Source organism: Electrona antarctica (genome assembly GCF_951216825.1).
Source record: "Electrona antarctica genome assembly, chromosome: 7".
Classification (NCBI taxonomy): Eukaryota; Metazoa; Chordata; class Actinopteri; order Myctophiformes; family Myctophidae; genus Electrona; species Electrona antarctica.
The window spans coordinates 55,277,877-55,349,965 of record NC_136812.1 but is presented as its reverse complement, the minus strand read 5'-3'; the positions used below and the strand labels follow the sequence as shown (position 1 = coordinate 55,349,965).

Sequence of the window (72,089 nt, the reverse complement as noted above, 5' to 3'; positions counted from 1 at the left end):
GTATCCCCAGAAAGACGACCCAGAAAGTTCCTTTGTATTTAATGCCAGGAAAGGAACAGTACCTCGTGAGGAAACCCGGCAGATAACGACAGGGATCATAAAGGAACAAACCCCACCGGCCATACCATGGGAGCTAGGCCCCCCCAAGTCGTCGGATCCTGTCCTGCTGCTCATACCTTTGGATGCCAAAGTGCAATGCATCAAGCACACCTTCAAATCAAGATTGGGTGACCGTAGCGCAAGATACCTGGTGCTCCAGTTTACATGCAAAAACACATCCCACTCAGCGCGTGAGGTGCGGGACCAATTGCATGAACGTAAAGTGTTACAGGTGAACGATCGTGGGGAAGAAGAATGGCGGTCTATCTGCAAGAACCCACGTGAAGAAGAACCAACATTCTTCATGAATGAGTTGTTTGTGGAGCTGATTCCTCCTGTGCGCCAAAGAGAACAAAACTGGATCATCCACCAGTGGGTCTGGCCATTCCTTCGCCATCTCCAGGATGACCAGGAGCTGATCATCTGGTGCCTGCTAGAATGTGCTGTTTTTTTTCCCCCAATGGTTCCGGTGTTTGACGCTGTTCTCCATTACCGGACGAATGAAACAGCCAAGCTTGAAAGCTCGGCTGTTAAGCTACTTAAGCTCCAGAGCATGATGATTACCCCAGGAGACTACATGTATGAAGCCAATATGAGCCAGGACAAATTTGACACCGCCTGGAAAAATCCAGACAACTTGGAACGTAAACATGATTGAGACGTGGAGATATTCATGGGACAGCAAGAGGCTGTTGACAGCTTCATCAGGTTCCTGGGCATGACGCCGGTAGAGAATACAGAAAGGGTCTCGCTGACGGAGTGGACAGAAAATCAGGATCCCCCAGAACCTCACGACCTGTTTCTGAGTGGTTATTTTACAGCAAACCCTGATGAGGTTGTCCTGATACAAGCCACATTCACTTGGATTGAAGATCGTCACACCATTAAGTTTGTGATGAAGACCACGGATCAATCAGTCCTGGAAACTGTCCCGAGATAATTAGCCTACCAAGACTGCATCAAGTTGGTTCAACCCAGATTCGCCAAATATACGCCCGATGGACGCGACCAAAAGGTGGAACACCTTTTTCCGATCCCCATACCCAGCTCTGTGGAACGCTAAGTATGACCAGGTCTATGAAGACGGATGACTGTTCTGTACAACAAAACAACAGTCCTGTACAGAAACCAGACCACTGTCTTCTAGGTACTAAGGTGAAATCAATTTAAAGTTGAACTTACACTGCAAATTCATTCTAAACATGTAACAGGGGATATTATAAGTCCAGATATGAAGGAGTAGTGTGTGGTCTTAAAATTAGTAATTTTTTGTATCTGTGGCTTGTAGGAGTGTGTTGTGTTCATGACAATTTCAACCAGTAACATACATAGAGAGGCAATAGTAAACATCATATTAAAGCAAGTAACATTTTTGCAAGATAAATCATATAATGGCTCTGCTTCAGTAACAATTAATTAATATTCACTTATATTATTCAATAGTGTATATGTACATATATTTACCAGATACTCACTGTATATGTGCACTGGAGAGAAACCCTATGGATGTGTTCAGTGTGGACACAGATTCTCTACAATGTCCAGCCTTAAAGAGCACCAGAAAATTCACACTGGAGAGAAACCCTATGGCTGTGATCAGTGTGGACACAGATTCTCTACAATGTCCAGCCTTAGAAGGCACCAGAGAATTCACACTGGAGAGAAACCCTATGGATGGGATCAGTGTGGACAACACTTCTCTCACATGTCCAGCCTTAAAAGACACCAGAAAATACACACTGGAGTGAAACCATATGGATGTGATCAGTGTGGACAGCACTTCTCTGCCATGTCCAACCTTACGACACCAGACAATTCACACCAGAGAGAAAGCCTATGGATGTGATCAGTGTGGACAACACACAATGTCTACCTTAAACTACGCCAGATAATTAACGAAACCTTACCCAATGACTAAAACAAACCTATATATTCATATATGATCATATGATGAATATTGAATATTGCTATTTGTTTTTTCTTAGTGTGGTAGGGTGGTATTGATTTGACTAGCCAACTACGCCACCTGGGGAATTGCGCCCCAGGAGATATTTACTAAGATACAATACTGGACACCCGGAGCACGTAATGACTCCCCAACACAGATCCGTTATACAATATATATATATGAAGGCAGGCAGAAACGTGTGTAACAAAATATACAACAGTCTTTATTTCAATTCATTGGTCAGTTATGTCGTTAAATCCATAAAACAATTCAAACCATAAGACAGTCAATTCATCAACCCATGGGAATGTTCAAAACAATATAAATAGACGCCTCCAATGTGCTTAAAAGTGCTGGTGACTATAAAGTGCATATGTAGGGTTATCAGCACTTCAGTAGGAGGCACGTTAAAATGACAATATTCTCTGATTAGGATAGGATATAGACTGCAATATAAATATATATATACCATATAGTACACAATATATAAATACATATAAATATATACAGATATAGGCTCAGATAAGAGAATACAAGATAATGGGAATCATAAACCAAGGTCCGGCCTCGGAGCAGCGAGTGGCCGTGTGATATGGCTCTCACAAACACGGTGGTACGGAGGGGGTGGATACTGGATTGGAAGGGTAAACCACAGCAAAGCAGCAGGGTGTGTCGGCCCACTTTAAATGAGTGGGACACGCACCGTCGGGATGCCCACAGCGGCAGACCAGATAAGAAGAGAACTGGGTGGCGTGGTGAAGTTTCACCGCACGCCGACACAGGGCTCCAAAAGGAGCGAGTAGGTCGAGTCAGTAGCCCCGAGGCTGCACTGATGTGCACGTCAACACGCTGTCACCCGATGGGACAGCTCAGTTTAGAATTCCCACTTCAGTGGAATCATTCCCAGCCGGGAAGAGTGTGGCGTGGCACTCACACACCGACGGGAGAGAGACAGACAGCTGACGCATACGGAAGACACGCCGCCTTATAACGCCACCGTGCCACTAATCAGTGGGCGGGGGATGGGCCGTGACAGCGTGGGAAGTGAACTCAAGCCCATCCTGCCACATTAGCATAGCAATTCAAATGATATTTGATATATGTAGTGACACTTAACTTCACCCACGTTAATCGCGTGTTAAAAATATTAACGCTGTTAAAAGGGGTTTGCGTTAACGCACGATTTAACGCCTTAACTTTGACAGCCTTAAAAATAATACATGTATTCCAAACTCCCAGTAGCATTCTGAATACAGTGTTTATATGGTAGATCTATACCGATTCAAACGATATATACCACCCCTCCAGACCGGAATGAAAATTCATTCGGAATGGGATATTCTATTCCAATTGAGGTGTTTACATGAGCATTTTTATTCTGATGACTGGAATGGATCCATTCATTCTGAATTAATTTCTGCATGTAAATGGGGCAAAGCAAAGCAAAAGCAAAGTTACTATATTTACCCAGGGTATCTGGGCTAAGCTCAAGAACTTGTTTCCAGCCAGCTGGCCCTGCTCGTAGAACATTTCATGGTAGTGGTTCAATGCCTTGCTCAAGGGCACTTCAGCGGTGGTAATTTGAACGTGTCGGATCGCTGATTCGAACTGGCGACCTTCCGGTATCAAGACCGCTCCGCAATCCGTTCGGCCACCGCTGCCACTGCCTCTCAAAGAGAGCTATAAGCTTTCTGTGGCCGTGGCTGTGATAGCGAGCAGGCAAGTGGGTGCTTTAATTTGTGGCAAGTGGCAAGTGGGTGCTTTAATTTTTTGCTCACTGTTCATTTATCTCATTCTCTATGGTTTTAACCCATTTAGACCCGAGGACAATTCTACAAAATGTCTTCTAAATCTAAATCTAAATATAAAATGACAGTTTTCTGAAAAAACCCATGTTTCTATTTCAGTCGTTCTCAAACATTTTCATGTCAAGGACCCCCAAAAATATGTATGTAATTGGCCACCGACCCCCATCTGAACATGTGTTGTTCCAGGGACCCCCCACAGAAGCAAAATTTGGGTTAAAAACGTTCGCTCTGAAAGAATATATTCAAACATTTGGGCCACATTTTCATGATTTTTCAAAAATAGCAGACCTACAAGCTCGTAGTGCGGCACTCGGTGCCACGTGGGCATGACCTTTGGGCAAGTCGAACATTACTTTCAAAGCGAGAACAGCTTCTGACTGACTACAAATTAGGGAGTAAAGACAGTCAAAGTATTGAATACATCTTTCTGCATCCTTTTTAGTTGAAGAGGTTCAACATACAAGTACGTCATCCACCATGGAGAAATTCAAGAGTGATTTCAACCACATTAAAGGGCAGAACCGGCTCCTCAAAGAGGAGATTCGTCTGTTAAAGGAGGAGAACAGACTCATCAAGGAGCAGCGAGACTTCCATCAAGAGAAGGCTCGCTTCTCAGAGGCCGGCACCCAGAAGGCTCTCTTCTCAGAGGCCGGCACCCAGAAGGCTCTCTTCTCAGAGGCCAGCACCCAGAAGGCTCTCTTCTCAGAGGCCGGCACCCAGAAGGCTCTCTTCTCAGAGGCCAGCACCCAGAAGGCTTGCTTCTCCGAGGCCGGCACCCAGAAGGCTCCCTTCTCAGAGGCCGGCACCCAGAAGGCTCGCTTCTCAGAGGCCGGCACCCAGAAGGCTCTAACTACAATCTAAAGGAGTCTTGATTAGTTAAAGCAGGGGTGGGAAACTGTGACGATGGAGGGCCACTATTATTTCCACACTCACTTCAGAGGGCCACATTGCTGTCGTAGCAAAAATTAGCCGATCTACAAGCTCAAAACGCGTCGCAGTGAGATGTGTTTTGAGCTTGTAAATCAGCTGTTCTTGCTATATTTGAATTTAAGTCCTGAATAATATTTTGTTATTTTTGATAATCCTGAAAAAAGTTAAAAGAAATATTAAAATGCAAATGCATTTAGTTAAGTTATGTTCACTGTATGAACTAAATACAAATCCATTGTATTGGACAATAACATTTTAATACTAGTAATTAGCTGAAATCAATAGTAGGCCTATATGAGTATTCTGATAATAACCTGTGGGCCGCATTAAGTTATGGTGGGGGCCTCATGTGGCCCATGTATATACTGTGCTAAATCAAATCAAGAATGCCATCTGTGACTCACTGAGTTACGGTTGCTGCAATATGTCAGCCCAGGGATACAGGTTGGGGGCGGTGGGTTTTGGAACCAAACAGATTATCAGAATATCAATATAATATGGTGAGGTGATGACACATTTTTAAGTACTCATGTTATTGGTTTTGTGGTGCTGCTGCAATTATCATGTCTTAAATAACAAAGGATGGAAATAACAAACGCATAGATTTGCTTTTAACCTTTACATTTGCTAACTTTTAAGGGTCACGCAAAAGGAGCCGTGGAGATTCCTCCGTCTCCTCGAACTCCGATTCAGATTCCTTCAATAAAAAGAGGAAAGACAAAAAGAGACGGAGGAAGTCGTCTTATTCAGGCTCCTCTTCGGATGGCCGCAGGCCTAAGAAGAAGCTGAAGAAGCAGCCTTCATTTGGAAAGCGAGGTAAAAAAAGATTACTCACATTGCACACACACATTACACTCACATTGCACACACACACACACACACACACACACACACACACACACACACACACACACACACACACACACACACACACACACACACACACACACACACACACACACACACACACACACACACACACACACACACACACACGTGATTTCAGGGACTCCTTGTGGGTTTCCTTTAGGGGGTTCTAAATTGATCCATATACGAGTCTAATTCTTGACAGTGTACAAGGACATTTATGCTTTGTCAGAGTTAAAGGGGAACCTTGAAATTTGAGAAACACTGGCTTACATCACACTGCAGCACCATAATGCACCAATGTTTTTGTAAGTGCTCTAAAATGTTAAATGCACCTCCTTTTTATAGCCTACATTAGGAAGCTTTCAGACTCTCACACATGGCAAGGTCTATGGAAGATTTTCATCTTAGTAGAAGCATCTTTTATTGTGACACTGCAGTCACATTGCCATCATAAACTCAGTATACCATAGTCATGACTCGTGTCTTTTTTCCCCATCAAGCATAATGCTAAGATAACTTGGCAGATCTACAAGCTTACCGCAGCACCGAGTGCTGCACTATGAGCTTGTAGATCTGCTAAGTTATATTCCACCAGCTCACAATCTCATATCGGCTACATTTACCATAGTCAAGGCTGGTCCTATTATAAAATGAAGTGTCCAGGGCTAGATCAATTTAAGCCTGGAATGTAGTACTGATCATCATTTGAATTATAACGGTCTTAATTTATATATTTCTCTTGTAGTTCAGAGCCCAGAGGATGTGTGATACATCGATACAGAAAGTTCCTCAAATTCTTCAAGAAGACCCGCAGCATGACGAGGACCTGTGAGGAGCTCGATGTGGACCGTAACACCATCGCAGGGACAGCGGTCATCGCTGATGTCCTCATTGCGGGAAAGGGTGGGGATTTTGGAGAGCTGCCCATTATTAAAGAGAAGCAGAGTTTGGCAAGCTATGCAAAAATATGCAAGCATTTTAGATGCTAATGTTCCTCTTCAGCGAAAAGTGGAGAAGATGAGGATCACCACAGAGCTCCTCCGCATAACATACAAGCTGCAGAAATGAGGGGCATCAAGACAAGTGTCTTCTGAGGACCTGTCTGGCCCGGGTGGGTCATAGAGTATATAAAGGATAGAGACCGAACTGGAGTGTTAGCCCCGCCCCCCCGCTATTCATTTCAGTGGAAGTTGCTCAGTGGCGTTTTGAAGCACCCGGAAGACTTCCGGAAGTATAATAATAATATAACTCAATGGCTCGAGCGAGGGGAAGTTTAGCCTAGCCTAGCCCCGGACCTCAATTTTGAGGTCCGGGCTTTTCACGTGACGTCATGAACGTCCGTCCACTTCCATTAAGTGCTGCAATTCCACATTTCGCCAGTAGGTAGTGGCATCTTCAACGTTGGAGTGCCTCACTGGCCCCTTGGGGTGGGTGCCAGTACCAGGTGAGTGTTTTTCAGAAACCAAAAAGTGGAAAAAAAACATCTTCCACTTTTTGGTTTCTGCAAAACTCTGTGCTTGGGGCCAGACCGGTCTGCAGAAAACGCATGATAATGTGAATTCCTGTGACCAAGATGGTTTACATGGCAGTTGGCTACTGAAAATTGTATTTCCAATTTTATTTAAAAGTTTTATAATTCTTTGTATGTGTTAATACACTGACTTTTTGTTTCTGTTGAGTTGTTTGCTGTGTTGCATTGTTTTTTTTTTTTACAAACAATTGTATTACGGCACTGTCTGTTCCTGTTTGCACTTGAGGTCATCTTTTTTTTGGTAAAGATGATTGTGTTGAAGTTTTATATGAAACTATTTTTCTTTTAACCATGTTAAGAGTAAGGATTCAAACTTATCTTTGACAGCTCAGCTGTTTTAGCGTATTTGTCACAGGGTGGTGTGTGTGAGGAGGTAATTATAATGGAAATGTCACGTGTGTGGTCCAACTTTCTAATTACTGGGTAAAGACGAGGTAATTATCAGACTTATTGCCCATTGTTCAAATCTTTATAATTAGAAGCTACAAATACCAGGTGCAGGGTAATATTGTGGACAAGAAACACGCTTTCTTTTACAGTCCAGTTCTACCGTAATTACTGTGGAAATACCAGGTAAATATTTGTGTAAATACTGAGAAAGTACCAGGTAATTAAATGGAAACAAACCACACAATTAAAGTAGACATCCTAATCTGTCTTTTGAGGTATTACTTTAGCTATAGCACAACATTTCCTGTGGGCCTTGAAATATTAGTCAGAATGGTCAAAAAACGCTGGCACAAGCTACATACTGAAAGCAAAAATTCCCTGGCAATCAATGGGCTCATTTCAGTCCATGCTAAAGCCCTTATCCATTTTCTTTTTTTTTTTTTTTACAAATTTGTAGTAGTTTAGGGATAAGGGGTTTAGCATGGACAAAAATCGAGTCCAATGTGTTAAAAGCCGCCATTGCAATTGCATATCAGTTGAGCAGGAGGACACAGATGATGTTACTGTAGTACCTTCAGCAGAAATGGTATAGTTCCGTTCCTTTAGTATCATTAATCTGTCCGAGTCGGAAATAACAACTCCAGCGTCATCTCCCTGAGCACTGGCTCTCCCCATGGCTGTGTCTTGAGTCCACTGCTGTTCACCTTGATGACCCATGACTGCTGTGTAGGCATGCCACGGTATGAGATTTTACAGTACGGTACGGTGCCGGTATTGAAAACCTATACCTCGGTATTCCACGGTATTTATATTTAAAAAAAGGAAAAAAAAGAAGATTGCCCCCCCCCCCCCACCTATGTCTAGTGACTACCCCCACCTCCTTATAAGCCCTTCTTTGTTCCCCAACCTGTAGGCCTACATATCTTATTTTTGTATTTTTACCTTTTATGATCATTTGAATTTTGTTATTTGTCATGTGACTTGTCATGATTATGAATTGATTACCCAGGACCGAATGGAAACAAGACTGCAAGGACTTTTTTCAGTGATCCCTTTGGACATTGACTGTACCCTATACTGATTACATTTCTGCCAATAAAGTATTCAATCAATGAATCAATAGCTATTCCCCACTGTATTTCACTGTACTATGGCTCCCCCTAATGGCCGTTTTGTACCCTGCACGCTGTAGTGCAATCTGCGCATGCTCGCAACTGCGTGCCTCTGTGTTGTTGACACTTGACAGTTCTCACTTTTAGTTTAGTACATGTGGAAATATGGAATATACAATTGGATCTGGGTGTCTTTCAGCAACACTAACTCAAAGGTAGGAAGCAACTTTTCAATCTACTGCAGCTGTGTGGTGAAAATAAATGTTTTGCCTTAGTCTGGGAGTGGAGTTGCACTGCATGCGCGCAGCATGCGCAGCCCACCAACGCTGTATTAAAATACCGTAAACTCGGAAATCTCACGGTATCAACACCGTGGCTGTTCCTGTCGCGGTATTACCGAAATTCGGTAAACCGCGGCATGCCTACTGCTGTGCCAGGTTCAGCACCAACCATATGGTGAAGTACACGGACGACACCACACTTGTGGGCCTCATCAAGGACGACAACGAGACGGCCTACAAGGAAGAAGTGAGACAGCTAGTGGGCTGGTGCAACACACACAACCTGGTCCTGAATGTCAACAAGACAAAAGAGGTCATTGTTGACTTCAGAAAGAACCAGCGCAGCCACTCACCACTCCTCATAGAGGACACTGCAGTGGAGGTAGTGAGCAGCACTAAGTTCCTGGGGGTACAGATCACAGACAGTCTGTCATGGTCCTCAAACACGCCCAGAAACGGCTGTTCTTTCTGCGCCGGATGAGAAGAGCCCAACTCCCTGCTCCCATCCTCACTACTTTCTACAGGGGAACTATAGAGAGCATCCTGACAAACTGCATCTCTGTCTGGTCTGGAAGCTGCAATGAAGCAGACTGGAAAACAGTACAGAGAGTAGTGAGGACAGCGGAGAAAATCATCGGGACATCACTGCCTTCCATCAAGGACACTGCAGACAACCGCTGTCTGTCTAGGGCCAACAACATCAGGAATGACCCCACCCACCCACACCAGGGACTGTTCACTCTGTTGCCTTCTGGCAGAAGATGTCGAAGCATTGGAAGTAAAACAGCAAGATTTTCCAAGAGCTTTTTCCCCCAAGCCATTAGACTTTTGAACAAGTGCAATATCCCCTAACCCTTTCCCCCTATATGCTGCTATAAGGACTCATGTTGTGCAATATCTGTCTCTCAATGAACTAATGGTGCTTTTAAATTGATTTGTTTTTAAAAGTGGATTTTAGATTTTAATAGTATTTTAGCTCTCTTTTAACTAGCATACTAAAAGCCAGTGAAACAACATTTCGTTCTCTTATGCATTGTATGTATCTGCATGCTGAATGACAATAAAGCTATCTATCTATCTATCTATCTATCTATCATTTAGTGGAACATCTGCATAATTCCTGGACAAATGAAATGCTCTCAATGTTGTTGGATACTGAAATATGCATTATTACTATCTGCAGTTGTATCTCCCACATTCTAATGTTAAAGTGGCGAAGATAAAATTCAAACGCCTGAACAAGACAAAAATGTCTGTTTTCACGCAAGAACTCTGCCATCTGGTGTATGGGAGAGAGGTCCTCAGAACATCCAATCGGACAGGCAGAAGCCCTGAAGGAAAACCACCCAAAGTCCAGCTTGACCCAAAGTTAGTTGAGGCTGTAATAGGTCACTTACAGAACCAAACCCCCCAAAATACACACAGCAGCCTCACTTTTATAGACACTAGGCTCACCCTGGGCTCACTGCTCGTAGCTTGGCTGCTGTGTGGTGTTGCCTGTTCAAATGACATGCACAGTATACGCATATCAACTTGGAAAGACTTTCATTTAATTTCTTACAGATGCTGTGAAAGTGCAATTTCCATCAGCGCAAGTGTCCGAAATGCAATAATGAAGACCAAAGCAACAAGAACATGAGCCGTCTCAGTGGTTCAGTGCTTCCTTCGGGCTCAGAGAACTAGTCTGCTTCCTGTTTCCTTTTTTTTGTCCCTGTAGTTTAGTAGCTAAAAACATATTCATTTGATTTGTTTGATTTATTGATTTATTTAATTTACACACAAATATTTGAGTTATTTCCAGTTCAAAGTTTGATTGATGATTGATGATACATTTTGATGTATTCAAAACAAAATGCATGTCGCTGAGAGCGAGACCCCCCCCCCCCCCCCCCCTAATCCAACAAGGAAATGCAAGGTGTGAGCCAAAAAGGGAAGGAGGAAGGAGAACACTTTTTTTTTAAAAGCACCAAGAAAGATGAACTACTGACAAATGACAAATTATTTTCATGCCTAATGTGGGTCTCCAGGTGAAATTCCCCAATAAAACAGTTGGAGTGGCTACGGCTACCCCTATTACACATGACTGTGGCTCAAGAGGTAGAGCAGGTCGTCCAATGATCCATGGGTCGGCGGTTCGAATCCCGGCTCCTCCTGGCTACATGTCGAAGTGTCCTTGGGCAAGACACTGAACCCCAAATTGCTCCCGATGTGCTGGCTGGTACCTTGCATGGCTTCCGCCGCAATCGGTGTATGAATGTGTGTGTGAATGGGTGAATGTAATGCACAATCTATGTAAAGCGCCTTGGATAAAGGCGCTATATAAATTTACCATTTACCATGATGGCCCCCCACCAATGAAGAGGGCATTACCTCCTTGTCCTTCATCTGAACCAGAATCTGGCTAAAAACATATAGGCTGAATCTCACCAATCTGTCATTTTTGGGCAGAGCCCCCTCCTTTTGTAAGGAGGGGGAGGGACTAGGACAGGTGGGTAGTCTTAAAGTAGAAGGCGGAAGGACTGGATAAGGTGGGTGGTGCTAAGGTTAAACTCACGTATACTTAATTAACTGGTGGGCGTGTCCACATAAAAACATAATATTAACAAATATTGTACACTTTTTTTGTTCTAAGTTCTTCCTCCTTATATTATAATACCTGATGATCATGTTTTAGGGTGGAAAAAAATTGCGGCACTCCATCTTTAACCGTTTCCGTCCGTATGACGGCTCCACACGTCCTAGGGAACCCAATCGACGCGTTCATAGGATGTGTGTACACATCCTAGCGCATCCTCAATGATATCAGGCGAGAGAAGAATATTCAGATTTTTGACTGAGACTCTAACCCGTAGCTTCGCTCTGCCTTCATATTAGCTTACCGTTCGATTAGCTGTTAGCGCGGCAGAAATAATGCCTCATCTCTCTAATTCAGGGCGCTCTCCGTGGTTTTGATCTGATGGATATACTACGCGCTTCATTTCTGACTTCAACATGCCTCTCGTTCAAAATATGAATGCTTTGGAGCTTCTAGCGATATAATAGACTCGAGACCAAGATGAGCTGGGGTTTTTGGCACCACCATCGGTGGAATCATGTGGAAGGATGGAATTGTCCTCGGTGGGTGGGGGGGACTCCCAGCTAAGTGCCAGTGATGGAGCGGTCGTTTCCACAGATTCGTGGAAGATAGCATATCTTGCAGATAATATTTTTCTGCGCGAGAGCAGCTACACTTCCAATCTCGCGAAGGTTCGTTCTCTTCCTCCTTGTTCTTCAATTTATACAGGTATGGTTGGTGGATATAACATCCATTTTAAGGACACCTGGCAGGGGTGGAGGTACCCTAGAGGGCGCTTTGGTGTGGTGGAACACATCTTCTACCGAGACGCGGACATGGTTTCACCCACAGACACCATTGCTGATGTCCTGGACATCCTGCTTGTTGTCTGCCCACCCCCCAAAACCAACACCAACCATCCATACAATGGCGGCAAACAGCACATTTTTCCTGACGAAATCCTGAAGAATGGACACAAACCTGGAATACTTGGATGCACCCTGGACATCAGCTGCGTCCTGCGCGTCCTCCACAGCTCCTTCTGACCTACGATGGGAGCGCGAGCGCGCAGCCACCAGGAGATGTCCTCCTAAGAGCTGCGTTGCCCCCTTCCACACGCTACATTCATAGGGTGACTGTTGAGCGCATCTGGACTCCACAGCATTCATTTTGATGGAGAACTCCCCCCCCCCCGGCTGTGAAGAGGTGCCTCCAATGTCCATATTTGTTTGTGGACTGGTCTCGGTTCGTTTGGTTCTGGGGTGGGATTTTGAAAAAATGGTTGCTTGAAAACCAAAGCTGCAACCATTTATGATCTTATTTTAGGTATATTTCTTCTTTTTTTATGCTGTGTTCCCTATGTAATGTTATGTAAATGTATTCCACTGTTTGCCTGTCTGTTTTCCGTTTTGTGTTTCTTTGTGAGGATTGCGGATGAAAATTAGCAACTGTGCTATACGTCCATGTGCGTTTAAGGTGCATTTTTAATGTTCGTTTTTAACGTAATGTTTGTTTTTAATGTTTGTTTTTAACGTGCATTTTTAAGGTGCGTTGTTTAGGTGCGCTTTTAATGTGCGCTTTTAATGTGCGTTTTTAACGTAACGTTCGTTTTTAATGTTCGTTTTTAAGGTACGTTTTTAACTCTTTGAGCGTTTCAAGGATTTCTATATAGTAGGTAGACTTCTCTATGGCAGAATGGCGTTTTTTGAATGATTTATTGAAAATTCTCTGTTGTGAATGTGTGACAACGAAAGACCTTCAGAGAAAGCTTGACTTGTCTGCTTACAGGAAAAAAATGAACTGAGTTGATAAAATGTTTAGTTCTTGTGTTGGAAGCCATTTAAAAGAGCCTGCATTTACACTGTTTTCTGTTTCTAGGACAACCAAAAAAAGTTATGCCCGGTTGAAGTTTTATTTTCTAAATAACTTTTTTTCTGCTGGGCGTACATAGCCATGCAATATCTCATTTTAAAGGGTGAGTTGTCTAGTTCAATTAAAATAAAATAAAAAGTTTCTCACATGTACCACTGTAGATATTTTGCCATCTATAAATAGCATGGTCAGTCATGATCAATCTGACCTATCCAGCTAAAAGTCCCCATAGCTCTGAAATTGGAACATCATATAAACTCAATTCTTTTTTGGGGTAAAATTAGACATTCTAACGCACATTTTGATATATACCATGTTTACATAGTCTTACCAGTACCTTGTCTATTCATGCATGCATCTCAAAAACCTGTTATGAAGAAACACAGTTTTGATAAAAAACACATCCAAGGACATTGTTTTGATATGACTTGGTGCCCATGATATGTATCAAAATATAGACTTGAATGTATACTGTATTATAAAAAAGAAATTGAGTTATTACCATCTACCGTTACAGAGTAAATCACAGTTGAAACTTGCTTAGTCATATACAATAAACCTCACAATAGTGAACAAAATAGTCATGACAGGTCTAACTCATTGTAAAAGCGTCTTTTATTTTTTACGACTAACATAATAAAATTATAAATATTACAGAAAATAAATAGGCCTACATACAAAACAGTTACTCCTCCCCTAGCTCTGATCCATAGCTCTAAATGCGCATTTAGAGCTATGGATCAGAGCTACTCCTCCCAAATGTCCCCAAACCCAGTCCTTGACGGTGTGTGTGTGTGTGTGTGAGTTAACCTGACTCCGCCATATGGGGCAGCAGAGTGTACACTGTGTTCCCCCCTCCTGCTCCCATCTGGGAACTCTCAGGCAGACTTGATGCCCGGCCACAAAACGGCCTGGCCAATCAGCAGCAGCTTCTAGCAACTTCTAGCAGCAGCTTCTAGCTTCTAGCTGCTGCTGATTGGCCAGGTGGTTTTTTGGCCGGGCATCAAGTCTGCCTGAGAGTTCCCAGATGGGAGCAGGAGGGGGGAACCCAGTGTACTCTCTGCTGCCCCATCTGGCGGAGTCAGGTTATGTGTGAGTAGGCTAAATAAAACAAAAACTGCCCCCCCCTGAAATGAATGAATGAATGAATCCGGTTCAGTGTCGGAGAACGCCATCGCAGTCTTGACTCTTCATCCTCCTCATCCTCCTCATCTGATGCCAGTTCTAAATATATAAAAAGAAATAAACATTTTAGCTGTAGTCAGTGCACGCTACTATTACATGGCGTTTTACCCGGCTGCTGGCGATCAAATGATTTTATTGTGCAGTGTCTTTGTGGGCCGAGTCGTGGCATGAAAAATACAAATAGATGCTTGTATAAGTAGTATCACGATAAAATAATATGGCGACGTTAGAATGAAACACCAATGAGTGATCGCTGGTAATGTAGCTAGCTGCCCAGGGTATATCCAGCACCATTGCGTCGCAATCATCCAGCAACATTGGTACTGGCTATTGCCCGGGCTTGTGGCCCGGCCAATAGCCAGTACCATTTGTGCAGCGTTTGTTAGCAACTACTACTAGCCAACAGCCAGTGGAATGTGGTGACGCGATGGTGCTGGATATACGCTGGGCAGCTACATTAGCCGCGATCACTCATTGGTGGTGTCATTCTAACGTCGCCATATTATTTTATCGTGATACTAATTATACAAACATCTATTTGTATGCCACGATGCCACGATTCGGCCCACAAAGACACAGTACAATACATTCATTTGATCAGATGTTTTTGTTAGCTACGTCGATCACCTATAGTACCGACCCTTGTTATATATTCTCCGACTATGCCTGTCACGATGACTAAACCAGTTAGATCTATCCATATATGGTTCTACCACATCTATCTGATATCAGCACTAGGTCGGCTCGGGCCAAATATAGGGATCGTCTTACTAGACATGTCATATTAGGGCATTTTCGAATACAATAAAATTACCTTTTAGCGAAGGCATCAGCCTTGGTGGTAACTCCGGTGGGGAGAAGAAAAAACATTGCACACGTGTAATCCGCGAGGGTGGATGTTGCAGCCCGGCCAACGGTCTGGGACTGGAGAATGCCTCTGGACACGGATGGATCATTTTTCAGATTGTTTTTTTTGCGGCGACTGCAAACCTGGCTGAAAAACTCTTCCTCCAGTGCCCACCTCGGAGGAGTCAACCAACCCCCCTGTTCACTGGGGGCTGGGCGTCAGTTTCCAATAGGAAAGCATACACGTGTGTCACGTGACACGGGAATTCTGGGAAATGTAGTTGATATTTATGCTCAATAGTCTATACAGAGGTGCGGACCGAATTAATATATTGGTATTAATAAAAAAAGAGAACTACGGAAAATCACGTACAGGGCAGAAAAGACTAATGCAAAACTCCACGTGTTTTCCAGTAGTAATCTGTCTAAGGGTTAAGGTTCGTTAAAATAGCGTAGAGAGGCCACGCAGTCAGTACTCCCTGATCCATAGGGCAGCAAGCCACTGTACGATCAGGAGCTAACAAGTCTGCATACGAAGCAGTATTACAGCCTACATCAGGTGGGGGGAACACAAAGCAGCCTATCCCAGGGTGGGATTCTCACTGTCAATGCCTGCAAGATAAGAAACACTGAGATTTTGCTCATAACTTTACAATTACAAAAACATTACTACAACCCCAACACACCACCAGGCAAACAACACCTACAACCCCAACACAACACCAGGCAAACACAACACCTACAACCCCAACACACCACCAGGCAAACACAACAAGCCAGCCAAGCTACTCTGACGGCAGATATTCTTTTCTGCGCGAGAGCAGCTACACACAGTATGGCGACAGTAGCAGTGGTATCACGTACCGCCTCTGTGTTGTCATGGAACATTCATCGTGAACCAGAGATGATGAAGATCCTCAGTGACCTGAGGGTTCTCTCAGCTGTACTGAATATGGGTAATTGGGGTGTTGCATGATTGGAAAAGCTCAACCCACTGCACATAGTATATTATATAAATTATGCATAATAGTTATGAGATGAAATACAAGTTGTCATTACCATCATTAACTGTCATTACCATCACTGCCAGTTTGTGTGATGAAATATGTATTTTAAAGTAATTATGAGGAAATGCAAAGTACATTTATAATTAATTTAACCATTTTTATTACTTTATTGTGGAGATTAAGTTCAAAGGTCTGGTTTAGGGACAAGCCAAAAACAGTGAATTGCTGGTACTTTTAAGTTTTCAACATACTGAAAAAAAACATTAAAATGTTATCACTGACACACATGGCCAATACAACCTAGCACTAATAAATAGATTTTTTTTCTTTTTTCATAAAATATTGTTTTCTTGGAAATCTACCCTGGGGACAGAAAAAACTCAAAGTTGAAGAATCACCCATCTACTGTATCCTGGTTCTCCAGGGATCTGGCCGACTTAATTCATGCCAGTAACAGAAAATTGTCACTTGCTAAAAGGTCAAAGTCCTCGCATGACTGGCTATCTTTCCGTATCCTTCGAAATAAGTGCACAGCTCTCATTAAGAAATTAAAGGCAGAGTATTACTTATCCCTCACTTCTGATGTGTCCGGAAATCACTCATCTTTTTGGAAAGCAGTTAAATCTCTCCAGCAGAGGGGAGCAGCTGGCCCCCCGCCAAAGCTGCGGGTTGGGGATTCCATTATAAGTGACAAAAAGTTAATGTCAAATGCTTTTAATGATCGTTTCAAAAGAGCTGGGGCCCGTTCCACGAAACTTGGATTAGAGATTAAGCCGGGATTTAACAGATATCCTGGTTTAATATATCCTGGATCAGCGATTAACCGGTTTCATGAAAGCTGGTTAATCTTGCCAGATTAAGTTAACCAGTTAACCTGGATATGTTGAGGCTTGATTCGGTTTCATGAAAGTGATGCTACATTAGTTACCATGGAAACTAATGCTTTGGATTTAGCCTGCTCCGGACCAGGCTAACAGCCAGGTTTAACCTAATCCTGTTATCCATGTCTTTACTGTTCATTAAGCAGTCAAACTAATCACAAACCAATGATGTTTTCCACACTTATTCAATTATTATGGGTTTATGTTGCCTTATTTTTATCGGTCTGCATTAAAGGACTAATTTAAGCACTATATAAAATCAAAGAACCAAAATATATAGGCTGCACAACATCATGACAGCTTGTGAGCTTGTAGATCAGCTGGTTTTGGTGAACGTTCCCCAGAATAGGTTTGCTGTCGTACAAGTGCACGGTTAAGAATAATTATATTATTTTGATATTATATACAGTATTATTATTATATTATTAAGAAATATATTATATTATATTATATATATATATATATATATATATATATATATATATATATATATATTTGTTTTTGTAAAAGTGAAAACCACTAAATATTACCATTACTCATTGTTTTACAACATATTACCATTGTAACGTTTCAACCACTATTGAACCCATGTCTGTTCACCTGTCTGGACAACAACCCCCTTCCCCAAAGGCAGAGGAGGGAGTTATGGCCAAATATCATAATGCGACAATATCATTATGCTTACAATATTAAGAATTCTGTTTTAAGTTAATAGTAGTGGTAAAATGTAAACTATATTTTTGGGGTAGTTAATCATTCAGTCTATCCACTATTGAGAGTATGTTCTCTCTTTAATTACAGCAGCAGTATTTATTTTAGAAGCTTAAGTCCTTGTATCAGTAAGTCTTGAATAGATTAGTAAAGATACTGAGATATACAGAAGGGGGCAGTAATGTAACTATTAAGGATGCAAACTGCCATAATACCCCATGAAGAAGAAGGATCAGTAAATCTGTGTTCCACCAAATGGGTCTAGAGACAAAAAGCCAGGCTGTCTATTCAGCCAGGCTTTATGATCCTGGCTCGATAAATCTGCCCATTCTAAGCCTCGCTTGGCTTTAGTGGAACAGAATAAACCAGGCTGTAAAGACCAGGATTTAAAAAGCCTGGTTTTGGCCTAAATCCTGGATTAGTTAATCCAAGTTTCGTGGAACAGGCCCCTGGGCACATATTTGACACACAAAATGCCCCCTCCTCTCACCAAGGTGCACAGGAGATGGCTCCGGATGTATATTTTGATTTTTCCCCTATAGTGGTCTCTGATGTTTTCCTTGCCCTGTCATCATTGGACCCAAAAAAGTCCTCGGTCCAGATGGCCTTGACCCTTATGTTCTGAGATTAGCCGCAGCAGTTATTGCTAAGCCCATAACTGACATTTTCAATCTTTCATTAATTTCTCAAAACTTACCTGTTGAGTGGAAACAAGCTTACGTTTCTCCTCTCCTAAAGGCAGGTGACCCTCTTGATGTAAACAACTATAGGCCAATTTCAAATCTCTTTGCCTTAGCAAAAATTCTTGAAGCCCAAGTATCTACACAGGTAAATCACTTTCTTGATATGCATATGATCTTAAACCCCATGCAGTCAGGCTTCAGATCCAAGCACAGCACGGTCACAGCAGGCCTTGCTGTATTGGATGACATCTAACGCCAGGGCTCCACCGGACGCGTTGCGTCTCCGTCGCGTGCGTCAAAAAACGCACCGGTTCAATTTTAATGCACACGTCGCGTCTCCGTCAACGCAACGCAACGCGGGCAGTGGAGCCACCCTTCATTGATTAAAAAGGGAACATTCCCTGACGGTGACGGAGACGCGACGCTGACGCGCCCGGTGGAGCCCGGCCGTAAGGCTGCCTATGTCTGTGCTGCCCTGTTTATTGACTTATGCAAGGCGTTTGCCACCGTGGACCACCCTATTTTGCTTGATACTCTGTCCAATTTAGGCATGGGTCAAAACGCGAACAGCTGGTTTAAATGTTACTTGCTGGGTCGGACACAGTGTGTCAAAATAGGCGACATTGTGTCTGATCCTGCAACTTTGGAAAAAGGTGTCCCTCAGGGTTCGATATTAGGTCCCCTACTCTTTCTTCTGTATGTGAACAACATCTGTAGTCAATCAAAGCAATCTAGGTATCACATGTATGCAGATGATACGGTTCTGTACACATGTGCGCCGACTCTTGAGGTGGCTGTAGCAAATTTGTCCTTTGATTTCGTCTCCCTGCAGCACGAATTAATAAAGAGCAAATTATTGCTAAATGGCACCAAAACTAAAGATATGTTGTTCACTCCACGAGCTATTTCAGCTCCAATGAGCATCTCCACTCTCGATGGAACTCCCATCGAGTGGGTGGAACGCTACAAATACCTTGGCTTTTGGTTGGATAAACACCTTAACTTCAAATTTCATATTGATTCCTTGTGCAAAAAGCTTAAATTCACTTTGGGTTTCTTCTACAGATTGAAGGCTTGTTTTGCTTGTTCAGCTCGTAAAAAACTGGTCATTGTATTGGTCTCTTTCTGTCCCAATTGGATTATGGTGATACCATTTACAGGTTTGCCTGCTCCTCAACCTTGACCAAATTGGATCCCTTGTACCATGCTGCATTGAGATTCATAACTAATTCACCTTTCAGAACACATCGCTGCACGTTGTATGCTGCAGTCGGTTGGTTCTCTTTGGCATCTCGCAGGCTTCAGCATTGGCATATTTTCATTTATAAAGCCATTCTGGGTGACCTGCCGTCTTACATTTCATCCAAATTCAACTTGGTCCAAAACGGCCTAAACCTCAGGTCAAATGCTTGGCTGCGGTGTGTAGTACCAGCATTCAAATCCGAGGGGGGTAAAAAATGTCTGGCCTTTTTTGGCCCCTGGTCGTGGAATGATCTACAGTCCAGACTAAAATTGGCTTTGAAAGTTCCCTTGAGAAGTTTCAAAAGGATCATCTTTGATGTACAGTCCAACACCTGCACATGTTTGGATATGTACTAGCCTATGTTCATGCCTATTTATTTATTTATTGGTTCAGATCGTGTAGATTGTGTATATGGTGTATTTTGCCCTGCTACTAAATAGTAGGACTGGGGACTTTTTGTATTTATTCATAGGTACTGTAAGATGTATTCTGGATGTTGTATTTGCTGGATGTGGTATTGAAGTGTAATTTTATTTCTGCCTCTTGGCCAGTTCCCACTTGTAAAAGAGACGCAGTCTCAATGTGTTTTTACTGGTTAAATAAAGGTTACATTAAAAAAATGTATATAGTATTGCAATTGATTTGGCTATTTTACTTTTTATATAATTAATGAGGCTTCCAACATACTTTGTTGATCTATTATTACTCCAAGAAACTTCACTTCAGCCACCTGTTCAATTTCTATTTCATTTATTGTAAGTTTGTTTGTACTAACTATACGGTTCCCAAATATTATATACTTTGTTTTAATTTAGAGTCAACTTGTTTGAATCAAACCAAATCTTTAATCTTTTACATCAACGTAATTAATCACAATATCCAAACCTCCCGTTATTAGTTTCCTGCAACCATGGTGAGACTGAGAAATGCCACCTGATGCAAGGTTAGATCCAAACAAACACACCATCACGTGAGAGAAAGGGAAAGATCAGTTCTCTCTCTCTCTCTCTCTCGTTATTTGTATTTATTTTAATAATCTTTAAACAATCATGTGTTTAGCTTCAGACCTCATACACATTATAGAAGATGGATAAGTGTTTAAGTGTTTATAATGTTGGAATGAATGACAATAAATAGATGTTTTAAAGTGTTATTTGTCAAATTACTTTAACTCTGGTAAAGAGTAAAACATATATTTATTTAACTCTGATAAAGAGTAAAACATTGAACTCAAAGCGTGTTATTTATCTAACTGGTAAAGAGTTAAACACTTAACTCAGCACAGTGTTATTTTTCTAAGGAACTGGCTAGTGTTAAATGTTTAACTATTTCCAAAGTGGTAATTTAACTCTATAAAGTGTGGAACTATATACCCTGACAAAGTGTTGAAATTGACTCCTAGAGAGTCAATTCAACACCAGACTTTTGGCTGTGCTCCATCAACATGGACAGGGAAGGTCACAAACTAGGAGCATACTGCAATGTAACTGTGACCAGACCACTGAGGTGCAGGAGTTTGTGACTATTTGTTGTTAAACTGTAGAAGAGACTATACAGGTAATAGTTTTACTGTTGTGTATGGGATATGTGACAAAAGCACTTGACTTTTGAATCATGTGGTTGGCTGAATTACTAGGCCTCTTGTATTTACTCTGTGGAAATGGTAGTTCCCCATTAAAAAAACAAAACAAAACAAAACAGCACATTCCCATTGCACATATCCAAACACACCCCTTAAATATAGTGCAAGGTGTATGGATGGAAGTATACATCAAGACTAAAGTAGGCAAAAAAGGGCATGGGGAGCTGAATGGCATGCATGTCTGTCTTCCCCTTTATCTCTCACAGAATGGCATGCTCAGGGGCTATTTATAGGCACCGGGCCCAGGTGTTCTGCAATGAGCCATTAGCAGGTAAATCAGGACTGCCCCACCCTGCTCACCTAGGAAGGCTATAGAGAGTATGCACATGCATGATTTTCCCATCAGGACACGCCCCCCTCATCTAGACTGAGTGGCAAAACATTGAGCAGCATGGAGTGTTGGAGTTTGGAAGCGCTCGTTGGAAATCACTCAACCGTCCTGCATACCACCTGTTTCTAAATGTCACATAATGTAGGAGGCAGCAAAATGTTGTGTTATTGAAAACAAGCACTTCCAAACTCTGACACTTAGCAACATAATCAAATGCAGGGCATTTCTTGACAGAAAGTAGCTCATAACGTTTCTATGGTGGATTTTCATGAAACAAAAACTTTGCAGATAGAAAGAGGATAATTCAAGCTTTTCGTACAGCTGCAATGTTGGTGAGTTTAACATTGTTTCATGCAATCAGACAGGACTTTTCTGTTTGGATGAATGGGCTGTCAAGGCCAGAAAGTAGTTTTTTGCCACTGTGGACGTTCCTGCATGACTTCCAGGTACGATGATGTCACGTGCATACCCTCTATAGCTGTTGCCAGACTTACCAGACAGGCACAGCCGTTATCTCTGTCGGCCAGCGTCTTTTCTGGGTTTTTAGACAGCTGGTGGATGGAAATTAAGCTCCACCCCCGTGAGGGCAAGCGTTTCCGGGAATCTGGCCGTCGCGACCATAGACATATACGTAGACGCCCTTTCCGGCTCTGAGGCGCGTGTCACCATTGAAGGCACAATTTTCCCGACATTCCTTGCAAAGCATTAGCGGAAGCAAAGCGGAAGCTTGTCAAGCTTCCGCGTGCGTAACATAAGTCCCGGAAAAGACGCGCTGTGATTGGCCAGTAGTCACTTGAGTGACAGCGAGAGACATGGAGGAGTCGCATGAGTGACGTCACTTGGGCAGCGACGCAAATGCCTTCAGCACTTCTAAATAAGAAAGCTGCGGAGAACTGTTGCTTTGTGTTCACTTTTCTGTTAGTAATATCTAATCCCCCCTGGCTCTGATGTTGTATTGTTAATAACTTTGTTGTTTGTGTTTGTTTGTTTGTCTTGTTTTGTATTGTAATGTATATTGTCATGACTGTTATAAAAAAGAAAAAGGCTTCAGCACTGCACTTCCGCCTTCATTGGGATACACGTCGCTCCAATGAACTGCAGCGGCAAATTAGGCATATATTTCTTATAATATCTATGGTCGCGACATTCATTAATTTGCCTCCCATAGAATAGGCTGTGGAGGGATGTATGTATGTCACCAAGTTCACTATGTTGTAGCAGGGTCAGATCCCGCTATAATGTTCATAACGGCCCTTGAATACTTTCACAATGAAATTGAGATTGTCATCTACAATATGAATCTGTGAAATCTCAACAAAATCAGGTCGCCTACCAGTTGACCCATAAGGCAAAACCATCCCAGCAGAATATATAGATGCTAGTAATCATGATGTCCATTTTTGCTTATTCCACTGTTCTGTGAAATGTGAAACACTGTATATAATGATATTTCATTAATTGATTTGATGACCATGTTGTGTTGGTTCCACCCACTGACTAGTAAGGTGACCCGTTGGTGTCTATTTAAATGGGTGGATCACTCACATCTCGAGTTTGACCAGATGCAAAGCCTTGGCTCGAAATGTCGTCAATAATAAACTTTTGGAGCAGATGAGTGTGCGCGTTCCCTTCTCTCTTTGTGTTGTCACTTTTGAACCCAGCACCCCCACTAAGTGATGTGCGTATTTTACTCTTGTGAATAGTATGCCATCAATTTATTGTTGGTGCTTTGAGGCAAGTGACAGCAATACATTTCTGAAGTTGTATGTGTACCTAACAACTCTCTTGAAGAAACTATGCGCATAGTCCAGAGGCCAACTAAAGGACCACACCCTGTAATGAGATCGGGGTACATACATGTGGAATTCTCAGTTACGTTTCTTGTTGAGGCACAGGTTCACATTGCACTTTGAACATTTTATCTCACTCTTGAGCTCACAATTTGGGAATTTGCAGCACTGCCTATACAGGCTACCTCTGGCCATTGACCAACAGAATCTCTGCGGACTTTGGAATGGGCTGCTGGACCCGTTGTTATTATTTTTTTTGTCTTTTCAAAAACCTTTATCAACATCAGAGGAAGAGGAGGGATGCCCCCTCTAATTCCTTGACGCGTCCTTGCCTTTCATGCACAGTGCCTGTGCTACAGATGTTCTAAAATCAAGTGAATCCTTCTGCTTGTTTCTTGGAACACCCATTCCGTCACAATCATGGCGATACAGCAGCCAGCTGTACCATATTGATAAAATGAAAAGAGAACCTGTGATAGTACTTTTTACCCGGATGCGATAATATGCAATTAGTACATCAAGAGCGCCGACGTCGGCCACACATTTGTTGTACTGGCTGATGATGCTTGGGCATTGTATTGGATCTATTGGATTGTATCTGCCTCAACTATTTGTCCCATCTGGTGATGGTAGAAACAGGGTGGGCACTGGCAAAAGTGCTGACAACAATCACCTAAGGATGTGACGGTTTGAAAATTACAAAACCGGTACGATATACAATAAAAAGAAATCGACTCAACCAGATACCGACACTTGAGTCATTTTCGTTTTTTTCCATAGCAGTGCCTGATCATTTTGAGTTATGGTAGATCTGCTATTTTGGTATTTTTGTGGACTTGTGTCAAGTGTTCATATTCTGTCATCTTGCCCTTTGACCATCGGTTTTATCATCAGCCTACTGCCTGTTTACCCAGACTGTGTTCTCCTTATCCTATTTATGTCATGTCACCATCCACGTGCCTAATCATCTCAGACCTATATTATATCTTAGTCAGTCTCCATACTGTCTGCCTGTAGCCACCAAAAGTCACCATACTGTAGTGTGCTGTTTTGATTTTAGGTTACATGCAGCTGCTTCGATATCAGTGTGGCCTTGGAGCCTGGTGAGAGAGAGCATTTCTCTCTGGTAAGAGTTCACCGCTAGCGGGGAAAGAAATGTTATCTTCAGGTTGCCATAGCAACGCCAGCCTCAGTGCTTTCCCGGTCTATGGCTCTCAATGACGGAACTAAGGAAGCTGTCACAATATCAGCCTCATCATCTATGTGCTGGTCCAATGAGCGCTCGACACCCAGTGCCAGCGTGGCAAAGTGGAAATTAACTGTGTATTCAGCCAATGAAAGGTGTATCAACAACTGACGTATTCTACAGTATTAATGCCTGGCACATGATTGTGTCCGGCAGAGAGAGAGAACCCTGTGCCGTTTGTCGCACAGGGTGAGAGTTTTTTGTAATTTGGCTGTGTGGGGATCTGTTCTGTCTCTCTGATCTGAAAATGAATAGACACTAAACCATAATCTGCTGACTGGACAATCCTTCTTCCTGGTGGTGTCATCTTTTAATTGGGTACAAGGTATTTTTCTAAAAGAGTATTTCCTGCTTAAAGTAATCCTGTTAAAGCTAATTGTTAACTTGGTCATAGGCTCTCTGCCTAGTTGTGGTGCTGAGTATTATGTGTACTCTTTGAGTACTTTCTTAGAAGTATTTTATAGTTATAGCCCTGTGTAGCTCAGTAATTCAGTATTTTACAGTCCTTTATATCTTCGGTGAAACATTAATTGTCCCTTCTGCATTTTATATGCAACTAAATGGGTTTTATCTTAATTATAAATCCATCAAATTGGTCCATTTCGAACCGTCTTTTTCGGAGTATAAGTCTAATTTATTTAATTAGCCCCTCCGACAAAAGGAACCATCCCCATTTTCATTTTTTTTCTGCCGGAAGAACAAAGTCCATAGTCATATTTTTGGAGCAGTGGTTTTGTCGATGCATGTTCAGTTCTGGAACCGATCCTCCCCATTTTTGGGAACATACAAGCCGCGGATCTGTGGACGAACGGACGAAGCATGAAGCTTGAACGGTCCTCCACAGATTTCCCCCCATCCTGCCGTGGATCGTCCTCTCCGGCTTCGGTGGACCCTGTCCGGGACCACCTCCTGCCTGCCTGATTCTCAGCTGCTTGCTTTTCTGAAGTTAAGTTATTTGTCTTTCTATAACCTTCTTAGATTAAACTGTTATTATAATTTATTGCCGTAAATTCATGTCTGGGACTTAATCCCTGAACATGTCTCAGTCACATTACTCTTCCTCCACTTTAGATTTTCAGGATGTAGCGCAACCATCGATGGGCACAACATCCTCACCCTTTATTATACTTTCTACTTCGATTTCTTATCTATTTATAATATGTTTGCCTTCCTACATGTGGTTATCGTGCTTGATCCCCTTATTGATATATCGCTGTAGGAACCCATAGATATTACTTTTATAGTCTTCTTTCTCTCAAACCTCGGCCAGGGTGCGAGAGTAGAGTAGGTTCTTTTTATACCGTAAAAGGTCTGTGAGCCCTTTCACCATTGGATTACACATGATTATTTTTTTATCACCCCTTTTACATTGTACCTTATAGTAGTGTTCGGTTTTTATGACACTAATGATTTTAGAGTGTGTAGGCTCCTTATCTAAGGAATTTATGAAGGAGTACTCTCCATGTCTCTCACTCCCTCTCTGGGACTGAGTGCGTGCGTGTGCGTGCGTGTTAGAACGCATGGCTCCATCTGTCTCTCTCCTTCTCTCCTCTCTGTCTGTCTGTGTGCGTGTTCGTGCGTAGGTGTGTATATCACTGTCTTGTGTTTATATGGATGTGTGTGTTGTCCCGTAGAACAGTTATTCTTCTTTTAATAGTTGAATGATGTGGGTGTGTGTGCAACGTACCATTTGTTCAACGTCACCTTTATATATTGTACATAATTTTATTTATATTTAGAGTGACTGAGTGAGTGCGTTTGTCTTGTGGGCGGATATGTTGCTCTTGTCTATGTGTGTGTGTGCATGCGTTCGTGCGTGTGTGCGTGCATGTGTGTTGGTGCGTATGTGTGTGAGTGAAACACTTATTTTGGAAGAGTATGACAGGATAATATTAGGGATGCGTGACGACTATTTACTATTGATTTATTTATCTGTCAGGCTCCGTGTTCCGCCATTTATCATCATTTCATACACTTTATAATTGCCTAGTGGCCGTGCCATGGTTTTTCAATTTTAGATAGGACCCCTTGATCATTTAAATGCCCATTATCATGACAATTTATTATTGATTTCAACCAATCCCCTTATTGATTTCATTCATTTATTTCATTTCATTCATTTTTGAGTGGTGTCAACCATTCTTTCCCAAGACATGTTATTCCTGTTATTTTAGATTTTTTTTTGGATTTTGTTTGTTTGAACTTTTTGCTCTATCTCTCTGAGACCTGATGTGTACAAATCATGGTCAATTTCGGTCTATCTTGACCTTGGCTAACCTGCGTGTGGCGATTAGCTACGTCAGATAACGCGCAGGGGACTTGTGCGACCAGGGGGGTCGTACTAAGCCACCGGACTACATGGGAAGGGGGTCTTGATTTAAGTTAAATCCCAGAGTGGTATACAAGTTCTCTGTATTCACTGATTTTTCTTAGGCGTTCAAAAGGCGTCCCATCCTATGCAGAACATATAAACGAATCTGCGCCCCATTTTGGGCAAATCTTCGTCTATATACTTTGTTTTCTACTTGAGATATCGTTTTATTGTATTCTCCCTGCCCTTTATCTTTAAGGGGCACATACATACGTAGAATGCTGGGTCTCTGTCTTTCTCTGTCTCCCTGTCTACCTACACGCCCTCCTTTCACCATTGGCTGTGTACATGCGCGGTTGGTAGAACAGTCATTTTCATTTTTTTTTTAAGACTATACCCTGTGGATGTTTACCCTGTTGATGAATTGATTTTACTTATTATTGTTTCATTTCATTCACCAGTTTTTTTTTTTTGTTCTTTCTGTTTTTATCTCACAGATACGGATCTCTGGTGGTTTCGTGGGTGGGAACAAACCCGGGACAGAGTAATCTAGAGGTCAACAAAAAGTGATGGAGAATAGAGTGAAGGAAGGGTGTTGTCGACCTCGAGATCCCTTTTCCCTTAAGTTTACTAGGGTTTGGCCCCTAGACCCCGAACCACTCAGGGACAGTATTAGGCCCGACCCCCTAGAACAGTACACCTTATGCCATCTGCCCATAGATTTCCCATCGGGAACAAATTAAAATTCCACTCATGTTTCACCATACACATAATTGTTTGATGTTTTTCTTCCATGTTTTTCTTTACTAAGACACTGTATTTTGCTAAAACGCTGTTACCCTTCCCTACCTAGTATTAGGATTAATTTGATCATTCCTTCTCCCCTCAATTAATTAATATGGTATTTTGACTATTCATTTTCCAGATCCCAGATCTGCTTCATTATATAGATTATGTAAACTGAATTATCCCATCTTTGGACAATCTAAATTCCATTCCATTATGATTCATTATCCCTCTCATTATATTTTTATTATTTTTGATTTGATTCATATTTTACCTCTGAATTTGGAATATCCCTCCATTGTAAACATTTAACCTTTATTATCCCCGAACCACCCCTTGACCTTACATTGAGATATTTAGTAATAGGGACCCCTTCCCCTTCCATTTCATTTTGTTATGTTGAGTTTGGCTTGACTAGGCATATATATCCTCCCCTGAATAGACTTGATTCTATATTTGGCTTTCATGGTACCAATGGACTCACCCAGAAGCTGCTACGATCGGCGCAGGAGCGCGACAAAGATAACATCATCAATTACCCTGTCCCCCCCTCTCCAAGCTCTGCTTGGTACAAGAACTGTTAGGTGCATCTCCGGCCGTTTTCTCCCGTTTGAGTATCTGTCAATGAGAAAGTATAGGCTGATATTGTCACCTATGGGTCACCTGTTATGTCACCCATCCTGGGGGCGGGGCGAAGATTCGGCTCCGACAACGAGCAAAGAAGGACCATCCAGTGTCTGCTCTGATGAGCTACAAAGAACATTGTCAAACTCTGACACTAAACGTCGGCGTAGGAACGCTGCAACATTGCTGAGTTCCTTGGGAACCCCGAAGACTTCGAGAGAGAAAAGTCATTCTGTCTCTCTCCCACAGTACCATCTAAATAAGGAGTGATTGTTTGCCTAGTCTTAAGTCAAAACTATTTTTTATTTTTCATTGTTCCTGTTTCCACTGTTTCCATTCTGGTTCTATTCCCCTCCTGAGCCTTAGTATAGAGTTAATTTTTATTTCTCATCTCCCAATTGACCCTTATATTATTTTAAATTTAATTCCCTGAAGATTGATTATTGATTATTGATCACATTTGACACTTCATCCACAAAACGTGATGGAGTTGATAGATCATTTTGAGTTATGGTAGATCTGCTATTTTGGTATTTTTGTGGACTTGTGTCAAGTGTTCATATTCTGTCATCTGCCTTGGAGCCTGGTGAGAGAGAGCATTTCTCTCTGGTAAGAGTTCACCGCTAGCGGGGAAAGAAATGTTATCTTCAGGTTGCCATAGCAACGCCAGCCTCAGTGCTTTCCCGGTCTATGGCTCTCAATGACGGAACTAAGGAAGCTGTCACAATATCAGCCTCATCATCTATGTGCTGGTCCAATGAGCGCTCGACACCCAGTGCCAGCGTGGCAAAGTGGAAATTAACTGTGTATTCAGCCAATGAAAGGTGTATCAACAACTGACGTATTCTACAGTATTAATGCCTGGCACATGATTGTGTCCGGCAGAGAGAGAGAACCCTGTGCCGTTTGTCGCACAGGGTGAGAGTTTTTTATAATTTGGCTGTGTGGGGATCTGTTCTGTCTCTCTGATCTGAAAATGAATAGACACTAAACCATAATCTGCTGACTGGACAATCCTTCTTCCTGGTGGTGTCATCTTTTAATTGGGTACAAGGTATTTTTCTAAAAGAGTATTTCCTGCTTAAAGTAATCCTGTTAAAGCTAATTGTTAACTTGGTCATAGGCTCTCTGCCTAGTTGTGGTGCTGAGTATTATGTGTACTCTTTGAGTACTTTCTTAGAAGTATTTTATAGTTATAGCCCTGTGTAGCTCAGTAATTCAGTATTTTACAGTCCTTTATATCTTCGGTGAAACATTAATTGTCCCTTCTGCATTTTATATGCAACTAAATGGGTTTTATCTTAATTATAAATCCATCAGTGCCTGTGCGGCCATATGCATGTTATATGGATAGCGTGTAAGAACCATAATTTGGACAACAGAGTGACACATTTCACACATTTGTGTTTATTTTTCAATGTTCACAGTACAAATGGAAACTAGCCATAGTTTTTTCTCGCCTTCTTGGGCTCAATTATTTAAGCATTGTATTTGTTTTAAACTGTACTTGTTCTTACAAACTGTATTCAATTACAAAAGAAAATCGTTCTCAAACTCCTGAGTGCAAATGGAAATGAACAAACTGTAAACATCCTCAAATACTAATACAATAAAATGTCTCAAATAATGTCACAAATATGAAATCAGTAGGCCTAGGCTAGCCTTAGCCTGCCCTATACAAGTGCAAATTGTGAACATTAAATTGAACTTTCACTGTAAACAACATTGAATAGAAAAACAATATGAATAAATTGTAGAAAACACAGTCTGCTTAGTGCTTACTGCTTTAATAGCAGACTAAAATGTGCCGTTTGCACACACAAATAAATGCAATTTTAATTTGAAGTGAATCAATCATCTAGACTTTCTGCCTGCCTGCCCGGCCTATAACATTCCTGCTGGGGACATTCACAGGTTCTTGGCCAGAAACACTAGCATATCTACCTTGGCAGGCTTCAACAAAGACCTTTGAGCTCTGACAATATTCCCCGCTGTGCTAAACACCCTCTCCGATCTAACTAGATCTAACTAGAATTAATTCCATCTGTTGAAGACGCTTGGGACTATTTCCACTCTGAAGTCACTAAAGTAATTGATTTGCATGCCCCCCTCAGAGTAAAGGGCCGCCACCTACCTTGGATCAGCCCACACCTCATTAGCCTTTTTAAAGAAAGGGATAAAGCCTGGGCCAAACACAGAACAACTAAAGACCCTGGTGATTGGGAACACTACCGACACTTGAGGAACTTATCGAAGACAGAAACAAGGAACGCAAAATCAAACTACTACAAAAACAATTTCAGCCACGATTTCCACAATCCTAAACAGTTCTGGAACAAACTCAACACCTTCCTTAACAAAACCGACAAAAAAACTATAAATCAGATATTATCTCGGACCCTCCACTCATTGCCCAAGCCTTCAACAATCATTTCTCATCAATCGGTAGTTCCCAATCAACAAACTCCTATGTAACAACTGACCCCCCAAGACCAAATTCTCTAAACTGTTCCTTTCACTTCAAGAAAATTCTGCCTACAGATGTCCTCCACGCAATAGGTGAGCTAAAAGATAGCTGTGGTGCTGGTCCTGATGGTCTTGAAGCCAAGTACATTAAACTTGCTGCTCATGTACTAGCCTTTCCTCTTGCAGATTTGTTCAATTTATCCCTGTCTACCTCCTCACTCCCACCCATATGGAAATGTGCAAGAGTTACCCCCATCTTCAAAACCGGAGACCCAACTGACATAAACAATTACCGACCTATTTCAATCATCTGCACCACCGCAAAAATCTTTGAAAAACTGGTCTTCAAACAACTATCAAAATACATCAATCAGGAAAACATCTTATCCCCCCTTCAATCAGGATTCAGACCACACTTCTCAACCACCACAGCTACCCTAAAATTCACCAGTGATGTGCTACTGTCTTTCGAGAAAAGACAGCTAACCGGTGCTATATTCATTGACCTTTCGAAAGCCTTTGATATGGTTGACCACTACCTCCTCCTTGACAAACTTTTTTCCATCGGTATCCAACGACATGCTCTCCTCTGGTTCAGTGCTTATCTTCACAACAGGCGTCAATGTGTTGCATTACAAGGTTCCCAGTCAGATTTTTTAACTGTTGAGAATGGTGTCCCCCAGGGTTCCATATTGGGGCCACTTCTATTCACTATATTTATAAACGACTTACCTGATGTCTGTTCCAACTGTCAAGTCCAGCTCTATGCTGACGATACCGTTATTTATGCCTCTGATAAAAACATTCACCAAATTCAACACCTTTTACAATCTGACTTCAACCCGGTCCAAAAATGGCTAAAAAATAACAAACTGTTATTGAATATGAAGAAGTCCTGTAGCATGTTGTTCGGCCACTCACGCAATGTCCAAAGCTCCTCCGACCTACTGATCAAATTTGATGATGGTTCTTACCTTGAAAAAGTGGACTCATTTAAATATCTTGGTGTCACTATGGACCCGGAACTTTCTTTTAAACACCATATTGATCTAACCGTTAAAAAAACCTATGGCAGCCTGTGCTCACTCTACCCATCCATCAACTGTTTCTCCTTTCAAGTGAGGAAAAGAATAATATCTCAAGTATTACTCCCCATAGTAGACTATGCCGACATTGTATATCAAAACACCACAGATACTCACCTCAAGCCACTTAACATACTATGCAACTCCCTGTGCAGATTCGTTCTAAGATGCCCATACAGAACCCACCACTGCCAACTGTACAGCTCACTTGACTGGCTGCAGCCTAAGGCTAGAAGGCAACACCACTGGTACTTATTTATTTTCAAATGCATCCACTCCAACTGCCCCTCATACCTAAAACAGTCTCTGAAACCATTCACATCCCCATACCCACTTAGACACACTCAACATCCCTATCTTATGGTTCCCAACAGATTATTTTCAGAATCTGGACGCAGGTCTTTCCACTACAAAGCCCCATCTGACTGGAATAAACTCCCGCTTCCACTCAGATCAATCACCTCTCTAGGCCGCTTCAGGACTTCCCTGTATTCACATCTTCAAACAACCTGTTCATGCTTCTAATGCTTGCTCACATGTTTACCTCTACTTTGAGACAGTTTATAATACCGTTTTCCCCACTATTCCCATATACAAACGAGTCGGGGGTCAGGGATGGGGTGGGGGTGGGAGAAAGGGAGCAAGCAAACTGTATGTTATGTTATGTTATGTTATGTTATGTTATGTGTACATGCACTGCTGTAATGTTGTATGTATAGGACCCCCTCTAAAACGAGATGCGACATCTCAAGGGGCCATCCTCTCAATAAACTTCAAACTTCCGATGCAGTGCTTGTAGCACAAATGCAAAGATACGTGCGTGCTACGTTTGCCAACATTGGAAAGCGTGACTCATTGTGTTGCCACCATTCTAGCGGGTCGGATTCTGTGTGAACCAAATCCTCCTGCTTGTAAATTGCCAGTTCACAAGCAACCTTCTCCTCTGTGGTTTTGGGGCGTGCAGCAGCCGCTGACGCCAATCTGCGCCCAAGCAGACTTCCCAAACGTCTTTTCTTATTGGGTGGCGGAGCTGATTCCGCTGCGTTTTCCCCCCGCCCCTCCCCGACCCCCTCCTCGTCTCCTCACTGCTGCTGCTTTTCTTTAGCCAGAGTGGCTGCCTCCTTCTCCACTTTACTCAGAATATGATCCAACTCGTCTTCGTCAAAATGACTCCCACGGTGCCGTGGGTCAATGAAGGTAGCCGTGCGCATCAACTCTTTGACCAAGGCCAGATCGTATTTTGCCTCTAGTCGCGTTATGATGCCCTCTTTCAGCTCCCTGGTGAGAGTGACGTCATCTTTTTCTGCACACAAAATCTCACTCCTCAGGAGTTTGAGCACTGGGATGAGCGATGATGCGGTGACTAGGCATGCCGCGGTTTACCAAATTTCGGTAATACCGCGACAGGAACAGCCACGGTGTTGATACCGTGAGATTTCCGAGCTTACGGTATTTTAATACAGCGTTGGTGGGCGGCGCATGCTGCGCGCATGCAGTGCAACTCCACAGACTAAGGCAAAACATTTATTTTCACCACACAGCTGCAGTAGATTGAAAAGTTGCTTCCTACCTTTGAGTTAGTGTTGCTGAAAGACATCCAGATCCAATTGTATATTCCATATTTCCACATGTACTAAAAGTGTGAACTGTCAACACAGAGGCACGCAGAGTTGTGAGCATGCGCAGATTGCACTACCTCTGATCCAGCGTGCAGGGTACAAAATGGCCATTAGGGGGAGCCATAGTACAGTGAAATACATTGGGGAATAGCTATTGATTAATTGATTGAATACTTTATTGGCAGAAATGTAATCAGTATAGGGTACAGTCAAACACATGTCCAAAGGGATCACTGAAAAAAATTATTGTTACGTTTCCTTCATATATCTAGGGGTACTTAAGGACGCAACAAGGCTGGCAAGTGAACTGTCGTTTATTCACAGTGCTTCAATAAGGTATATTCAATAGACAGAAGGTATATAGGCAATCAATACAATAGTATGAATATATATAAACAATATGGGGATATATATATATAGCTATAACCTTCTATCTAGACAACCTGTACGGACTAATAACGATAATTTCTGGGTTTCCAACCAACTTAAATATAGGGGCTGAGCCCTCTACTCGAGCCACGTCGAGTTACAAGTGTTATTTAAATTATATAAAGAGAACAAAAGGCTGTATGGGGCAACCCAGGGAAACAAACAAAAAAAGACTATACCTATCCTAGATGCAAAAGAACCTTCTATCTAATCCTAACCAACAAAAGGAAAAGAATGGTCACAAATGATCAACCTATTTAAACTCTCTACTCTACCTAATGCTCAACAAAATAATGACTGTTACAACAAGCAAGCTCCCATACTCCTGTAAATTATACCATACCACTTAAATCAATGTGCGTATAATTACTTGTAACATCACCACAGTGAGACAGGCAAGAGATATATATATAAACACTCAGGAACCTCCACACAGGTATGTGGAGACCCTAGTGTTGACTTTTTACAAAGGTGTCGCTTCACAGCTCCCCTGGACAGTATGCTCTCAGTATGGCAGACTGAGTCATACTGCCAACGAGCTGGCATCACAGCTGCTCTTAAGTAGTCTTCCTCTGGCTGGCCTTCTGATGATGATAGGCTCCCGTTGACGAGGTGGGCAGGTGGAAGGTAAGTCTCCGCCTCCGAGCACCAGCCAGACCTGTGACTGAGAACTGCAATCAGCACTCCATACTATGCCATATCACTATATACTATAATATCCCTATGTATCAATATAATCACCGTATAACATAATATATATATATATATATATAAATACCCCTTGTATAATATACAATATATAGAAATATGTCACGGTCTCATATATAATACATATACATATACCATCCTCGAGTATGTAACACCCCCACCCCCAAAATCAAACAAAGTTTGACCCTATCTCTACCACCCTCTAGACAGGGCGTCTGCCATTACGTTATCTGCCCCCTTTTTGTGTCGAATTTCCAAATTGTAATCCTGAATGAGAATTGCCCATCTCATGAGCCGCTGGTTGTGATTGCGCATGCGCTGCAAGAATACCAAGGGGTTGTGGTCCGTGTAACAGACCACCGGCAACGGACTCGACCCCACGTACACTTCGAAGAACTGCAGCGCAAACAATACAGCCAAGGCCTCTTTCTCCACGGTTGCATATTTCACCTGGTATTTGTTGAATTTCCGGGAGAAATAGCAAACGGGATGGACAAGTCCACTCACGTCCTCCTGCTGCAGGACAGCTCCAGCACCCACACCACTCGCGTCCACCTCCAGGGTAAACGGGCGACTGAAGTCGGGAGCAGCCAAGACCGGCGCACTACACAGGAGAGATTTAACAGTTTCAAATGCATAACGACACTCGAGAGACCAGATAAAGGGTTTCGTAGGACTCAATAAATTGGTGAGGGGATAAGCAACAGTCGAGAAGTTTTTGCAAAACCCTCTGTAATAGCCAGCCATGCCAAGGAACCGGCGCAACTCTCGAACCGTAGTGGGAGCGGGGTAGGCGGTGATGGCAGCGACTTTAGCCTCAATAGGTCGCACCTGCCCCTGGCCTACTTGCCGTCCCAAATACGTCACGGTAGCTTTGCCGAATTCACATTTGGCTAGATTCAACGTTAACGCAGCTTTAGCTAGACGAGTGAACACTGTGTACAAGCGTTCAATATGCTCGTCCCAACTCCCTGAATAGACGATCAAATCATCTAGGTATGCATTGCAATTGGGCACCCCCTCCAACACAATATTAACCATTCGCTGAAAGGTAGCGGGCGCATTGCACATGCCAAATGCCATGACACTATACTGGAGAAAATGGTCCGGCGTGACAAAAGCAGAAATTTCAGAGGCACGACGGGTTAAGGGGATTTGCCAATAACCCTTTAATAAGTCCAGTTTAGTAACAAAAGCAGCAGACCCCAAGTTATCCACGCAATCTTCCATCCTCGGCAAAGGAAAAGCGTCTTGGACCGTCACCGCATTCACCCTCCTATAATCCGTACAAAATCTAGGACTACCATCGCTTTTAAGCTGCAGCAAACACAGGCTACTCCATGGACTAGAACTTGGCCGTGCCAGGTTATGCTCAAGGAGATACTCCGCCTCCTTCCTCAAGAGCGCACGCTTAGTTGGGTTTACGCGATAAGCGTGTTGCTTAATGGGCCGTGCAGCCTGCACATCAATATCATGCTCGAGCACAGTGGTGCGAGTGGGGATATCCCCGAATAGAATAGGGAAATCCTTCACTAACCTCATGACGTCACGTTACAATTTACAATTTACAATTTAGGCATTTAGCAGACGCTCTTAATCCAGAGCGACTTACATTAGGCAAGAACAAAAGTATGGGAATACATCACATATATAAAAAGCATTTATCAAGAAACATGCGTAAGCTAAGAACGTAACTAGCACTGGGAGCCAGTGCAGGGAGCGGAGCAGGGGGGAGACATGTGAGAATTTTGGCTGGTTGAAGACCAGACGAGCTGCGGCGTTTTGGATCAGTTGGAGAGGCTTAAGTGCACATGCCGGTAGGCCAGTAAGGAGCGAATTACAATAGTCAAGTTTTGACAAGACTGTTGTCTGGATTAGGAGCTGGGCTGATTCCTGGGTGAGGAACGGTCTAATTCGTCGTATGTTATAGAGTGTGAACCTACAGGATCGAGTGACAGCTGTGATGTGAGTTTTAAACGAGAGCTGACTGTCCAGGACAACACCAAGGTTCCTGGCTGTTGGGACAGACGTTACCAGGGCGTTGTCTACGGAAATAGTTAGCTCCCGCATAGGGCAGGACTTAGCTGGGAAGAAGAGAAGCTCAGTCTTGTCTGGGTTCAGCTTGAGGTGGTTGGAGGACATCCACTGTGAGATGTCAGCCAGGCATGCAGTGATGCGCTCTTCCACCTGAGTGGCAGAGGGGGGGAAGGATAGAAACAGTTGTGTGTCATCGGCATAGCAGTGATAGGATATATTGTGAGCAGAGATGATAGTGCCAAGGGATTTGGTGTACAGTGAGAAAAGGAGCGGACCAAGTACAGATCCCTGTGGGACCCCAGTTTGGAGGGTTCGGGGGGATGATAGCAGACCTTTCCAGGAAACCTGGTAGGTCCGGTCGGTGAGATAGGAAGAGAACCACTTTAGTGCTGTCCCGCCGATGCCTAGATCCGCTAGGGTGTCTAGGAGCAGCTGGTGGTTCACTGTGTCAAATGCCGCCGATAGGTCTAGGAGAATCAGGACAGCAGAGTGGGAAGCAGCCTGGGCAGCATGTAGTGCTTCTGTGACTGCCAGCAGGGCAGTTTCTGTGGAGTGTGCCTTCTTGAATCCTGATTGGTTGGGATCCAGCAGGTTGTTCTGTGAGAGATGGAGAGAGAGCTGGTTGGAGACAACACGTTCAATGCTTTTAGACAGAAATGAAAGGAGTGATACCGGTCTGTAGTTCTTGACATCTGAGGGGTCAAGGGTTGGTTTTTTGAGGAGTGGAGTTACTCTGGCTGACTTGAGGGCAGATGGGAAGCAGCCTGAGGTTACTAATTATAACATAATAATAGTAATAATAGGAAGTAGGAAGTAAGTTGATACAAAACCCTAGGAGACGGCCTCCTTCGCTGGATGTGTCTGGATGTCCGGGTCTTTGGATTGGACACTAGGCTAGATTAGTCAGCCTGTGTGATTTGTTCGATAAATATCGAGATTCAGCCAGCCATGAGTCAGGGTCTAGTGTGGTTAGACGGGGGAAAGGAAAGGAGCTAAGACAGCTCAGAAGTGTAAAGGAAGGAAATGTAGAGAAAAGGTTCGGAGTATGTTTTCACTTACTGTGAACCAAAGTGCAGCTTTACAAGCAAATGCAGAGTCAGACCGCTACCCAGAGTGTGTCTGAAACTGATCACCCTATATAGGGTTGGAAGAGCTTTTTCAAAAATGAAGGGAGGAGCTAAGAGATCAAGTGAGCTGTTATTGATAGCCCAATTGATTTCAATTAGTCCTAGTCTCTTTGTTCAGATTCAGAAATACAATCTGATAGTGTTCCAACTGAGCTTCTGAATGTAAACAGTGAAATTGGCTCAGAGTATAAAAACACAGACTTAAGAAAAACAGATAGTACAAATAAAGGAAGGAAATGTAGATCAAAGTTCAGAGTATGTTTTCACTTACTGTGAACCAAAGTGCAGCTTTACAAGCAAATGCAGAGTCAGACCGCTACCCAGAGTGTGTCTGAAACTGATCACCCTATATAGGGTTGGAAGAGCTTTTTCAAAAATGAAGGGAGGAGCTAAGAGATCAAGTGAGCTGTTATTGATAGCCCAATTGATTTCAATTAGTCCTAGTCTCTTTGTTCAGATTCAGAAATACAATCTGATAGTGTTCCAACTGAGCTTCTGAATGTAAACAGTGAAATTGGCTCAGAGTATAAAAACACAGACTTAAGAAAAACAGATAGTACAAATAAAGGAAGGAAATGTAGATCAAAGTTCAGAGTATGTTTTCACTTACTGTGAACCAAAGTGCAGCTTTACAAGCAAATGCAGAGTCAGACCGCTACCCAGAGTGTGTCTGAAACTGATCACCCTATATAGGGTTGGAAGAGCTTTTTCAAAAATGAAGGGAGGAGCTAAGAGATCAAGTGAGCTGTTATTGATAGCCCAATTGATTTCAATTAGTCCTAGTCTCTTTGTTCAGATTCAGAAATAAAATCTGATAGTGTTCCAACTGAGCTTCTGAATGTAAACAGTGAAATTGGCTCAGAGTATAAAAACACAGACTTAAGAAAAACAGATAGTACAAATAAAGGAAGGAAATGTAGATCAAAGTTCAGAGTATGTTTTCACTTACTGTGAACCAAAGTGCAGCTTTACAAGCAAATGCAGAGTCAGACCGCTACCCAGAGTGTGTCTGAAACTGATCACCCTATATAGAGTTGGAAGAGCTTTTTCAAAAATGAAGGGAGGAGCTAAGAGATCAAGTGAGCTGTTATTGATAGCCCAATTGATTTCAATTAGTCCTAGTCTCTTTGTTCAGATTCAGAAATACAATCTGATAGTGTTCCAACTGAGCTTCTGAATGTAAACAGTGAAATTGGCTCAGAGTATAAAAACACAGACTTAAGAAAAACAGATAGTACAAATAAAGGAAGGAAATGTAGATCAAAGTTCAGAGTATGTTTTCACTTACTGTGAACCAAAGTGCAGCTTTACAAGCAAATGCAGAGTCAGACCGCTACCCAGAGTGTGTCTGAAACTGATCACCCTATATAGGGTTGGAAGAGCTTTTTCAAAAATGAAGGGAGGAGCTAAGAGATCAAGTGAGCTGTTATTGATAGCCCAATTGATTTCAATTAGTCCTAGTCTCTTTGTTCAGATTCAGAAATACAATCTGATAGTGTTCCAACTGAGCTTCTGAATGTAAACAGTGAAATTGGCTCAGAGTATAAAAACACAGACTTAAGAAAAACAGATAGTACAAATAAAGGAAGGAAATGTAGAGAAAAGGTTCGGAGTATGTTTTCACTTACTGTGAACCAAAGTGCAGCTTTACAAGCAAATGCAGAGTCAGACCGCTACCCAGAGTGTGTCTGAAACTGATCACCCTATATAGGGTTGGAAGAGCTTTTTCAAAAATGAAGGGAGGAGCTAAGAGATCAAGTGAGCTGTTATTGATAGCCCAATTGATTTCAATTAGTCCTAGTCTCTTTGTTCAGATTCAGAAATACAATCTGATAGTGTTCCAACTGAGCTTCTGAATGTAAACAGTGAAATTGGCTCAGAGTATAAAAACACAGACTTAAGAAAAACAGATAGTACAAATAAAGGAAGGAAATGTAGAGAAAAGGTTCGGAGTATGTTTTCACTTACTGTGAACCAAAGTGCAGCTTTACAAGCAAATGCAGAGTCAGACCGCTACCCAGAGTGTGTCTGAAACTGATCACCCTATATAGGGTTGGAAGAGCTTTTTCAAAAATGAAGGGAGGAGCTAAGAGATCAAGTGAGCTGTTATTGATAGCCCAATTGATTTCAATTAGTCCTAGTCTCTTTGTTCAGATTCAGAAATACAATCTGATAGTGTTCCAACTGAGCTTCTGAATGTAAACAGTGAAATTGGCTCAGAGTATAAAAACACAGACTTAAGAAAAACAGATAGTACAAATAAAGGAAGGAAATGTAGATCAAAGTTCAGAGTATGTTTTCACTTACTGTGAACCAAAGTGCAGCTTTACAAGCAAATGCAGAGTCAGACCGCTACCCAGAGTGTGTCTGAAACTGATCACCCTATATAGGGTTGGAAGAGCTTTTTCAAAAATGAAGGGAGGAGCTAAGAGATCAAGTGAGCTGTTATTGATAGCCCAATTGATTTCAATTAGTCCTAGTCTCTTTGTTCAGATTCAGAAATACAATCTGATAGTGTTCCAACTGAGCTTCTGAATGTAAACAGTGAAATTGGCTCAGAGTATAAAAACACAGACTTAAGAAAAACAGATAGTACAAATAAAGGAAGGAAATGTAGATCAAAGTTCAGAGTATGTTTTCACTTACTGTGAACCAAAGTGCAGCTTTACAAGCAAATGCAGAGTCAGACCGCTACCCAGAGTGTGTCTGAAACTGATCACCCTATATAGGGTTGGAAGAGCTTTTTCAAAAATGAAGGGAGGAGCTAAGAGATCAAGTGAGCTGTTATTGATAGCCCAATTGATTTCAATTAGTCCTAGTCTCTTTGTTCAGATTCAGAAATACAATCTGATAGTGTTCCAACTGAGCTTCTGAATGTAAACAGTGAAATTGGCTCAGAGTATAAAAACACAGACTTAAGAAAAACAGATAGTACAAATAAAGGAAGGAAATGTAGATCAAAGTTCAGAGTATGTTTTCACTTACTGTGAACCAAAGTGCAGCTTTACAAGCAAATGCAGAGTCAGACCGCTACCCAGAGTGTGTCTGAAACTGATCACCCTATATAGGGTTGGAAGAGCTTTTTCAAAAATGAAGGGAGGAGCTAAGAGATCAAGTGAGCTGTTATTGATAGCCCAATTGATTTCAATTAGTCCTAGTCTCTTTGTTCAGATTCAGAAATACAATCTGATAGTGTTCCAACTGAGCTTCTGAATGTAAACAGTGAAATTGGCTCAGAGTATAAAAACACAGACTTAAGAAAAACAGATAGTACAAATAAAGGAAGGAAATGTAGATCAAAGTTCAGAGTATGTTTTCACTTACTGTGAACCAAAGTGCAGCTTTACAAGCAAATGCAGAGTCAGACCGCTACCCAGAGTGTGTCTGAAACTGATCACCCTATATAGAGTTGGAAGAGCTTTTTCAAAAATGAAGGGAGGAGCTAAGAGATCAAGTGAGCTGTTATTGATAGCCCAATTGATTTCAATTAGTCCTAGTCTCTTTGTTCAGATTCAGAAATACAATCTGATAGTGTTCCAACTGAGCTTCTGAATGTAAACAGTGAAATTGGCTCAGAGTATAAAAACACAGACTTAAGAAAAACAGATAGTACAAATAAAGGAAGGAAATGTAGATCAAAGTTCAGAGTATGTTTTCACTTACTGTGAACCAAAGTGCAGCTTTACAAGCAAATGCAGAGTCAGACCGCTACCCAGAGTGTGTCTGAAACTGATCACCCTATATAGGGTTGGAAGAGCTTTTTCAAAAATGAAGGGAGGAGCTAAGAGATCAAGTGAGCTGTTATTGATAGCCCAATTGATTTCAATTAGTCCTAGTCTCTTTGTTCAGATTCAGAAATACAATCTGATAGTGTTCCAACTGAGCTTCTGAATGTAAACAGTGAAATTGGCTCAGAGTATAAAAACACAGACTTAAGAAAAACAGATAGTACAAATAAAGGAAGGAAATGTAGATCAAAGTTCAGAGTATGTTTTCACTTACTGTGAACCAAAGTGCAGCTTTACAAGCAAATGCAGAGTCAGACCGCTACCCAGAGTGTGTCTGAAACTGATCACCCTATATAGGGTTGGAAGAGCTTTTTCAAAAATGAAGGGAGGAGCTAAGAGATCAAGTGAGCTGTTATTGATAGCCCAATTGATTTCAATTAGTCCTAGTCTCTTTGTTCAGATTCAGAAATACAATCTGATAGTGTTCCAACTGAGCTTCTGAATGTAAACAGTGAAATTGGCTCAGAGTATAAAAACACAGACTTAAGAAAAACAGATAGTACAAATAAAGGAAGGAAATGTAGATCAAAGTTCAGAGTATGTTTTCACTTACTGTGAACCAAAGTGCAGCTTTACAAGCAAATGCAGAGTCAGACCGCTACCCAGAGTGTGTCTGAAACTGATCACCCTATATAGGGTTGGAAGAGCTTTTTCAAAAATGAAGGGAGGAGCTAAGAGATCAAGTGAGCTGTTATTGATAGCCCAATTGATTTCAACTAGTCCTAGTCTCTTTGTTCAGATTCAGAAATACAATCTGATAGTGTTCCAACTGAGCTTCTGAATGTAAACAGTGAAATTGGCTCAGAGTATAAAAACACAGACTTAAGAAAAACAGATAGTACAAATAAAGGAAGGAAATGTAGATCAAAGTTCAGAGTATGTTTTCACTTACTGTGAACCAAAGTGCAGCTTTACAAGCAAATGCAGAGTCAGACCGCTACCCAGAGTGTGTCTGAAACTGATCACCCTATATAGGGTTGGAAGAGCTTTTTCAAAAATGAAGGGAGGAGCTAAGAGATCAAGTGAGCTGTTATTGATAGCCCAATTGATTTCAACTAGTCCTAGTCTCTTTGTTCAGATTCAGAAATACAATCTGATAGTGTTCCAACTGAGCTTCTGAATGTAAACAGTGAAATTGGCTCAGAGTATAAAAACACAGACTTAAGAAAAACAGATAGTACAAATAAAGGAAGGAAATGTAGATCAAAGTTCAGAGTATGTTTTCACTTACTGTGAACCAAAGTGCAGCTTTACAAGCAAATGCAGAGTCAGACCGCTACCCAGAGTGTGTCTGAAACTGATCACCCTATATAGGGTTGGAAGAGCTTTTTCAAAAATGAAGGGAGGAGCTAAGAGATCAAGTGAGCTGTTATTGATAGCCCAATTGATTTCAACTAGTCCTAGTCTCTTTGTTCAGATTCAGAAATACAATCTGATAGTGTTCCAACTGAGCTTCTGAATGTAAACAGTGAAATTGGCTCAGAGTATAAAAACACAGACTTAAGAAAAACAGATAGTACAAATAAAGGAAGGAAATGTAGATCAAAGTTCAGAGTATGTTTTCACTTACTGTGAACCAAAGTGCAGCTTTACAAGCAAATGCAGAGTCAGACCGCTACCCAGAGTGTGTCTGAAACTGATCACCCTATATAGGGTTGGAAGAGCTTTTTCAAAAATGAAGGGAGGAGCTAAGAGATCAAGTGAGCTGTTATTGATAGCCCAATTGATTTCAACTAGTCCTAGTCTCTTTGTTCAGATTCAGAAATACAATCTGATAGTGTTCCAACTGAGCTTCTGAATGTAAACAGTGAAATTGGCTCAGAGTATAAAAACACAGACTTAAGAAAAACAGATAGTACAAATAAAGGAAGGAAATGTAGATCAAAGTTCAGAGTATGTTTTCACTTACTGTGAACCAAAGTGCAGCTTTACAAGCAAATGCAGAGTCAGACCGCTACCCAGAGTGTGTCTGAAACTGATCACCCTATATAGGGTTGGAAGAGCTTTTTCAAAAATGAAGGGAGGAGCTAAGAGATCAAGTGAGCTGTTATTGATAGCCCAATTGATTTCAATTAGTCCTAGTCTCTTTGTTCAGATTCAGAAATACAATCTGATAGTGTTCCAACTGAGCTTCTGAATGTAAACAGTGAAATTGGCTCAGAGTATAAAAACACAGACTTAAGAAAAACAGATAGTACAAATAAAGGAAGGAAATGTAGATCAAAGTTCAGAGTATGTTTTCACTTACTGTGAACCAAAGTGCAGCTTTACAAGCAAATGCAGAGTCAGACCGCTACCGTTGTTGTTCAGTGCGTAGATGAGTGAGAGTCTTAGGCAACTTAATCAGCATTTCTGAATTACAGAGGCGACCCTCGGGTGCAGGTGATGCTCGCAGCACCAACCCATCGTCCTCCGCAGCCTGTAGATCCATAGGATCACCCTGGCCATCCACACTCTCTGTAGGAGAAGAATGTGGCTCAGCCACCATTAGCCCTACTCCCCTCACATGAAATTCCTTCAACATGTTAACGTGACAGACACGGCTCTTACGCCTCCTGTCAGGAGTTCCAATCACATAGTTCGTGTCGCTGATTTTTTCCAGAACCATAAAAGGACCTGAAAACCGGGCTGATAGAGCAGAGCCCTGAACAGGCAGTAAGGCTAGGACTTGATCACCTGCCTTAAAGATGCGTTTAACCGCAACTTTATCATGACGCCTCTTCATGTCTGTCTGAGAAGCCTTCAGCCATTCTCTAGCCAGAGAACACGCTTTCTCGAGCCGACCTTTAAGTTTGTTAACAAAGTCTAACACATTGGTGTCAGGAGTCACGTCAGCGGCCATCAGCTTGTCCTTCAGGACCTTAAGGGGGCCGCGGACCGTATGTCCGAACACCAACTCATTAGGAGCAAACCCTAGAGATTCCTGTACTGCGTCACGAGCCGCAAACAACACAAATGGAATCCCGTCATCCCAGCTTCTTTTAGCCTCAAAGCAGTATTTACGCAACATGGATTTCAATGTCTGATGCCACCGTTCTAGCGCCCCCTGAGACTCCGGGTGATAGGCACTTGAGATCACATGGTGGACAGACAGTGTTTCCATCACTTGCTTAAATACTTTTGACAAGAAATTAGTACCCTGATCCGTTTGGATAACCTTGCAAAAGCCCCACGTAGTAAAGAACCTGGTTAGAGCTTTTAACACTGAGGTGGCAGTTATGTTGCGCAGAGGAATAGCTTCGGGAAATCTAGTAGCAGCACACATAATAGTCAGTAGATACTGATTCCCAGCCTTCGTACGAGGCAAAGGCCCCACACAATCCACAATAACCTTTTCAAATGGTTCTCCAACGGCAGGAATCGGACAGAGCGGCACAGCAGGAATGGTTTGGTTAGGTTTGCCCGTCAGCTGACAGATCGCACAAGTGCGACAATATTGGGAAACACTTTGTTTCAGCCCCGGCCAAAAGAAGTGTTTTAGGATTCGGGAATATGTTTTTGTAATTCCCAAATGCCCCGCCCAATCATGATCGTGAGCTAACGAGAGAACCTGCTGTCGGTATGCAGTGGGGACCACAATTTGGACCACTGCGCTCCAATCTGATTCCTGTTCACCATTTGGACACCATTTGCGCATTAACAACCCTTGGTCACTAAAGTAGCCCGTGCCCTTTGTTTTAATTTCCTCTTGGCTCAACACAGCCGCTAGACATTTCTTCAATGTGGAATCCTTATCTTGTGCTTGGATAAGGCTTTCCCTGGTTACAGGCAAAATCAAATGATTTTTCCCACCCTCAATTACCTCCCTCCCCCTGGCATTAACACTCTGCAGTTGTGTCAACGCTTCAGGAGCGGCAGACAACATTTTGTCACTTGCGAGAGCGTGCATGACAATAGAGTCAGCTAAATCAGAATCCTTCCCCGCTTTACGTGACTGTGCACGGGTGATCACACAAGCTGGAAAAGCCTTAGGATATTTCATACACAGGGTGTCGTTGGCAGTAACACATTCCACCATAGGACAGTTTATCACTTCCAACACAGGATGATATCGCAGTTTCCCACCTGCGATATCATTCCCCATGATAAATGAAATCCCCTCAATTGGTAATTCATCACGCACCGCCACATTAAAGTACCCAGAGACCAGAGCAGAATGTACATACAGCGTGTGCAAGGGCACAGAAATATATCCCATATCCATCCCTCGTATCACTACACTCGACCCGCAGGCCGTATCTCCATTCAAAGGCAGTACACCCGCTAGTATAACACTTTGTTGAGCCCCAGTGTCCCTCAGCATGCGTACCGCAGTGCGCTCAACAGAATGCTGTGCCACCGATACTTCGCCATCCAATACAAACGGATCATAACTGGCGTCAGGACCAGAACGTGCACCCACAAAAGCATTTCCCACATTTCTGATCAATCCCATACTCTTGGTACCATTGTGATCTTGCCGTTGTTTTGCTCTGCACTGGGCGATCAAATGCCCCACCTTTTTGCAATAATGACAAGTGCGATCCTCCCTCTGTTTAGCACCACCCCGCTCAGGCGAACGCTGAGTCTGTGCGTAATTACGCGCATCACCAGATTTGCGAGCTTTGTTTATACTTGACTCTGGAGCATGAAACACATTCTTATGCGTCAGAACAAACTCATCAGCGAAGATAGCAGCATCCCCCAATGACGCCACCCTCTGTTCATTCAAGTGCATGCATATACTGTCGGGCAAGCCCCTTTTAAACTCTTCCATCAACAGCAGTGCGCGCAGTGATTTACAATCCGTTACTTTGCTTGCCGCGCACCACCTGTCGAACAGAGCCTCTTTCTCCCGAGCGAACTCGACAAAAGTTTGGCTAGCATTTTTAGTATGCTGCCTAAACTGCTGACGATACGCTTCGGGGACTTTTTCAAATGCCCGTAGAATGCTTGCTTTTACAGTGTCATAATTCATACTATCCTGAACAGAGAGCGCGGCCATGACCTCCTGTGCTTTACCCAGCAGTTTACACTGGAGCAAAATGGACCAAACGTCCTTGGGCCAAGCGAGAGCAGTAGCCACACGCTCAAATGCATTAAAGTACGAATCCACCTCAGACTCACGAAAAATGGGGACTAATCCAATATGCCGTGTAATGTCAAATCTTGACGTACCTGGTGTGTCACCGAGACTGGGACCGGACCGTTGCTGGGGTGCCTGTTGACCTGTAGATGACCCTGTAGCTGCTGTGATCAAACTTGCCTTTTCCCTCTCCCATTCCAACTCCATCTGCCGTATGCGGATTTCCTTATCCACATTCATTTTTGTGATTTTCAATTGGAACTCTCTTTCATGTTCCCTCTCTCGTTCTCGTTCTTTCTTTTTCATGCGCGCTATGCGCACCTTTACCTGAGAACCTTCCAATACGGACTTAGTAGACCCAGCTGAACCCGAGGAGGATCCCGAACCCAGGCGCGGTCGTGGGGGGGTCGAGAGAGTTCTTAGACCTCACCACCGGAGGCAGTCCCACCGGGGGTGCCGTGCCCTTGTCCTCCCCCTTTTCGGACCCATCAACCCCACTACCTCCTATGGCCCCGTCGGTCCCCCCTACAAATGCAGTTGTAAGCCCATCCGCTTTTAACTCTTCGGCAGGGAACTGAGGCAAGCTAGTTGGGACATCAGGAACCAACCCAGGAATGATCAGGACACCCATCTCCACCAGTCTCGTGAACACCAGGTCTTTGATTTTAGCTTTGGCATCCCCACTTTTTACCGTGATCCTATAGTGCTCCGCAATTTTTATCAAGTCCTCTTTACGACAAATGTCAAACTCACCTATGGAGGGATCGGCCACGAACGCATTGAGATCAAAGGTTGCCATCTCCACTGCCTTATTAAAGTAGCGTAAACAACAACAAATTCACTCAGCCAGCCGTTTTCCAGAGCCCCCAATTGTTACGTTTCCTTCATATATCTAGGGGTACTTCAAGGACGCAACAAGGCTGGCAAGTGAACTGTCGTTTATTCACAGTGCTTCAATAAGGTATATTCAATAGACAGAAGGTATATAGGCAATCAATACAATAGTATGAATATATATAAACAATATGGGGATATATATATATATATATATAGCTATAACCTTCTATCTAGACAACCTGTACGGACTAATAACGATAATTTCTGGGTTTCCAACCAACTTAAATATAGGGGCTGAGCCCTCTACTCGAGCCACGTCGAGTTACAAGTGTTATTTAAATTATATAAAGAGAACAAAAGGCTGTATGGGGAAACCCAGGGAAACAAACAAAAAAAGACTATACCTATCCTAGATGCAAAAGAACCTTCTATCTAATCCTAACCAACAAAAGGAAAAGAATGGTCACAAATGATCAACCTATTTAAACTCTCTACTCTACCTAATGCTCAACAAAATAATGACTGTTACAACAAGCAAGCTCCCATACTCCTGTAAATTATACCATACCACTTAAATCAATGTGCGTATAATTACTTGTAACATCACCACAGTGAGACAGGCAAGAGATATATATATAAACACTCAGGAACCTCCACACAGGTATGTGGAGACCCTAGTGTTGACTTTTTACAAAGGTGTCGCTTCACAGCTCCCCTGGACAGTATGCTCTCAGTATGGCAGACTGAGTCATACTGCCAACGAGCTGGCATCACAGCTGCTCTTAAGTAGTCTTCCTCTGGCTGGCCTTCTGATGATGATAGGCTCCCGTTGACGAGGTGGGCAGGTGGAAGGTAAGTCTCCGCCTCCGAGCACCAGCCAGACCTGTGACTGAGAACTGCAATCAGCACTCCATACTATGCCATATCACTATATACTATAATATCCCTATGTATCAATATAATCACCGTATAACATAATATATATATATATATATATATATATATATAAATACCCCTTGTATAATATACAATATATAGAAATATGTCACGGTCTCATATATAATACATATAAATATACCATCCTCGAGTATGTAACAGTCTTGTTTCCATTCGGTTTCAATTCATAATCATGACAAGTCACATGACAAATAACAAAATTCAAATTATCATAAAAGGTAAAAATAAAAAAATAAGATATGTAGGCCTACAGGTTGGGGAACAAAGAAGGGCTTATAAGGAGGTGGGGATAGTCACTAGACTTAGGTGGGGGGGGGGGGGGGGCAATCTTTTTTTTATTTTTTTATATATAAATACCGTGGAATACCGAGGTATAGGTTATCAATACCGGCACCGCACCGTACTGTAAAATCTCATACCGTGGCATGCCTAGCGGTGACATAGTTTTCACCTGACATTATGTCAATGAATTCACTGACTGGCTTGAGGGCTCTGTTCATCGCGGTCAGCACATCCTTATCAGACCAATTGAGCTTGACAATACATTTTCTGTCCTTCTCCTGAAAACGACGTATTGCTGTAAACTGCTCCAGCAGGCGCTCAATCATTTTCTGTTTGGAGCCCCAGCGAGTTTCACAATCATGTTGGATGACAAAAATAATACAATTGTAAAGGGATATACAATAAAGTATCTTCTATAAATAATATGAAATAGGCTACTTAATATGCACGTAGTTTATTTATAATATAAATAAACGACGTGCATATTAAGTAGGCTATTTCATATTAATTCATAACTGGACAAAACACGATTTTAACTACGAGGCCATTAGGCTACAGTTAGTTGCATTTATTATGATAGAACGTTATTATAGCTCAAGCTCACCGTAACAAGCTGGTGATCTGGTAACTCAAGTTCCTCCTGTGCCTGTCCCATGTTCCTCTTTCTCTTTCAGCTGTGTGAAAACTGGCCAATAGGGCTTCTGCAGCGTTCCATGGTGTTGTCGATTTTCTTGCGATTAGTTTCAGCTGTCAGTGTGTTGTTCACGGCAAGATGCAGGTTATGGCCAAAACAATTAAGCCACGGCCAGCACAAGACCTTTGTGATCGTAGCAACAATATTGGCTTCGTTGTCGGTTGTTACTGCTGACAAGTACTTTGGATCCAGGTTCCACTCGCCTAATTGTTCTTCAAGTGCCTCAGCCATGTTTTGTGCTGTGTGATCCTCTGGAAAGAAACTTGTCTGGAGGCACCGAGAGATGACATGGATAGTCAATGTATGGTGACATATTAGTACTGGACCACATGTCCGTTGTCAGAGAGAAGTAGTGGCCTTCTGAAAGTAAACATTGCACCTCATGTCGAATCTTATTATACAGCTCTGGAATGGCAATTTCTGAAATATACTTTCGACCAGGTGGCTCATACCGACGGTCGAGTGTATGGCACATTGCTTTGAATGACGGCTTTTCCACGGTTCTGAATGCAACCATTTCCTTCGCAATAAACCTGGTGACTTTATCGGTGCAGTCCTTCCATCTGCGGCTGTCGCGTTCATATGGAACACCCCTGGAAAATGACCCTTCTAGCTGTAGTTGTGTCGCTGAAGAAGAGCCAGCACTGTCCGTAGAAGAGCCCCCTTGTCCTGCGGGACCCATAGCAGCAGCAACGGAGGCATGTTTCTTGCGCAGGTGAGCATGGAGGTTCGACGTGTTACTCAACTTAGCCGGGACCTTTTTAAGACAGTGCTTGCATGTTGGATTATCTAAATCTTTCGGCCCACCTTCGGCTCATCTTTTTCGAAACCAAAATGATTCCATATTGGCTTTGTTTTTGTCTTTGGTAACATCAAGTGTTCCGCCATCATGCCATTTCCTGCTGTCGTCAGCTCGTCACACTCACTCAGTCAACTTTATTGCAACTTTATTGGAAACAAACACTGCGCGCTCCCCCCCCAGCTCCACCCCAAGCCCATTCGTTTGAAACCTTGACACCTTGTTTGTGTGCTGGGCTCCTGGCCACTGTTACATGCAGCAATGCCTAGCAGCAGTCAAGCTTGCGAGCGGGGCGCTGCGACCGCATCCGTCGGTAAACATAAAAAACGGTTCGGTCGGTTTAAATAAATTAATCAGGTTTACTAGATGAAACCGGATCGTACCGGTTGAACCGAAAACCATCACATCCTTACAATCACCCCTCTTATTTCCACACTAGCCTCTCTCTCTTCAAATGCCCCTGGCTTCCCTTCTTTTTCAAAAGTTTGTCTGAGCTGAAACTGCACCCTCTCAGGCGATTTTCCTGCACAGTACCAAGGGCTGGTAGCCTATGCTATTTTTAGGCAAGAGTAATAAACAAAATCAGAGAAGAGAACCAGTTGTCAAAATACAACAGGTGATTGACACCAGAGAGAGTATGTTTTGCACGTCCGTGTGTGTGTCCGTCCGTGTGTGTGTGAGTCTGTCCGTCCATCTGTTACCAGCTATTCTCCGGCACCGTTAACCCGGTAGATAAAAAATGTTGCACACACACCCTGGATGCCAACGATGAACCTCTGCCCCAATTTTCCAGAACGGCCTGTTATAGCGCCACCAGGAGGCCGACTTTTGAAAAACACATTTTTTGATATTACACCTCCAGATTCTGTCCAAAAATCCCGCATTTTGTTACCCATTATCTCTATAGTCATGTTCAAGACGGATCTGTCCGATATTTCATATTCCATCTAGCTGGGTCTCAATTCGTCCAAAATCAACACATTTTTGGAATTGTTTTTGGCATGGTGTTAGCTATGGTTATAAGGTTTTCAAAAACTATCGCAAAAAAGTTGGGCTCGCCCCCTAGTGGTCTGTTTGCAATTAATCTAAAATTAAGAGATTTTCCAAAGGGTTCTATTAGTATTGGGTATGCTAAATAACATACTAAAAAATTGGGGGTAAATAACTTCTGGAAAGGCATAGTTTTCAAGATGGCGTCAACGATGGCTGCCGTGAGCTTAAAATGCCTATAAACTGGGCTTTAATACATACAAAATCATAACAAATATGCACTTGGTGACACGTTCAAAAGCAGAATAAACAAGGCCAGACACGTTTTCACCACGCTACGACCCATCTGGAACTCCAAGGCACTGTCCCTCCAAAATAAGACCAGAATTTTTAACACCAACGTCAAGTCAGTTCTCCTCTATGGATATGGAGTGACAAATACTACCACCAACAAACTCCAGACATTTGTCAACAGATGCCTAAGGCGCATTCTGAACATCAGGTGGCCCGATAAAATATCAAATGCCAGCCTGTTGGAGAAAACCAACCAAAACTCCATCAGCCAGGATGTGAAGAAGAGAAAGTGGGGGTGGATTGGACACACCCTCCGAAAACCTACTGACAACATCACTAGGCAAGTACTGGACTGGAACCCACAGGGCAAAAGAAAAGTGGGGAGGCCAGTGGAGAGTGAGGCAAAGACGACCGGATTATCGTGGGCCCAGCTGAAGATAACTGCTCAAAACAGAGTCCGATGGCGGGTGTGATTGCGGCCCTATGCTCCACCTAGGAGCCTACAGGAATAAGTCAAGTAAGTCAACTTGGTGACACGTTTTTGATTTTTCGCAAACGAGTTGGGCTCGCCCCCTGGTGGTCTGTTTGTAATGAATCCTATGTTAAATAGGCCAGCATTGGATTAATTGCAAACAGACCACTTAGGGGGCGAGCCCAACTTGTTCGCTTGTTGTTTCGTGGACGCAATCTTGAAAATGATGCCTTTCCTACATTTTTAGTATGTTATTTAGCATACCCAATACTAATAGAATCCATTGGATTTTTTCTTGTATCAATTATTATGGTTTTTAACCATATACTGGCACATTTAATATTCAATCAATATTCAATCCCCAGCCAGGTCATACCAAAGAAAAATGGTACCCAGTGCCTCCCTGCTTGACACTCAGCATCAAGGGTTGGATTGGGGGTAAGTTCCTGCGACATACTAGCGTCATGTCCAGGGGGTGTACTTGTAGGGGGCGAGCCCAACTCGTCACCAAGTGCACGATTTTAACGAATTGGGACCCAGCTAATCCTAAAGATAAATTAGTAAATTAGGATTTTTAATTGGCTAACATTGGCTTTCAAAATTTGCAGGATTGGCCCGTTTTGAACAAAAAGCCTCAAATCATGAACGCAGCGTGAAATTTACGTGAAATCTTTCACAGACTTTCCTAACTAGGCTGAGGAATATATCCCACCCTTTTCACATTGGCCTGTTGTAGCGCCACCAACAGGTGGATTTTTGCAAAACCCATTTTTGGAACAAAATGCCTCAAATCATCCAATTGCCATCCAAGGCGTAAGAAGAAATGGGACCCTTTTCACATTGTCCTATTATAGCGCCACCAGGAAGCCAGTGCACCATGTCAGTTTACATGACAGACTCCGCACTGACAGGAGAAGGAGACAATTATTTTGGATTACATTACGTAACGTGGGTAACTACTAACTCACCCATTGAAAACACAGTAACTATAATGGCGTTACTGAATGAGAAAATGTAAACTCACCCATTGAAAACACAGTAACTATAATGGCGTTACTGAATGAGAAAATGTAAAGAGTTATGTTACAAGTTACAGCAAAAAGTAGTTCCTTTATGTAAAGTAACTTAATGTAAGGGCATTTGTTCCAACACTGGATTTCAATGCCTGAAAGTGTATAAGCTATTTTTTTTAATTCTACTGTGGATTGTTTGATTTCTTTGAGTGTCATATTTTTGATGTTCCAGTCAAGATATTTTTAAGGGCCAGAGGGAGGAGGATCAAATGTGGTTCCTTCATATAGCTATAAGTTTGTGGCACACAGGGAGGAATGATGTATATTATGGAACCACAATTAATTAATATAGCATAAATAACTGTTTTAAACGAAAGTATAACATTCTAGTCCACTTGCCAGAATGTGAACATGTTGAGTACACCAACGTTTTATGTTAGAAATGTTTAGTATGGGTCTTGCATATGTTGAGCAATTTTCATAATTGGCATAATTAGCTTTAATGACTACACACATACATGGACAATATTTAAGCCGATAGTCCCAGACCATAGGCGTATTTTCGCGCTCAAGAGTCTAAAAAGCACCAAATTTGGCCCAGATGTAGCTCAGGGTTAAAAATATGTGCAAACATGAAAATGTTTAAACTTAATCTCAAAGACATGATTTTAATGAGCTACAGGGATGAAGAAGGTGTAGGTTTTCACTAGGTGTGTGTGTGCGCGTGTGGGGGGGGGGGGGGGGCGGGGGTGTTTGTGTGTTTATGTATGATTATGTATATGATTAATGATACTTAGTAATGATGGAAAGGGGGTGGGAGCAATAAGCTTTGCTTCTTCTCACTCCTTTTGAATTTGCTTTTTTATTATTTTGTACTTATTCTGTCGTTTCTGTTTATATTGTTTTTAAATTGCTTATTCAAATAAAGATTTCAAAAAAGGGTATGCTCTACTGATTTAGCTAGGGTGCCCGAGCTGGCAACCTTCGGGTTTGCCATAGTGGCCAAATCCAATATGGCTGCCACCTAAAACGGTTTTGTCTGTAACATTTGAACAAGATGAGCTACAAATGCAAACTTGGTTTCTATTTCATGTTTTCTGAACATTGCAAACATGTTGAAATGCTTATCATTACGATCGGGTGTGTCTGGAACCCTAATTTGCATATTTCCAAGATGGTGGCTATTGGTCTACTTGCCCCATTGTAAACCCGGACATGTTGAGTACACCAACGTTTTAAGTTGAAATATGGTGAAGACAAGCTGGTGGTTATGTTTGGTGGACTACATATTGAGATGTCGGGGAACTGGTTACAAGGAAGTGGTTGGGTTGAAGCACTAGTGCAAGCTGACATCTCATATCCAGGGAAAGCTGACTCCTTCCTCAAAGCAGCCCATGTAACTCGCACCAGGAGAGCCCATCAAATTAGAGCAGTGGCTCTGAATGTTCTGCAGCACCGCAGGCTTATGACAACTATTGTCAAACACAAACAGATCAAGTTCCTCTAGCGTTTGAAGCTTGGTGCAGCCAGAGAGCAGAAAACATTCCACATTTTCAGTACTGGTCTATTGTTCTTGAGCTAGAGCTGCTCGTGCTAGTATTTGTGCGGTCATTGCGAGAGGGATCTTTCTCCATGTACCTTGAACAGAACTAGTCAAATGGTTTCATGCAATGGATTATACCCATTATGCAAGATGGATTCCAGTTCACCTGAGAGACATGGCTGAACTACCAAGGACACACCCGGACATAGCTCAAGCGTTCAGGGCAGGCAAGTTCACTGTCCAGAAGACCAAACATGTGTTTTCCTCCATAGCCATTAACCAGGCCCATGAGCAGACGAATGCGTGCATCAAAGAAGATTGTCAAATTAATCTTTATGCCGACGACACAATTTTATACTGTACCGCTGACTCCACTGTACTCAAGCCTCTGGACTCAGTTTACCACTCAGCTCTGAGGTTTATTACTGGTGACAGCTACGATACTCATCACTGTACCCTGTATGATAATGTGGGCTGGTCTTCTCTGACTGAAAGACGCAATAATCACTGGCACCTCTTCATATATAAATCCCTGGTCGGGAATTTACCATCATATATTTCATCCATGTTACATCAGAAACCTAGTCGCATTGTAACTGGATCCAGTGATTGGCTATGCCTTCTGGTCCCTTTTGCCAACTTGAACTTGGAAAGGCTGCTTTCAGCATTGGTGCACCTGATTCTTGGAATCTCTTGCAACAAGAACTTAAACTTAATACCCTGGCATCAATTGGTCATTTTAGGAATTTACTCAATAACCGTCACCTGTATGTTGCTGTTTTAACTGATTGCTGAATATATAATTGTTTTAACGGATTGCTGTAACTAATTGTTGTTGTATTACTGTTTTTTATTGTTTGTATGTAATCTCGGCATCATTGTAAATGAGGGGTTCCCTCAATGGTCTCTCTGAGAATTTAAATAAAGGTTGAACGAATGAATGAAAAAGATGGTGGTGCTGTGGGCCTCACTGACAAACCATCTTCACTATTACGATGGATGGTAGCAGGACCAGAAGTTGTGCTATCGATATACAGTAGGAGTTTGAGATTGGTTCCAATAAATCAGATAACACACGTCACCATGACCAAAGTGTCCATGTCTCATTTATCAAAGATGTACGCTCTTTGGTCACGGCAATGGAACATTTTGGAAATCCATTTAAGGAGGAAAGCGATGACCTGATTGTTCTCCGCTCAAAGGAACTTGCTGGAACTTCAGCTGTTGAGGCAGTTAAAAAGGTGAAGCAGACAGGAGAGCACAAATTTGAAGCTTTCACTAGAGAACGCCTTGTTGAGAGAACAAAGCCAGTTGACGACACCATACCAAGAAATAAGCTGCTGGTGTCCGGTACTTCAACCGTGGGGAGAGTATCAAAACCAAAACAGAAATTGGTCTCTCTCAAACAGGACATGGAGCTATTTTCAAGATTATTCATTGCTTGCCAGACCAGAGATGGAAACCTACACGAGTTCTTTCGACACGAGAACCAATCGTGTCTGATGGGGGAGGTCTCTGACTGGGACTGAAGAATGATCTGCTTCCCTGCCTGGAACAAGTTCACAGTGCATACTCTGACAGTCCAACGGTTACCTGTACCATTGTAGATGGGGCAGCCATTGTCCAGATGCTGAAACCAAGTTCAGTAAAAAACCATCAAAGACTATGCCCATGTGATCTTCATTCCGTATCTGACCAGCACATTTAAAAGTGTGTCCAGGCTTGATCTGGTGTGGGATCGCTACTTATCTGAGTCTCTGAAAGCTTCTACAAGAGCAAAGCATGGGACTCGGATTCCCATGTGAGACGTGTGGTAGGTGATGCAGCCATTCCCAGGAACTGGCAAAACTTTATTAGAGTTGACAGCAATAGAGCGTCGCAGTCCCCTCGAACAAGCACAATTTTTTGAGCTGAACAAATAATTAGAAAGAAGAAGAAAATGGCAGTTTTTTGTTGTTGTTTTTCTTCTTTGTAATTATTTGGGGGGATTCAGATTTTTCCGGGGGCCAGTTTCGAATTGCAACCGTCCGTAGGTGCCCTTTGAGAGCGGTTTTGAAGGAGTCAAGGGATTTGCATGTCTTAATGACTGTTGGTAGGGCGTTCCACATTTTGGTGGCATAGGAGCGAAAATAATTTAGTCCCTTGTTTGTGCCGAATCTGGGTTGTACATGGTTCGTTGCACTCCCTCTGGTGTTGTGGGTGTGGACTTCGTTAACATTAAGGAAGTATCTAGACAGGTACATGGGTATCTTGGTGGAGTATCGAATCTTGTGGATGTAGCAGGGGTCACTGCATTCATTCTCAGCTAAGGGGCCCTTGGTCTGAAAGAAAGTTGAAGACTCCTGATTTAGACATCCTCAAATCCCATATATGGAGAACCAAACAACATAAATAAATGCAGGACGACTGCTGGAAATATGGCGTCCACCATAATGAAGGTTGCAGTTTCAGGGCTTTCCAGGTGCACTCGCCACACACTCCTGAGACGACATTCAACCACAGCATCCCTCCTGCATGGCGTTCCTGGTCCACTATGGAAGGTCGGGAGGCTGAACCACGTTGCCATTGCTGTCCCAGACATAGAAAAGGCCACCGCTCTCTACCGGGATGTCCTGGGGGCAACAGTTAGTGACAAGGTGTCCCTGCCAGAGCATGGAGTCTACACGGTGTTTGTGGAGCTGGGTTATACCAAACTAGAACTTCTTCACCCCCTGGGAGAGAAGAGTCCAATTGCTGGTTTCCTACAGAAGAATAAGGCGGGAGGGATGCACCACATTTGTATTGAGGTTGATGACATCAATGCTGCAATAATTGACCTGAAGGCTAGGAACATCAGAATGCTGTCACCAGAACCCCGAATAGGTGCTCATGGGAAACCAGTCATGTTTCTCCACCCAAAAGACTGTGATGGTGTACTTGTTGAGCTTGAAGAGGCCTAAGCTCTGCTTTGTCTGATCAACTCTGTGGTGTTACTGAGTCATTAAGTCATATCACATCACCATTCCTCCTCCTCCAGTACAGTAACTCATTTAAATTGAGTTTGTAATTGGCTTATCTTTGCACTTCAGAGATAGGGCTTGGACAAAGTCTGTTCATACTACGGCCACTGTTATTTATTTATTTAAAAAATAAATAAATAAATGCAGGACGTCCAATTCAGGACGTTGCATGAAATGCAATGGCACCAACTGCGCAAATTGGCAATGTATGGCCAGCTTGGTTAGTGTCTGTCATCAGATTAGAGCTGCTATATAATGTCAGGAAATTACCGTAGCCTCATAATTCATCAGGGAAGAGGCACTGAGGTATGTTATCTTGAGAGTTTCACGAGACTTCCGAAAGAGACGACACGGGTGAACGACACGGGTGAGAAAGAAGTCGGAGAGACAGAGAGACAAGGGCACAGTCATAAAGAGGCCAAGATACTCAAAGAGAGAGACAGAGAGGGACACAAGATACTCAAAGAGAGAGACAGAGAGGGACACAAGATACTCAAAAGAGAGCCAGAGAAGGACAAAGAGACAAAAAGTGAGGGAAGAGAAAGAAAGCGACAAAGACAGAGACCTTAGCCATTCCAAATCAGGATGACTAAAAGTGATATCGTATTGAGAGACAGACACTGTAAAAGAGAGACATAGACTGAGAGAAGGGCAGAGAGACAGAAAGTTAGTGCAGATAGGGAGGGACATAAGGAGAAAGGTCGCCAGCAAGCCCCGGCAGTGATGGCAGCCATGTTATCACGGTCGCGATGTGTTTATCGTACGCTCTGCCCCTCTCTATCAGTGGCACGTCAAGTAAATAATGTGCTTGTTCGACGGAGTGCATCAGGTCTCAATGCTTTCAACTGGGCCATTTACAGGAATGCAAAGTTACGTCCATCTCTGTCATCGGCTAATGTCTTCCACAGGAGATATTTCAAAACATCACCTGTTCACAGGGATGAAGTAGTCACTGTCTATACCCCAGCGTTTCCAGAGTCCATCACAGAGGGTGATGTACAAAGCTGGGAGAAAGCTGTGGGTGATTTGGTGGCTGAAGATGAAGTGGTGTGTGAAATTGAAACTGACAAGACAATCATAGAGGTACCGTCTCCTGCGGCTGGTGTCATAGAGGAACACCTAGTGGCTGTTGGAGGGAGGGTAGAAAGAGGAACGGCCCTCTTCAAACTCCGGAAAGGAGCGGGAGGTGCCACCCCTGCCCGTGCCCCAGCTGCTGAAACCCCAGCAGCAGCACCTCCTGCTTCTGCCCCTGCTGCCATGCCATCAGTGCCCCCAGTGCCAGCTGCACAAGTCCAACCTGTTTCTGCTGTCAAGCCCACTGCTGCTGCTGCTGCACCACCACCACCTCCAGCAGTGGGAGCCAGGACAGAGAGCAGGGTGAAGATGAACCGTATGAGGCTGAGAATCGCCCAGAGGCTCAAGCAGGCTCAGAACACTTGTGCCATGCTCACAACCTTCAACGAGGTCGACATGAGCAACATTCAGCAAATGAGGAAGGTCCACAAGGATGCCTTCCTGAAGAAACACGACGTCAAGCTGGGCTTCATGTCAACCTTTGTGAAGGCTGCAGCGCATGCTCTGGCTGACCAGCCAGTTGTTAATGGCGTTATTGATGACGCAACCAACGAGATTGTGTACAGGGATTACATAGACATTAGTGTGGCCGTGGCAACTCCAAAGGGTCTCGTCGTACCAGTGATCCGCAATGTCGAGACCATGAACTTTGCTGACATTGAGAAGACCATTAATGAGCTCGGAGAAAAGGCTCGCAGAAACGAGCTGGCCGTGGAGGACATGGACGGTGGCACATTCACCATCAGCAACGGTGGAGTGTTTGGGTCCATGTTCGGTACGCCCATCATCAACCCGCCACAGTCTGCCATCCTGGGCATGCATGGCATCTTTGACCGGCCTGTGGCCATCAACGGCAAGGTTGAAATCCGGCCAATGATGTACGTCGCATTGACATACGACCACAGGCTCGTCGACGGCAGAGAAGCGGTTACTTTCCTGCGCAAGATCAAAGCCGTGGTAGAAGACCCGCGGATGTTGCTTCTAGACATGTGATGTCCCTGTCACTAAAACAAAGCTTACATACGTGAAAACCCCACCAACGACATTGGACTTGATAGTTTATACACAAGCCGTTCATTTACTTTCACTTTAATCACAATGAAAACGATTGTCTTGTAATAACTAAGATACAAAGGGGCAGGTCACACTTTAAACTCTTTTTATCCTCTGCATTCCAATGACGTTCCAGAATCTTTAAATGCCATACTTAGGGGAGAACGGGGCAAGATGAGCCACTTTTCACTTTGTGTTGTCCTCTAAGCAAGGCAAAATGAGATGGCAATACATTCTAAAGATCTGCCCTTATCCCATTTTGACCTGAGATCAGATTCTAAAAATGTCTTCTACATCCTGACAGTTTTCTGAAAAAGCTATGTTTCTATGTCAGTGGTTCTTCGATTTTTCAAAAATAGCAGACCTACAAGCTCGTAGCGCGCCACTCGGTAGCGCGCCACTCGGTGGCTCACTATGAGCTTGTAGATCTGCTATTTTTCAATAGCTAAAGCATAACATAATGCTAACACCAAAAGGGGTTCCCGCCCAAAATGGATTATTGCAGGATGTCTTCTATCAATTGAAATAATGAGTAAGCTGACAAAGAGCCACGGAAATATGACATTAAAATAAGGTGCAAGTTTTTAATGTTTCAGGTTTAAACTTGAACGGACAATGTATTCACGTATCAAAAAACATTCAATAGTACTTTTCCCTTTTGCAAATACTCATATTTGTTTATTTATTATTTAAACAATATAAAGCCAACAAAAAACGTTTGTTATTCAGAACCTTTTAGTATGCAATTGTTAATACACACTATAGAGCGTCGCAGTCCCGCCTCCTACCCTGGACCAGGAAATGAAACCCAATGCATTTTTCCCATAGACAATACACAAGTATTTATTTAAAGACGGTTACGCCGCGGACAAAGCCAACTCGAGTCGTGACAACTTATGACAACACAAACAATATTTTGGACCAAACAAATAATTACAAAGAAGAAAAACAACAAAAAAAGTGTTGTAACCTGCCGTTTTTTTCTTCTTTCTAATTATTTGTTTGGTCAAAAAGAACAAAAAGTTTGTAAATCTTCTTGGTAGTTTGTTTGGAGAGCTAGCCTATGAATTTGGTAAGTCTCTTTTATTTTACTGTCTCTGCAGTCTTCTTTTAGAGGCCAACTCTGCATAAAGGAGCTTGCACACTGCTGCGTTTTTTCGGATTAGGTCGTTGCAGACTGGCAGCCGATTCGACTGGTATCACCCCATATAATCGGCGAAATCATCTGTTATCAGCACGTTTGAATGGGGCCAGAATGTCCATACTGGCATCCTCACCACATAGCCTGGTCAAGGTTTCCCCCTGGTGGACGTGTCATTTTGGTGCATGATGGAACTAGGAGCTACTAATATATACTATTCTCTGTCTATCAGGACGTAACTCGAACGGCGCTGAGTCGGGTCTGGTGGCCTTCGCAACGCTCGGCACGGCGACTCGCTCGGCTAGCGCCTCGCTCGGCGGTGCCTCACGTAGCTCATGGCCACCAGACACGGCGCGCCTCCATCAGGACATCAGTGATAATGACAATGCTACAATCGCAGATAATGACATACTGAACAGTGAGGATGCCAGTATGGACATTCTGGCCCCATTCAAACGTGCTGATAACGGATGATTTTGCCGATTATATGGGGTGATACCAGTCGAATGGGGTGAGACTGGTGGCTGGTGCGTTTTTCAGAAAAGCGGTGGAAAAAAATGGGGGCTCTGAAATTCGCTCCGATATTCGGGTCCGAAAACGCAGCAGTATGCAGGGACCCAAGACTTGTTTATATATACACATCAGGGTCCTCCATTTTCAGTTCATTAATGTACAGACCTGTCAAACTTTCAAATGCAACCGTCACTGTGTGTACAGTAGGCCTAGATAATAACGTTAACTCTTCCCTTCACTCACAGAAATGGGGCGGTTTTGGGTACGCAAGTTTAAAATGCTACAGGATGCAGCCCGTGGGGACACAGACTGGCTGCGTACTTTGATTTGTAAAAGTGAAGTCAGCAACTACTTCTCCGACTGTTATGGTCACACACCCCGGCTGCCTCCATGAAGCAGCTAGTGCTGGCCATATACTGTCCACATTTGGTATAGTGATGAGCTGTGGTTGTGAATTAATTCAACTTAAAGGACCACTTTTCAACCTATCTTCATATACTAGGTCCTCACTAATAATCATGAAAAAATGGCGCAATTTCTTTCTACTCGGTCTGTGTCTCATAGGAGGGCTGTGGGCAGTTCAGAAACCGTCTTCCAGTGACATCATCGATGGGGAATACAAGCTAATAGAAACTGCAGGCTTTCTAGTCCTGACAACTTGCAATGCGAAAATGGAAGCCATCGTTCTCACGATAATGGAAATCTAAACATTTTTGTAAAATAATCTTGTTTAAAAAAAAAATCTGCCTATTGATGTCACTGGAAGACGGTTTATAAACTGCCCACAGCCCTCCTATGAGACAAAGACTGATTAGAAACAAATCGTGCCATTGTATCATGATTATTAGTGAGGACCTATTATATGAAGATAGGTTGAAAAGTGGTGAAGTGGTCCTTTAAAGCATGCTCATTAAAAGCCTGATGTTTCATGCTTTAACAAAGTGTAGGCCTACAGTAAAGCATAATAGCTCCGAGCGTAGTGAGTTTATACTCCCTGCGATGTGGGGCTCCTAATGCCTATGGTGTTCAGGGAGATTATCAGGATCAACTGTATTTGGTTCATGTTACCCACAGCTGCCAAAAATAAACATGAAATCACGTGTGAAGTGAGGGGCGCTCTTATCACCATACATCATCACATTCCGTGGTACACACAGACACATAACGCTGGGCATAGGATGGGCTAGCGCCCCTCAAAAACGACTAGAATAATACTAGCTAAATTATTCATGGGTTTATCCATTGGCATTCACTCACCAACATTATTTTCTTTGTTATAACTCAGGTTTTGTTATAACACATTATTAGTCAGAAATGAAAACAGTATGTGGTACAGAGAGACATTTGAGCTAAAAGGGCAACACAAAAAAGTCACAGGGACTTCCATTGTGGACCTGTATTTAAATCATCAACATAGCATAACTCTTATAGTGTAAGTGGTCACCGACTGCCTGCAACAATATGTTTCTCTTTTTTTTTTTTTTAATATGCAGCTAAATATGAGAAGGTGTCAGGCTTTAAGGTTTGTTCAATTCTGCTAAAATGTGGACTGTAACTGTAACCATGCTGTTGGAATCAGATGCAGCAATACTCCCCTCTGCTGGAAACTTGTGGTACACAACCTAATGTACAGGCCACAGCACCCAATCAAGAGCAATACTTTGAATGGTCCTTGCAAATAAAAACGTTTTTGAGAACCACTAGTACTAGTGAACTCAGAATGTGCCATAGAGACACACGGGGACTACAAATTTCACGCCCCCAAATGAGACAGCGGCCCCACTTCTGGTCCGTTAGACCAGTGTACTGCATGCCAGCCCATAGAAGTCAATTGAAATTCCACTGTAGTTAGCCTACTTTTAAAATAATACAACATGAACTGAAGACTATATTGATTTGAATAAAAATATGTTTCCAAATGTATGAAGTGTCTTTGTCAACATATTTTTTTGTTTTCTCAATAGATGACTTGTTTCACATTTAATTTACCACTTGAATGAGTTACCCATAATGTTAACGGAGCAGAGCTGAGTTGACAGACTGATTACCTGTCGCTTATAAGTGACGTTCCAAGCGCCGCCGAGTTTGAAGATACATTATCCGTATTTGTGGTGCATGGTGTGAACATGCAGGCGTATATGAATTCTTTACCTGCCGCGGAGCTCCGACGGTACAAAGAAAAAATAAAACTTGTTGGATTATCAATTTGTCCATATGATTTGCCTAAAAGTAGTTGGGAAAATGACCCAACTAAATGGCCAGGAGTGACATATCCAGATATTGTCAACTATCTAGTGGATTCTCCAGGTTTATAGATAATAAAATATCAATTAGAATCTATCTTATTTATTACAGTTTTAATACATATTACAATATATGGGCTATTTATTTATATAGCCAATATATTGCAATTTCACGGGAATTGGGAGCTTCATGAAGAATAATATAATACATTACTTTTCAGGCAGTCAATTTCAGTCTGTGTAATCCTATATAGCAGCATATGCTCCTCAGATGATTTTGCCTGACTTCTTGATATTGTCAATCTATATCATATTCAGTAGGATTAATGGTTCACATGACGCTCGTCCTTCACGTGCGTCGTGGCGTGACTTGCTTTGTTTTGAGCGCCTGGCTAAGTTATGTGCATTTGTAAACGTTCAGATTTCAAATAGCCTATAAAGTGCTCACCCCCGGGGACACGGATGTTAGAATTTTGAACGGGCTGCTATTAACACCCGTGCATCCCGTATTGTTCAAGAAAATGCATTTTAATCCGATCGGTGACCATTTTCTATAAAGGTTATAATAATGCATGAGTGCAATACACCTCCCAACCGATAAGGGCACGTATTGAAAGCATATAGCGAAAAAAATTGAAATTGGCCAGCCGTCGGATGAAAATGCTTTTTATTGAACAATATAAGGACTACACGGGTGCTAATGAACGTGCAAATGTATAACATCCGTAGCTCCGGGGGTGAGCACTTTAAATTTGAAATCTGAACGCTTATGTAGGCCTACACTTAAACGTTGTAAATGTAGCAATGCACTAAAGACAGGGTGAAGTTGCGTCATGACTGACTATCATAAGTTTCAAGGCTATTTTCACTGTGACATATACCTTCATAAGCTTCACTTGAATACTTAATTTCCACCACTTGTGGAGTTCACAAACTTCTTCTGGATGGTTTCACAGATTTTTTACTAGTGGATGGGTGCAGCCATTTCTGTCTCTTTTCAGTTTTCATGATCAGCTGGAAGTTGATGAAACATCAAGTCTGGGTTTTTTTCTTTGTTGTTTTAACAAAGAGGAACGCAGCACACTTTAGGCATGATGAAGACTGGCCGTTTAACCGTTTACAACGCTGGACTCTGTCGTGGTCGCTCGATCCGTCGCTGGGGAATGCCGCATCTAGCGGTATTTATAAGGATTAATGCGTGACGTACAAATCATACGTCAGGGAAACTTCAATATATCCGATGCTAGCAGTCTTTACAATCTTATGGAGTATATTATAGTACATTGTGGGTTGTATATTGAGATGGCAGGTATATGACATTAAAAAGGACAAATAAAACATATGGGACACATTATTCGAACACAAAATAAATCGCTACAGCCTCAGTAATGAACCAGTGAAATAAGGGTATTTTATGATGCCTCTCATAGGGATTGCATTGGCAGCTGCAGTACACAGTTGAAACGGACCAGAAGTGGGGACGCTGTCTCATTTGGGGGCGTGGAATTTGTAGTCCCCGTGTGTCTCTATAGTGTCGTACTAAATCAGTGTCATACCTGTTCTGGAGGAAACCTGGAGACTTGGCATAGTAAGTAAAAGGGGTAGGGTTATATACGTTTTTTTACTTCTCCCTACTCCTTTCCGAACATATACAAAAAATCACACCCGTGTGAACTGAGTGGTGTAAGGTTTTATATAGCATGATCAGCTGTGGTCTGACGTAATGTCTGACGTCCGATGTGAGGTATTATATAAGGTAAGGTATTATATAGCCTGATCAGCTCTGATCTGACGTAATGAAATCACACCCGGATGTGATTTCACAACTGGCTTTTTTTGTGCAGAGAAAATGACCACGGTTGCTACGGTCATCCAGTTCACCCGGGTGTGATTTAATTACGTCAGAAATTATTTTGAACATAGCAACCATGGTCATTTTTTTATGCACACAAAAGCCAGTTGTAGGAGTGGTTTACACCACTCAAAAAAAGCCAGTGAGGCTTGTTTTTTGTTGTTGTCTTTTTTGTTTGTTTTGGGAATATTATTTTATTTGTTTCTATAGGCCTATTGCACTTTGACTTTTTTGTTTAATATTTCATGTTCGGAATAAGGTTTTTCATTAATTCATTATTCATTCATTCATTCATAGTAATTGGGTCTTATGATCAAAATGAGAACATCATAATGGTGTGTAAACAGAAAATCCAAAAGATTGTCCATGTACAGACATAATGATGACCCCTGGAATACAAAGTTTAAAGGAAAGATCACACTCTTATCATCATACATCATCATATATCACATTCCGTGCTCAGCCAATCAAATCATCACAAATGTCATTCCGGCCAATCACTTTTGGCGTATTCATTTTTCTGCCCTCACTTTTTTTATCCTCAATATGTACTTTGCTCAGCAAATCAACTCATCGTCATGGGGTGATCAGCCAATCACAAGCCAATGTTTGTGTTTCCCTGGAAAGCTGGGCATAGGCCCTCAGAATACTTTGTGGTCAGACCAGTGTTGTTTTTGGCAGCAAAATTTGATTTTAGTCATTTTGAATAGTTTTAATTTAGTCTTAGTAACATTTTAGTCACCTGTGTTAGTCTAGTCTTAGTCGACTAAATATTATAAGATTTAAGTCGACTAAATCTACAGTTGATTTAGTCGACTAAAATGTATTTTGGCGGTCTTGATGCCGTCATAATGATCTACAAGCTCGCAGCGCGTCGCGTTGTGAGCTTGTAGATCTGCCATTTTCAGCATGCAACCAAGTGTAAAATGACTGGATCTCTTGTCCCTTCCAAACATTTTAGTCTAGTTTTTTTAGTCATCATAGCTTAGTCTTCATTTCGCTTCCATTTAGTTTCCGTCAGTGAAAAAAGGTAGTCGACGAAATTTTTTCGCTTTAGTCGACGAAATCAACACGGTGTCAGACATGCCCAAATATGAAGTCCAGGCCAGTCTATGACACCAGTTCGATTGATGTCAGACTATTGATGACATCAGGGAAATATCCCTCTCTCCATATATGGGAATCTATTGTTTAGCACCAGTCTGTCGGTCTGTATCGCTTCATGCCCATATTTGGAGATCTCTGTAAGTGTCTCTGTCTGCCTGGTCCCTTTATACTCATGTGGAGTTCCCTGATGTAATCAGCACACGCCCATATATGGGCAAATTGGCGTTTACAAGATATTCTGTGGGTCTTGAAAGATTGGTAAAAAAAAGAGAAAAATAATCACACTTGTGTGAAGTGAGGGGAGCTCTTATCATCATACATCATCACATTCCGTGCTCAGCTATTAAAATCATCGAATTCCGTGGTACAAACACACCAATGAACACTCAAAGCTCGGCATAGGAGGGGCTAGAGCCCCTCAAAAACGCTATCAGTGGCTGCAGACTGTGCTAGAGAAACTCCGGCAGTCGATTACACAGTCAAAGTGTTAATATGAACCCCTGTCTCTGCACTGTAGCAATTAGTACAGCTGGTGATGCCGATAGCCTGTCAGTCATTGTGTCACGGCCCACTCCTCTGCCTTTGATTTGAACTGTGACTATAGCTCCAAAACCACTGTCCGCCCCCTTTCATGGCGATGAATGTCCCATGCATTTTTCCCATAGACGTTTCGAAAAGTATTTATTTAAAGATCTGTAAGCCTCGGACAAAGCCAACTCGGATCGTGACAAATCATGACAATTAAACACAATATTTTGGGCTGAACAAATAACTACAAAGAAGGAAAACAAACAGTGTAAACAAGCCACAGACCCCAATGTAAACAAGCCATCAAGCTTTCTTGTGGTATACTTTTAGACTTGTATCTGGACATATAATAGCTGTCAGAGGAACACCTGAACTGTACTATCCTGTACATTTCCTATGATTGCTAATAAAGTATTCAATCTATCAAAGGTTGATCTATGTATGTAGGTAGCCAGAAGACAGACTGCTGCCAGGAGCAGAACACCCACATGTCATTGTAGCTGATGAGGCCTCCCCATTGCAGACCCTCCTCATGCGCCCAGGAGGGAGAGAATATACAATTACAGACGCTCCAGGTAGGGCTCTAACGATACATGTTAACAAAGATACGATATGCTCGATATTATTATGGATAGAAATAAGTAAACACACTGATTCTCTGGCAAATTCATTGATATTGTAGTCGAACACATATGGACAAACCCACACCTTGACATGAACACCGAGATTACACACATGTATCGATAAACCAAATGTAGCAACATGTAATGGAAAAGGAATTAAACCCCTCTTCCTCTTTTTTTTCTTCCTACATTTGCTAATGGTGCTTTGTAATTGGGACCTGCAGCCCTGAAAATGCAGAGAAGTGCATGAAGGCAACGTGCGTGCTGCATAACTTTTTGCATCTGATGCAGTCTGTGTGCCAGGAGAAGTGGATTCCCCTGCTCTGCAGCCCATCCGCCGAGTGGGAAGCAACAATGCCTCAAGGGATGTCCTCGATGTCCAAGGCGCTTTACATAGATTGTGCATTACATGCACCCATTCACGCACACATGCATACACCGATGGCGGCGGAAACCATGCAAGGCACCAACCAGCACATCAGGAGCAATTAGTGTCTTGCTCAAGGACACTTCGACACTGCATGAACAGCTATGCATGTGTAAACACTGCATATTCATACTTATTTTGTGATTAAAAAAATGAAATGAGATGACTTGATTTCAGTAGTATTTAATTGTGTTCTTACTAGAATTGTTTTACTTCTGAAATGTAAACATTGTCTTTTTGAATGAACATTGTACAAGGGTTCCCTGACAAATATTGAGGTAGAGCAGTTAAAGACTCGAGATAATCTGTACACTGTAGTACATGAACAGTTCTTTCAAACACTAATACTATGAACGGGAATTGCACTAAAGAACTTTAGAACATGTGTTGACCTTGGGATACATCACTGAGGATACGTCCCAGGTGCATCCATGTTTGTATGTATTTTGTTTTAGTTATTCTATTTATAGTGACTCATAGGAATAGACTACGTGACAACCAGGAATAGTCTGGTGACAACCGGAGAGACGGGTGGCAGCCGGAAAGTAGACGGCACCCGGGAGCAGTATTAGTTGGCGCCCCAGCCTGTGTCTTCCGTGAGGAAGAAGCCCAACAAACCCACGGTGAGGCCTTTAGGAGGGCCATTCAAGCTCAAGCGGAGCCTGCGGCACGACCAAGGGCAAGGTGGAGCCTGCGGAACCGTTGCGGCTCGAGAATCCACCATTCCTGAATAAAGTGCCTGGTGCTGGGAGTCTGGTGCAACGCACAGGGCCTGACCTGGTGAGAGCAGGAGTGGACCTGGTGACACGTAGGAGGGGCCCGGACAGGAGTCAACCCACAGAGCCTAGTCCTTCCATGCGCCAGAATGGTACCTCCCAGTCCCGGCAGAGTAGTTCAGGAGGAACGGATTGTGTGGCCCTGGTTTTTCCCTAATGGGACTGATCGAGGGTAGCTACTGGGACGTCGGGACTTGATCACCCCGGCTGGGTCACCTGAGTGAGGGGTATGATGTTGGGAGACCCGAAACCCCGATGACCTTGGGATACATCACTGAGGATACGTCCCAGGTGCATCCATGTTTGTATGTATTTTGTTTTGCAATAAAGCATTACAAACAAAGTAGTATAGACCTACTAAAAGTGCAAGAATTATAGGACATGAACACTGAGCAGTATAACTATAAAAGTATAGTCCAAAACAAATGTCAGACAACAGAGCTGACAATTAAGGCAGCATGGTCAGACATTCAGAAAACAAATGTGGTCAAAATTAGAGGTGCAATTCCACTACATTGTAATTCTAATGATTCTGGACAAATTACCATAACTGGAAAAGAATGCAAATATTGTAAGGTGCCAACCTAAAAAAAATTAAAAAAAAACAACCTGTATTGACCAACTTAAAGTGCCAACATATTTCCATTTGAGCAAATGCAATGAGGACTGTAATGAAAAACAAACACTAAGTTAATATTCATCAGTGCATTCGGATGGACTGATGGCTTTACGCCAATTTGTTTCCATCCTGGTGTTCCGAGGATCCACTCTGGTCAGCAGGTGATCAAACTTCCATTCGTTTTTTCCCATAGATTTAGGCTACTAAGAATCAATCCTTCCAGATGAATCATGACCATAAACCCTTTGATTCTGTGAAAAGAACAAAAAAACTTTAAAACCGCTACGCAAAGAGTATTTATTAAATGTATATCATGTAGTTATTTTTATTTATTTTTTCACAGAGTCGAAGATGTTATGGTCATGATTCACCAAAAATGAATGGCAGATTATTATTTTATTTTTTTGCACCAGTAAACCACGCCCACGGCTATGTCCTATTCAAGCAACCCTGTCTAATCATCATGGCTGTACTCTGCCTTATTGACAAGCTCAAACATTTTCAGCTTCAGCGCTGCTTTTCGGGGACCAGGAATCCGCTTGACAGATGGCAATATTCTTCTGAAGAAAAGCATGTCCTCATCTTCTATGATCTGGGAGGTTGGTGTGTTGCATTCCACTGAACGAGGCGGTGGTGGCTCAGGGGTAGAGTGGCCGGATGGTAACCAGAAGGTTGCCAGTTCGAACCCGCGCTCCCCCAGTTAGAATGTCAGTGTCCTTGAGCAAGATACTGAACCCCAAATTGCTCCCGATGTGCTGGTTGGTGCCTTGCATGGTTTCCCCTGTCATCGGTGTATGAATGTGTGTGTGAATGGGTGAATGTAATGCACAATATATGTAAAGTGCCTTGGATAAAGGCGCTATATAAATGCACCATTTACCAACGATTGATAGCTTCTTCAATGAGTTGCATTTCAAATGGAGCCAGCCCGTCCTTCATTTGGACCCCTGGTGGGGCCCCTGGACCAGGCGTTGGGAAACGGGCGTGCTATAGGAGCTGCCACGGACATTCTCGTAGGCTCCGAGGAAGATGAAGGCACCCGCGCTGATGAAGGTCACCCGGGGAAGGCTGCCTGCAAACAGCCCCGCGAGTCCTCCGCTCTTCCACACGTCACGCAGCACCAGCGGGACGTTGCCACTAGCCGTTGCCGTCCCAGCCTTTGCTAGCACGATCCTGGTCTTGGCCACGTCGAGGGGAGTGGTAACAAACGCGGCTGCCGCGCCTGCAAAAGCTCCGCACACGGCAGCCTGCCAAGAGGTGAGCGTGTGGCCTTGCCTCCTGGACCACGACGTCTTTAGGTATTCCCAAAGTGGAAACTGCACCAGTGAGAACGGGACCTCTCGGAGAAGTGTACTGCCGAATCCTCGGTACAAGCCTCGAGCGCCCTCTCCTCTGAGCGTGGCCAGCAGTGTCCGGTAGGTGGTGGAGGACGGAGAGGCCTGGGTCCTCTGTTTCACCACCTCCGCTGGAACACGGAGCAAACACGCCACGGTTTCTCCCAGGGAGGCGGCCAGCATGTGAGTGACGGGTGCCATGTGGGGCGGGGCCAGCGGCCCGCCGCCGTCGCTGAGCAGGGACTTGGCGCAGTCGTAGGTGACGAAGAACGCGGCGGCACTAGGGAAGGAACCTATGGCGGCGGTCGGGACACCGGCGTAGATTCCCCTGAAGCCTCCGGCCTTGTAGAAGCCCTGCTGGCTCTGCAGTCTGGTCTTGATGGTGTCCAGTGGGAACAGTGTCAGGTCTACGCACATACCCGCGCAGCCCCCCGCCAGCAGAGACGCAGAGAACGCTTGTCTGTCCATGTTGTGTTGCTGCATGTCCTGTCTGTCAGGTCGAATCCATTGACCAGCTGTTCCTAGAGAGTAGAGAACCCTCAGGCGCTCATGTGGTTCCTGAGACCGCCAGACCCACCAGACCTGTGGTCTTCTACGCAAGTCCAGCAACCCATGTGTGTTGTCAACCTGTATATTAGCAAATGTACTACCAATAAGATTGGTGACATCATCGCTGATGTCACTGGACCAAACCAGTGGCACCAGCAATGATGTCACTTCTTCAGATATTGTTTGGTTAGTTACAGTATCATAGAGCGCCGAAGTCCTGACGTCACTCGCTCGTCCCCTCGATTCCCCTGGTTCACGGACGTAATTTCTCTATGGAGAATAACATGGGCTCATCTTAAAATCGTTTCATATAAGTGTTGTGGTCCAAACATAAACAAGCTGTCTCTGCGTTATTGGCCGTTTTT

At 42.8% G+C, this 72,089-nt stretch overlaps 3 protein-coding genes across 3 annotated transcripts; 2 read left to right on the top strand and 1 right to left on the bottom strand.

Annotated features, from left to right (window-relative positions):
* Positions 1-57,303: 57,303 nt before the first annotated feature.
* On the top strand, positions 57,304-57,987 carry LOC306927028 (methylmalonyl-CoA epimerase, mitochondrial-like; the record flags this gene model as incomplete). The annotated part of the gene is made up of 1 exon (XM_079506608.1): positions 57,304-57,987. One exon carries the CDS (start codon positions 57,304-57,306, stop codon positions 57,823-57,825), a length of 522 nt encoding a protein of 173 aa, XP_079362734.1. The 3' UTR covers positions 57,826-57,987.
* Positions 57,988-58,616: 629 nt separating this feature from the next.
* On the top strand, positions 58,617-59,952 carry LOC306927025 (dihydrolipoyllysine-residue succinyltransferase component of 2-oxoglutarate dehydrogenase complex, mitochondrial-like; the record flags this gene model as incomplete). The annotated part of the gene is made up of 1 exon (XM_079506605.1): positions 58,617-59,952. The coding sequence occupies exon 1, from the start codon at positions 58,618-58,620 to the stop codon at positions 59,950-59,952; it is 1,335 nt and encodes a 444-aa protein (XP_079362731.1). The 5' UTR covers position 58,617.
* Positions 59,953-70,776: 10,824 nt separating this feature from the next.
* LOC306926368 (mitochondrial S-adenosylmethionine carrier protein-like) lies at positions 70,777-71,643 on the bottom strand (the record flags this gene model as incomplete). The annotated part of the gene is made up of 1 exon (XM_079505632.1): positions 70,777-71,643. The coding sequence occupies one exon, from the start codon at positions 71,641-71,643 to the stop codon at positions 70,777-70,779; it is 867 nt and encodes a 288-aa protein (XP_079361758.1).
* Positions 71,644-72,089: the final 446 nt, after the last annotated feature.